At 45.9% G+C, this 60,948-nt stretch overlaps 2 protein-coding genes across 8 annotated transcripts in view; both read right to left on the reverse strand.

Moving 5' to 3' along the window:
• NFRKB (nuclear factor related to kappaB binding protein) overlaps positions 1–17,451 on the reverse strand; it is a 54,625-nt gene extending 37,174 nt beyond the window's left edge. The window contains exons 1-2 of one of the 3 annotated variants that reach the window (XM_072156712.1): positions 17,222–17,451; positions 15,417–15,561 (exon numbers count right to left, since the gene is read on the reverse strand). In XM_072156712.1, the coding sequence (XP_072012813.1) occupies positions 15,417–15,551 (135 nt within the window). In that variant the 5' untranslated portion in view covers positions 15,552–15,561; positions 17,222–17,451. Of the gene's footprint in view, positions 1–15,259; positions 15,316–15,416; positions 15,562–17,180 lie in introns of those variants that run through there. The other 2 variants (XM_072156713.1, XM_072156714.1) reach the window with 2 other exon arrangements.
• Positions 17,452–27,512: 10,061 nt separating this feature from the next.
• PRDM10 (PR/SET domain 10) lies at positions 27,513–59,458 on the reverse strand. Of its 5 annotated transcripts, none has more exons than XM_072156715.1 (23): positions 59,237–59,458; positions 46,155–46,340; positions 45,717–45,881; positions 44,803–44,862; positions 44,595–44,702; positions 43,575–43,830; positions 39,783–40,024; positions 38,526–38,729; positions 35,952–36,024; positions 35,573–35,690; positions 34,828–34,954; positions 33,905–34,132; positions 32,563–32,910; positions 32,009–32,164; positions 31,446–31,625; positions 31,245–31,355; positions 30,951–31,151; positions 30,615–30,746; positions 30,365–30,535; positions 29,509–29,649; positions 29,243–29,393; positions 28,932–29,032; positions 27,513–28,856 (listed from the first exon to the last, which is right to left on the reverse strand). In XM_072156715.1, exons 2-23 carry the CDS (start codon positions 46,221–46,223, stop codon positions 28,668–28,670), a joined length of 3,531 nt encoding a protein of 1,176 aa, XP_072012816.1. In that variant the 5' UTR covers positions 46,224–46,340; positions 59,237–59,458; the 3' UTR covers positions 27,513–28,667. The 5 variants fall into 5 exon arrangements, with proteins under 5 accessions (XP_072012816.1, XP_072012818.1, XP_072012819.1 ...); XM_072156717.1 differs by lacking the exon at positions 59,237–59,458 and adding an exon at positions 59,145–59,188; XM_072156718.1 differs by lacking the exon at positions 59,237–59,458 and adding an exon at positions 58,961–59,026.
• Positions 59,459–60,948: the final 1,490 nt, after the last annotated feature.

The following is a 60,948-nucleotide window of genomic DNA, read 5'->3' on the forward strand; positions in this document are numbered from 1 at the left end:
GCACTTCTCCTGCAGAAGTCCCAGGCACTTCTCCTGCAGAAGTCCCAGCACTTCTCCTGCAGAAGTCCCAGGCACTTCTCCTGCAGAAGTCCCAGGCACTTCTCCTGCAGAAGTCCCAGGCACTTCTCCTGCAGAAGTCCCAGGCACTTCTCCTGCAGAAGTCCCAGGCACTTCTCCTGCAGAAGTCCCAGGCACTTCTCCTGCAGAAGTCCCAGGCACTTCTCCTGCAGAAGTCCCAGGCACTTCTCCTGCAGAAGTCCCAGGCACTTCTCCTGCAGAAGTCCCAGGCACTTCTCTGCAGAAGTCCCAGGCACTTCCTCCTGCAGAAGTCCCAGGCACTTCTCCTGCAGAAGTCCCAGGCACTTCTCCTGCAGAAGTCCCAGGCACTTCTCCTGCAGAAGTCCCAGGCACTTCTCCTGCAGAAGTCCCAGGCACTTCTCCTGCAGAAGTCCCAGGCACTTCTCCTGCAGAAGTCCCAGGCACTTCTCCTGCAGAAGTCCCAGGCACTTCTCCTGCAGAAGTCCCAGGCACTTCTCCTGCAGAAGTCCCAGGCACTTCTCCTGCAGAAGTCCCAGGCACTTCTCCTGCAGAAGTCCAGGCACTGCAGAAGTCCCAGGCACTTCTCCTGCAGAAGTCCCAGGCACTTCTCCTGCAGAAGTCCCAGGCACTTCTCCTGCAGAAGTCCCAGGCACTTCTCCTGCAGAAGTCCCAGGCACTTCTCCTGCAGAAGTCCCAGGCACTTCTCCTGCAGAAGTCCCAGGCACTTCTCCTGCAGAAGTCCCAGGCACTTCTCCTGCAGAGTCCCAGGCACTTCTCCTGCAGAAGTCCCAGGCACTTCTCCTGCAGAAGTCCCAGGCACTTCTCCTGCAGAAGTCCCAGGCACTTCTCCTGCAGAAGTCCCAGGCACTTCTCCTGCAGAAGTCCCAGGCACTTCTCCTGCAGAAGTCCCAGCACTTCTCCGCAGAAGTCCCAGGCACTTCTCCTGCAGAAGTCCCAGGCACTTCTCCTGCAGAAGTCCCAGGCACTTCTCCTGCAGAAGTCCCAGGCACTTCTCCTGCAGAAGTCCCAGGCACTTCTCCTGCAGAAGTCCCAGGCACTTCTCCTGCAGAAGTCCCAGGCACTTCTCCTGCAGAAGTCCCAGGCACTTCTCCTGCAGAAGTCCCAGGCACTTCTCCTGCAGAAGTCCCAGGCACTTCTCCTGCAGAAGTCCCAGGCACTTCTCCTGCAGAAGTCCCAGGCACTTCTCCTGCAGAAGTCCCAGGCACTTCTCCTGCAGAAGTCCCAGGCACTTCTCCTGCAGAAGTCCCAGGCACTTCTCCTGCAGAAGTCCCAGGCACTTCTCCTGCAGAAGTCCAGGCACTTCTCCTGCAGAAGTCCCAGGCACTTCTCCTGCAGAAGTCCCAGGCACTTCTCCTGCAGAAGTCCCAGGCACTTCTCCTGCAGAAGTCCCAGGCACTTCTCCTGCAGAAGTCCCAGGCACTTCTCCTGCAGAAGTCCCAGGCACTTCTCCTGCAGAAGTCCCAGGCACATTCTCCTGCAGAAGTCCCAGGCACTTCTCCTGCAGAAGTCCAGGCACTTCTCCTGCAGAAGTCCCAGGCACTTCTCCTGCAGAAGTCCCAGGCACTTCTCCTGCAGAAGTCCCAGGCACTTCTCCTGCAGAAGTCCCAGGCACTTCTCCTGCAGAAGTCCCAGGCACTTCTCTGCAGAAGTCCCAGGCACTTCTCCTGCAGAAGTCCCAGGCACTTCTCCTGCAGAAGTCCCAGGCACTTCTCCTGCAGAAGTCCCAGGCACTTCTCCTGCAGAAGTCCCAGGCACTTCTCCTGCAGAAGTCCCAGCACTTCTCATGCAGAAGTCCCAGGACTTCTCCTGCAGAAGTCCCAGGCACTTCTCCTGCAGAAGTCCCAGGCACTTCTCCTGCAGAAGTCCCAGGCACTTCTCCTGCAGAAGTCCAGGCACTTCTCCTGCAGAAGTCCCAGGCACTTCTCCTGCAGAAGTCCCAGGCACTTCTCCTGCAGAAGTCCCAGGCACTTCTCCTGCAGAAGTCCCAGGCACTTCTCCTGCAGAAGTCCCAGGCACTTCTCCTGCAGAAGTCCCAGGCACTTCTCCTGCAGAAGTCCCAGGCACTTCTCCTGCAGAAGTCCCAGGCACTTCTCCTGCAGAAGTCCCAGGCACTTCTCCTGCAGAAGTCCAGGCACTTCTCCTGCAGAAGTCCAGGCACTTCTCCTGCAGAAGTCCCAGGCACTTCTCCTGCAGAGTCCAGGCCTTCTCCTGCAGAAGTCCCAGGCACTTCTCCTGCAGAAGTCCCAGGCACTTCTCCTGCAGAAGTCCCAGGCACTTCTCCTGCAGAAGTCCCAGGCACTTCTCCTGCAGAAGTCCCAGGCACTTCTCCTGCAGAAGTCCCAGGCACTTCTCCTGCAGAAGTCCCAGGCACTTCTCCTGCAGAAGTCCCAGGCACTTTCCTGCAGAAGTCCCAGGCACTTCTCCTGCAGAAGTCCCAGGCACTTCTCCTGCAGAAGTCCCAGGCACTTCTCCTGCAGAAGTCCCAGGCACTTCTCCTGCAGAAGTCCCAGGCACTTCTCCTGCAGAAGTCCCAGGCACTTCTCCTGCAGAAGTCCCAGGCACTTCTCCTGCAGAAGTCCCAGGCACTTCTCCTGCAGAAGTCCCAGGCACTTCTCCTGCAGAAGTCCCAGGCACTTCTCCTGCAGAAGTCCCAGGCACTTCTCCTGCAGAAGTCCCAGGCACTTTCTCTGCAGAAGTCCCAGGCACTTCTCCTGCAGAAGTCCCAGGCACTTCTCCTGCAGAAGTCCCAGGCACTTCTCCTGCAGAAGTCCCAGGCACTTCTCCTGCAGAAGTCCCAGGCACTTCTCCTGCAGAAGTCCCAGGCACTTCTCCTGCAGAAGTCCCAGGCACTTCTCCTGCAGAAGTCCCAGGCACTTCTCCTGCAGAAGTCCCAGGCACTTCTCCTGCAGAAGTCCCAGCACTTCTCCTGCAGAAGTCCCAGGCACTTCTCCTGCAGAAGTCCCAGGCACTTCTCCTGCAGAAGTCCCAGGCACTTCTCCTGCAGAAGTCCCAGGCACTTCTCCTGCAGAAGTCCCAGGCACTTCTCCTGCAGAAGTCCCAGGCACTTCTCCTGCAGAAGTCCCAGGCACTTCTCCTGCAGAAGTCCCAGGCACTTCTCCTGCAGAAGTCCCAGGCACTTCTCCTGCAGAAGTCCCAGGCACTTCTCCTGCAGAAGTCCCAGGCACTTCTCCTGCAGAAGTCCCAGGCACTTCTCCTGCAGAAGTCCCAGGCACTTCTCCTGCAGAAGTCCCAGGCACTTCTCCTGCAGAAGTCCCAGGCACTTCTCCTGCAGAAGTCCCAGGCACTTCTCCTGCAGAAGTCCCAGGCACTTCTCCTGCAGAAGTCCCAGGCACTTCTCCTGCAGAAGTCCCCAGGCACTTCTCCTGCAGAAGTCCCAGGCACTTCTCCTGCAGAAGTCCCAGGCACTTCTCCTGCAGAAGTCCAGCACTTCTCCTGCAGAAGTCCCAGGCACTTCTCCTGCAGAAGTCCCAGCACTTCTCCTGCAGAAGTCCAGGCACTTCTCCTGCAGAAGTCCCAGGCACTTCTCCTGCAGAAGTCCCAGGCACTTCTCCTGCAGAAGTCCCAGGCACTTCTCCTGCAGAAGTCCCAGGCACTTCTCCTGCAGAAGTCCCAGGCACTTCTCCTGCAGAAGTCCCCAGGCACTTCTCTGCAGAAGTCCCAGCACTTCTCCTGCAGAAGTCCCAGGCACTTCTCCTGCAGAAGTCCCAGGCACTTCTCCTGCAGAAGTCCCAGGCACTTCTCCTGCAGAAGTCCCAGGCACTTCTCCTGCAGAAGTCCCAGGCACTTCTCCTGCAGAAGTCCCAGGCACTTCTCCTGCAGAAGTCCCAGGCACTTCTCCTGCAGAAGTCCCAGGCACTTCTCCTGCAGAAGTCCCAGGCACTTCTCCTGCAGAAGTCCCAGGCACTTCTCCTGCAGAAGTCCCAGGCACTTCTCCTGCAGAAGTCCCAGGCACTTCTCCTGCAGAAGTCCCAGGCACTTCTCCTGCAGAAGTCCCAGGCACTTCTCCTGCAGAAGTCCCAGGCACTTCTCCTGCAGAAGTCCCAGGCACTTCTCCTGCAGAAGTCCCAGGCACTTCTCCTGCAGAAGTCCCAGGCACTTCTCCTGCAGAAGTCCCAGGCACTTCTCCTGCAGAAGTCCCAGGCACTTCTCCTGCAGAAGTCCCAGGCACTTCTCCTGCAGAAGTCCCAGGCACTTCTCCTGCAGAAGTCCCAGGCACTTCTCCTGCAGAAGTCCCAGGCACTTCTCCTGCAGAAGTCCCAGGCACTTCTCCTTGCAGAAGTCCCAGGCACTTCTCCTGCAGAAGTCCCAGGCACTTCTCCTGCAGAAGTCCCAGGCACTTCTCCTGCAGAAGTCCCAGGCACTTCTCCTGCAGAAGTCCCAGGCACTTCTCCTGCAGAAGTCCCAGGCACTTCTCCTGCAGAAGTCCCAGGCACTTCTCCTGCAGAAGTCCCAGGCACTTCTCCTGCAGAAGTCCCAGGCACTTCTCCTGCAGAAGTCCCAGGCACTTCTCCTGCAGAAGTCCCAGGCACTTCTCCTGCAGAAGTCCCAGGCAGAAGTCCCAGGCACTTTCCTGCAGAAGTCCCAGGCACTTCTCCTGCAGAAGTCCCAGCACTTCTCCTGCAGAAGTCCCAGGCACTTCTCCTGCAGAAGTCCCAGGCACTTCTCCTGCAGAAGTCCCAGGCACTTCTCCTGCAGAAGTCCCAGGCACTTCTCCTGCAGAAGTCCCAGGCACTTCTCCTGCAGAAGTCCCAGGCACTTCTCCTGCAGAAGTCCCAGGCACTTCTCCTGCAGAAGTCCCAGGCACTTCTCCTGCAGAAGTCCCAGGCACTTCTCCTGCAGAAGTCCCAGGCACTTCTCCTGCAGAAGTCCCAGGCACTTCTCCTGCAGAAGTCCAGGCACTTCTCCTGCAGAAGTCCCAGGCACTTCTCCTGCAGAAGTCCCAGGCACTTCTCCTGCAGGAAGTCCCAGGCACTTCTCCTGCAGAAGTCCCAGGCACTTCTCCTGCAGAAGTCCCAGGCACTTCTCCTGCAGAAGTCCCAGGCACTTCTCCTGCAGAAGTCCAGGCACTTCTCCTGCAGAAGTCCCAGGCACTTCTCCTGCAGAAGTCCCAGGCACTTCTCCTGCAGAAGTCCCAGGCACTTCTCCTGCAGAAGTCCCAGGCACTTCTCCTGCAGAAGTCCCAGGCACTTCTCCTGCAGAAGTCCCAGGCACTTCTCCTGCAGAAGTCCCAGGCACTTCTCCTGCAGAAGTCCCAGGCACTTCTCCTGCAGAAGTCCCAGGCACTTCTCCTGCAGAAGTCCCAGGCACTTCTCCTGCAGAAGTCCCAGGCACTTCTCCTGCAGAAGTCCCAGGCACTTCTCCTGCAGAAGTCCCACTCTCCTGCAGAAGTCCCAGGCACTTCTCCTGCCAGAAGTCCCAGGCACTTCTCCTGCAGAAGTCCCAGCACTTCTCCTGCAGAAGTCCCAGGCACTTCTCCTGCAGAAGTCCAGGCACTTCTCCTGCAGAAGTCCCAGGCACTTCTCCTGCAGAAGTCCCAAGGAACTTCTCCTGCAGAAGTCCCAGGCACTTCTCCTGCAGAAGTCCCAGGCACTTCTCCTGCAGAAGTCCCAGGCACTTCCTCCTGCAGAAGTCCCAGCACTTCTCCTGCAGAAGTCCCAGGCACTTCTCCTGCAGAAGTCCCAGGCACTTCTCCTGCAGAAGTCCCAGGCACTTCTCCTGCAGAAGTCCCAGGCACTTCTCCTGCAGAAGTCCCAGGCACTTCTCCTGCAGAAGTCCCAGGCACTTCTCCTGCAGAAGTCCCAGGCACTTCTCCTGCAGAAGTCCCAGGCACTTCTCTGCAGAAGTCCCAGGCACTCTCCTGCAGAAGTCCCAGGCACTTCTCCTGCAGAAGTCCCAGGCACTTCTCCTGCAGAAGTCCAGGCACTTCTCCTGCAGAAGTCCCAGGCACTTCTCCTGCAGAAGTCCCAGGCACTTCTCCTGCAGAAGTCCCAGGCACTTCTCCTGCAGAGTCCAGGCACTTCTCCTGCAGAAGTCCCAGGCACTTCTCCTGCAGAAGTCCCAGGCACTTCTCCTGCAGAAGTCCCAGGCACTTCTCCTGCAGAAGTCCAGGCACTTCTCCTGCAGAAGTCCAGGCACTTCTCCTGCAGAAGTCCCAGGCACTTCTCCTGCAGAAGTCCCAGGCACTTCTCCTGCAGAAGTCCCAAGGCACTTCTCCTGCAGAAGTCCCAGGCACTTCTCCCTGCAGAAGTCCCAGGCACTTCTCCTGCAGAAGTCCCAGGCACTTCTCCTGCAGAAGTCCCAGGCACTTCTCCTGCAGAAGTCCCAGGCACTTCTCCTGCAGAAGTCCCAGGCACTTCTCCTGCAGAAGTCCCAGGCACTTCTCCTGCAGAAGTCCCAGGCACTTCTCCTGCAGAAGTCCCAGGCACTTCTCCTGCAGAAGTCCCAGGCACTTCTCCTGCAGAAGTCCCAGGCACTTCTCCTGCAGAAGTCCCAGGCACACTCTCCTGCAGAAGTCCCAGGCACTTCTCCTGCAGAAGTCCCAGGCACTTCTCCTGCAGAAGTCCAGGCACTTCTCCTGCAGAAGTCCCAGGCACTTCTCCTGCAGAAGTCCCAGGCACTTCTCCTGCAGAAGTCCCAGGCACTTCTCCTGCAGAAGTCCCAGGCACTTCTCCTGCAGAAGTCCCAGGCACTTCTCCTGCAGAAGTCCCAGGCACTTCTCCTGCAGAAGTCCCAGGCACTTCTCCTGCAGAAGTCCCAGGCACTTCTCCTGCAGAAGTCCCAGGCACTTCTCCTGCAGAAGTCCCAGGCACTTCTCCTGCAGAAGTCCCAGGCACTTCTCCTGCAGAAGTCCCAGGCACTTCTCCTGCAGAAGTCCCAGGCACTTCTCCTGCAGAAGTCCCAGGCACTTCTCCTGCAGAAGTCCCAGGCACTTCTCCTGCAGAAGTCCCAGGCACTTCTCCTGCAGAAGTCCCAGGCACTTCTCCTGCAGAAGTCCCAGGCACTTCTCCTGCAGAAGTCCCAGGCACTTCTCCTGCAGAAGTCCCAGGCACTTCTCCTGCAGAAGTCCCAGGCACTTCTCCTGCAGAAGTCCCAGGCACTTCTCCTGCAGAAGTCCCAGGCACTTCTCCTGCAGAAGTCCCAGGCACTTCTCCTGCAGAAGTCCCAGGCACTTCTCCTGCAGAAGTCCCAGGCACTTCTCCTGCAGAAGTCCCAGGCACTTCTCCTGCAGAAGTCCCAGGCACTTCTCCTGCAGAAGTCCCAGGCACTTCTCCTGCAGAAGTCCCAGGCACTTCTCCTGCAGAAGTCCCAGGCACTTCTCCTGCAGAAGTCCCAGGCACTTCTCCTGCAGAAGTCCCAGGCACTTCTCCTGCAGAAGTCCCAGGCACTTCTCCTGCAGAAGTCCCAGGCACTTCTCCTGCAGAAGTCCCAGGCACTTCTCCTGCAGAAGTCCCAGGCACTTCTCCTGCAGAAGTCCCAGGCACTTCTCCTGCAGAAGTCCCAGGCACTTCTCCTGCAGAAGTCCCAGGCACTTCTCCTGCAGAAGTCCCAGGCACTTCTCCTGCAGAAGTCCCAGGCACTTCTCCTGCAGAAGTCCCAGGCACTTCTCCTGCAGAAGTCCCAGGCACTTCTCCTGCAGAAGTCCCAGGCACTTCTCCTGCAGAAGTCCCAGGCACTTCTCCTGCAGAAGTCCCAGGCACTTCTCCTGCAGAAGTCCCAGGCACTTCTCCTGCAGAAGTCCCAGGCACTTCTCCTGCAGAAGTCCCAGGCACTTCTCCTGCAGAAGTCCCAGGCACTTCTCCTGCAGAAGTCCCAGGCACTTCTCCTGCAGAAGTCCCAGGCACTTCTCCTGCAGAAGTCCCAGGCACTTCTCCTGCAGAAGTCCCAGGCACTTCTCCTGCAGAAGTCCCAGGCACTTCTCCTGCAGAAGTCCCAGGCACTTCTCCTGCAGAAGTCCCAGGCACTTCTCCTGCAGAAGTCCCAGGCACTTCTCCTGCAGAAGTCCCAGGCACTTCTCCTGCAGAAGTCCCAGGCACTTCTCCTGCAGAAGTCCCAGGCACTTCTCCTGCAGAAGTCCCAGGCACTTCTCCTGCAGAAGTCCCAGGCACTTCTCCTGCAGAAGTCCCAGGCACTTCTCCTGCAGAAGTCCCAGGCACTTCTCCTGCAGAAGTCCCAGGCACTTCTCCTGCAGAAGTCCCAGGCACTTCTCCTGCAGAAGTCCCAGGCACTTCTCCTGCAGAAGTCCCAGGCACTTCTCCTGCAGAAGTCCCAGGCACTTCTCCTGCAGAAGTCCCAGGCACTTCTCCTGCAGAAGTCCCAGGCACTTCTCCTGCAGAAGTCCCAGGCACTTCTCCTGCAGAAGTCCCAGGCACTTCTCCTGCAGAAGTCCCAGGCACTTCTCCTGCAGAAGTCCCAGGCACTTCTCCTGCAGAAGTCCCAGGCACTTCTCCTGCAGAAGTCCCAGGCACTTCTCCTGCAGAAGTCCCAGGCACTTCTCCTGCAGAAGTCCCAGGCACTTCTCCTGCAGAAGTCCCAGGCACTTCTCCTGCAGAAGTCCCAGGCACTTCTCCTGCAGAAGTCCCAGGCACTTCTCCTGCAGAAGTCCCAGGCACTTCTCCTGCAGAAGTCCCAGGCACTTCTCCTGCAGAAGTCCCAGGCACTTCTCCTGCAGAAGTCCCAGGCACTTCTCCTGCAGAAGTCCCAGGCACTTCTCCTGCAGAAGTCCCAGGCACTTCTCCTGCAGAAGTCCCAGGCACTTCTCCTGCAGAAGTCCCAGGCACTTCTCCTGCAGAAGTCCCAGGCACTTCTCCTGCAGAAGTCCCAGGCACTTCTCCTGCAGAAGTCCCAGGCACTTCTCCTGCAGAAGTCCCAGGCACTTCTCCTGCAGAAGTCCCAGGCACTTCTCCTGCAGAAGTCCCAGGCACTTCTCCTGCAGAAGTCCCAGGCACTTCTCCTGCAGAAGTCCCAGGCACTTCTCCTGCAGAAGTCCCAGGCACTTCTCCTGCAGAAGTCCCAGGCACTTCTCCTGCAGAAGTCCCAGGCACTTCTCCTGCAGAAGTCCCAGGCACTTCTCCTGCAGAAGTCCCAGGCACTTCTCCTGCAGAAGTCCCAGGCACTTCTCCTGCAGAAGTCCCAGGCACTTCTCCTGCAGAAGTCCCAGGCACTTCTCCTGCAGAAGTCCCAGGCACTTCTCCTGCAGAAGTCCCAGGCACTTCTCCTGCAGAAGTCCCAGGCACTTCTCCTGCAGAAGTCCCAGGCACTTCTCCTGCAGAAGTCCCAGGCACTTCTCCTGCAGAAGTCCCAGGCACTTCTCCTGCAGAAGTCCCAGGCACTTCTCCTGCAGAAGTCCCAGGCACTTCTCCTGCAGAAGTCCCAGGCACTTCTCCTGCAGAAGTCCCAGGCACTTCTCCTGCAGAAGTCCCAGGCACTTCTCCTGCAGAAGTCCCAGGCACTTCTCCTGCAGAAGTCCCAGGCACTTCTCCTGCAGAAGTCCCAGGCACTTCTCCTGCAGAAGTCCCAGGCACTTCTCCTGCAGAAGTCCCAGGCACTTCTCCTGCAGAAGTCCCAGGCACTTCTCCTGCAGAAGTCCCAGGCACTTCTCCTGCAGAAGTCCCAGGCACTTCTCCTGCAGAAGTCCCAGGCACTTCTCCTGCAGAAGTCCCAGGCACTTCTCCTGCAGAAGTCCCAGGCACTTCTCCTGCAGAAGTCCCAGGCACTTCTCCTGCAGAAGTCCCAGGCACTTCTCCTGCAGAAGTCCCAGGCACTTCTCCTGCAGAAGTCCCAGGCACTTCTCCTGCAGAAGTCCCAGGCACTTCTCCTGCAGAAGTCCCAGGCACTTCTCCTGCAGAAGTCCCAGGCACTTCTCCTGCAGAAGTCCCAGGCACTTCTCCTGCAGAAGTCCCAGGCACTTCTCCTGCAGAAGTCCCAGGCACTTCTCCTGCAGAAGTCCCAGGCACTTCTCCTGCAGAAGTCCCAGGCACTTCTCCTGCAGAAGTCCCAGGCACTTCTCCTGCAGAAGTCCCAGGCACTTCTCCTGCAGAAGTCCCAGGCACTTCTCCTGCAGAAGTCCCAGGCACTTCTCCTGCAGAAGTCCCAGGCACTTCTCCTGCAGAAGTCCCAGGCACTTCTCCTGCAGAAGTCCCAGGCACTTCTCCTGCAGAAGTCCCAGGCACTTCTCCTGCAGAAGTCCCAGGCACTTCTCCTGCAGAAGTCCCAGGCACTTCTCCTGCAGAAGTCCCAGGCACTTCTCCTGCAGAAGTCCCAGGCACTTCTCCTGCAGAAGTCCCAGGCACTTCTCCTGCAGAAGTCCCAGGCACTTCTCCTGCAGAAGTCCCAGGCACTTCTCCTGCAGAAGTCCCAGGCACTTCTCCTGCAGAAGTCCCAGGCACTTCTCCTGCAGAAGTCCCAGGCACTTCTCCTGCAGAAGTCCCAGGCACTTCTCCTGCAGAAGTCCCAGGCACTTCTCCTGCAGAAGTCCCAGGCACTTCTCCTGCAGAAGTCCCAGGCACTTCTCCTGCAGAAGTCCCAGGCACTTCTCCTGCAGAAGTCCCAGGCACTTCTCCTGCAGAAGTCCCAGGCACTTCTCCTGCAGAAGTCCCAGGCACTTCTCCTGCAGAAGTCCCAGGCACTTCTCCTGCAGAAGTCCCAGGCACTTCTCCTGCAGAAGTCCCAGGCACTTCTCCTGCAGAAGTCCCAGGCACTTCTCCTGCAGAAGTCCCAGGCACTTCTCCTGCAGAAGTCCCAGGCACTTCTCCTGCAGAAGTCCCAGGCACTTCTCCTGCAGAAGTCCCAGGCACTTCTCCTGCAGAAGTCCCAGGCACTTCTCCTGCAGAAGTCCCAGGCACTTCTCCTGCAGAAGTCCCAGGCACTTCTCCTGCAGAAGTCCCAGGCACTTCTCCTGCAGAAGTCCCAGGCACTTCTCCTGCAGAAGTCCCAGGCACTTCTCCTGCAGAAGTCCCAGGCACTTCTCCTGCAGAAGTCCCAGGCACTTCTCCTGCAGAAGTCCCAGGCACTTCTCCTGCAGAAGTCCCAGGCACTTCTCCTGCAGAAGTCCCAGGCACTTCTCCTGCAGAAGTCCCAGGCACTTCTCCTGCAGAAGTCCCAGGCACTTCTCCTGCAGAAGTCCCAGGCACTTCTCCTGCAGAAGTCCCAGGCACTTCTCCTGCAGAAGTCCCAGGCACTTCTCCTGCAGAAGTCCCAGGCACTTCTCCTGCAGAAGTCCCAGGCACTTCTCCTGCAGAAGTCCCAGGCACTTCTCCTGCAGAAGTCCCAGGCACTTCTCCTGCAGAAGTCCCAGGCACTTCTCCTGCAGAAGTCCCAGGCACTTCTCCTGCAGAAGTCCCAGGCACTTCTCCTGCAGAAGTCCCAGGCACTTCTCCTGCAGAAGTCCCAGGCACTTCTCCTGCAGAAGTCCCAGGCACTTCTCCTGCAGAAGTCCCAGGCACTTCTCCTGCAGAAGTCCCAGGCACTTCTCCTGCAGAAGTCCCAGGCACTTCTCCTGCAGAAGTCCCAGGCACTTCTCCTGCAGAAGTCCCAGGCACTTCTCCTGCAGAAGTCCCAGGCACTTCTCCTGCAGAAGTCCCAGGCACTTCTCCTGCAGAAGTCCCAGGCACTTCTCCTGCAGAAGTCCCAGGCACTTCTCCTGCAGAAGTCCCAGGCACTTCTCCTGCAGAAGTCCCAGGCACTTCTCCTGCAGAAGTCCCAGGCACTTCTCCTGCAGAAGTCCCAGGCACTTCTCCTGCAGAAGTCCCAGGCACTTCTCCTGCAGAAGTCCCAGGCACTTCTCCTGCAGAAGTCCCAGGCACTTCTCCTGCAGAAGTCCCAGGCACTTCTCCTGCAGAAGTCCCAGGCACTTCTCCTGCAGAAGTCCCAGGCACTTCTCCTGCAGAAGTCCCAGGCACTTCTCCTGCAGAAGTCCCAGGCACTTCTCCTGCAGAAGTCCCAGGCACTTCTCCTGCAGAAGTCCCAGGCACTTCTCCTGCAGAAGTCCCAGGCACTTCTCCTGCAGAAGTCCCAGGCACTTCTCCTGCAGAAGTCCCAGGCACTTCTCCTGCAGAAGTCCCAGGCACTTCTCCTGCAGAAGTCCCTGGAACCCTACGGCGCCTTCTTGGGGGTCCTTCCAGGTCACTGGAAGATGAGCAGGAGGATGATGATAGGTAAAAGGGACCATCATCCCCACTAGCTGACTCGGTGTCAGAGGCAAGCATGTTATATGCCTCCAACACGGTGTACGTCTTCTGAGACATTGCACACAAAAAAAAATAGAGAACAAGAAAAATTAGATAAATGTGCACCAAACTACACGGATAAACCGTCTAGCAGGCACACAAAAAAAAAATATAATGCACACCAAACTACACGGACAAGCCGCACAGATGGCACACACAAAAAATAATGTGCACTAAACTACACGGACAAGCCGCACAGATAGCACACAAAAAAAAAAAGATAATGCGCACCAAACTACACGGACAAGCCGCACAGATGGCACACACAAAAAATAATGTGCACTAAACTACACGGACAAGCCGCACAGATAGCACACAAAAAAAAAGATAATGCACACCAAGCCACACGGACCAGCCGCACAGATGGCACACAAAAAATAATGCGCACTAAACTACACGGACAAGCCGCACAGATAGCACACAAAAAAAATAATGCGCACTAAACTACACGGACAAGCCGCACAGATAGCACACAAAAAAAATAATGCGCACTAAACTACACGGACAAGCCGCACAGATAGCACACAAAAAAAAAAGATAATGCACACCAAGCCACACGGACCAGCCGCACAGATGGCACACACAAAAAATAGCTAAGTACGGGTACACCTACGGCGTTCTGGAAAAAAATATTACCAGGCACCGAAAAAAAACCTATGTGCACCGCGCAAAAAGGCGCTACAAATGCACCTAGCTTGCCCTAAGACAAACTAACTACCGCTAAGATTGCTAAAGATTCTGTGCAGCGCTATTCACACGGCGCACTGAAAAGTGCGTCCAGTGCAGAACAACGCTAACACAGCGCACTGAAAAGTGCGTTTGGGTTCAGAAGGGACAGACAGGGAAAAACGGAAGACACGTGGGATCACACAAGGCGATCACACAGGGAACACACAGGAAAAAACAGATAGGGATGGGAATTTGTAGGGAACAATAGGGATCAGATAAGGATCAGAACACTATTTATAGTGTAAAAGTGTATTTTGGTGCACACAGTAACGCTCTTTCCTCTCTCCAGCGATACCAAACCAAAATGGTGCTGCTGGAGGAAGAGGAAAGTGCTAAAACCACGTTTTTTAGCCTAAAATCGCTGTAATTGGCCAGTCAGGTTTGACTGGCCAATCACGGCGATCGGCGGGCGGGACCGATTTGATTGGTCGGGTGACGGAGACAGGAACTCCTCCTGCCTCTGTCACCCAAATCTCAGCCCGATGTCACCACGTCTCGCGACGTGGTGACAATTCTAAAATAGTATGCGCTCGCGCAGTAGCTGTACTGCGCTGAGCGCCAATAGTGGGAAGCTGCGCAGTACAGCTACGGCGCGGAGCGCTAAGGGGTTAATAGACGTCTTATAACACTATATATACGCGAGGAGTTATACATTTATTAGTGGAAATTTCGTACTCCTCCTGGGTTAAAAATACTCCTCAAAAATTGTGAGAGGAGTATTATTACCCTTCTGGAAAAATGTTAGTGCGACCTCTGCCTCAGATGTTATATTGCATTTCAAAACGCAGATTAAAGGAAACCTACCATTTGAAGTGGCAGGTTTCAGATGGAAATACCGAGCACCAGCTCAGGGTGAGCTGGTGCCGGAGCTTATTTTTGTTAGTGTTTTAAACCGCTGTATTGCGGTTTAAAACACTTTTTAAACTTTATAGCGGGCGCAGGGAGGTACGCGCTCGGCGCTTACCATGCACGCGGCTCTCCTTCACTTCCTATGTAGTCGCGCACATGGCAAGCGCGCGGTTTAAAACACTAACAAAAATAAGCTCCGGCACCAGCTCACCCTGAGCTGGTGCTTGGTATTTCCATCTGAAACCTGCCACTTCAAGTGGTAGGTTTCCTTTAAATATCTTGTGTAAGCGCAACCTAAGCGAGTCAATGCAGAGAGCCTAGATTGGGTCAAACAAGCGCCTACATATTATTTCAGAGACCCAAGGCTAGTGAGAAGTGAGTGAGGGGGTAACTCGCAGCCCAGTCTGACTGTGCATGGAAACACATGGGTAAAGGTAACGTCTGGTTGTGTATTTTCCACACTCAACTCCTGAACCTGACCGCTATACCAGTGATGGCGAACCTTTTAGAGCCTCAGTGCCCAAACTTCAACCAAAAGCCACATATTTATTGCAAAGTGCCAGCACAGCAATTTAAGCAGTAATGTATTTCTCCTTGTTCATTGACAACTTTCAATCCTTCAGCCTCCCAATGACACCAACCCAGTTGAAAGGAGGAGGACAAATTCACCCATCATTGTAGGAAGATTCTGTAGGAAGATTCTTTGAGTTCTGTCTGGTGAACTTCATTCTGGGGTGATGGCCTGGGTGCCCACAGAAAGGGCTCAGAGTGCCGCCTCTGGCACCAGTGCCATAGGTTCGCCACCACTGGCCTATGCAAAGATCCCCTTCTTTACATTATTAATCATGTCAAACACAGCCAGTTGTCAACTTGAAAGATTCAGGTGTCATTACTGATGTCACAGGTTCAGCTGTCAATGTGACATCCTGATCTTGCAGGAGCACACACTGCCATCAAACACCTCAAGAAATTAACTATTTGCACACATATATATACAAGGTGCTATCTGGAAGCGGTTAACATAGGGGCTTATTCCATTTTCACAGGATTTATCACACTTTTTTTATTTCCCATGAAATCACTGTTATATAACTCTCTAGTTATTATAAGAATACATGTAATTAGTACTTAGTATCTTTACAAAACAGATGTTACAAATAGCATTGTCGAGGTAGTTTCCTTGCATAGCAAGATTGGACATGAAAAGAAAAGTGTGTGTCGAGTGAACTCAGCCAACTAGCAATATGAAGGTATTTATTCATTAATTATTCATACATTTTTAGATGGAATTACAGGGTAATGGCAGAACTCACATGAGAGCTAGATCATCAGTCACATCAGGGAACCTGCATGTGTGATAAAATACAACCACCTACCTCAGCAGATCAGGCAAGTATTTTTGGACCCATCACCAGCAGAATTTTCCACAACCCTGCAGAGTAAATACCATTCCACAAATGCTGTAGCATTGAGAGCACAGAACGATGATATATAAAGAAGAGTGTGGGAATTATATACAGATATTGTGCTTACATCCTCCAGCAAATCTTCAGGAAGACTGACTCTTGTTCCTCCCAATAAACATGGTTCCATGATCCTGGCCCCATTGCTGTCCAAGCATGGCCCCAGGTCAAGGGGATCAGTCAACATAGTCTCAAGGGAATCCATTTCTTCTTAGCTGAGGAGAACACAATAGGGTATTTGTAAAATGCTGACAGTGCTACCTCCCTGACCTTTCATGCCTAAATGACACACAAACCTGACCCTATATGCTTCCCATTTCTCAGACAATGGGAATGCTTCATATCAACATGACCCACGCAACCTACACCTGTAACTAATATTTATACCTGACAGAAAAACTGCCCACAACCTTCCACATACATATTAAACACAACCTGCCCCTTACTCAACATATCAACAGGACCCACGCAACCTGCACCTGTAACTAATATTTATACCTCAGTAAAACCTTACAAAAACGCATGAGTGAGATCCAGTTCATAAATATTTCATTACACAATTTTGTTAAAACTTAAATCTTCTTTTATTAATTATTACCATCTAAAAACAACAGAATAACTTTGAAGTACAATAAAAGGTAAGTTGTCCTCGGGAGTTCCACTAGTGCATCCCCACATCACAAATCAGCAGGTAAATATTGTATATCAGGATATATTGCCATGCATGAGAAAGTGAAAACAGAATTTTAGACACTTGAAATCTATCTCTAATTTTTGCTTTATTCTACTTCCCGTATCTACAGGACACCTAAGCTTCTCCTATACCTCACATATCTACAGGACACCTAAGCTTCTTCTATACCTCCCATATCTACAGGACACCCAAGCTTCTCCTATACCTCCCATATCTACAGGACACCCAAGCTTCTGCTATACCTCCCATATCTACAGGACACCTAAGCTTCTCCTATTCCTCACATATCTACAGGACACCTAAGCTTCTGCTATACCTCCCATATCTACAGGACACCTAAGCTTCTCCTATTCCTCACATATCTACAGGACACCTAAGCTTCTCCTATACCTCACATATCTACAGGACACCTAAGCTTCTCCTATTCCTCACATATCTACAGGACACCTAAGCTTCTCCTATACCTCACATATCTACAGGACACCTAAGCTTCTCCTATACCTCACATATCTACAGGACACCTAAGCTTCTCCTATACCTCACATATCTACAGGACACCTAAGCTTCTCCTATACCTCACATATCTACAGGACACCTAAGCTTCTCCTATACCTCACATATCTACAGGACACCTAAGCTTCTCCTATACCTCACATATCTACAGGACACCTAAGCTTCTCCTATACCTCACATATCTACAGGACACCTAAGCTTCTCCTATACCTCACATATCTACAGGACAGATAAGCTTCTCCTATACCTCACATATCTACAGGACAGATAAGCTTCTCCTATACCTCACATATCTACAGGACAGATAAGCTTCTCCTATACCTCACATATCTACAGGACAGATAAGCTTCTCCTATACCTCACATATCTACAGGACAGATAAGCTTCTCCTATACCTCACATATCTACAGGACAGATAAGCTTCTCCTATACCTCACATATCTACAGGACAGATAAGCTTCTCCTATACCTCACATATCTACAGGACAGATAAGCTTCTCCTATACCTCACATATCTACAGGACAGATAAGCTTCTCCTATACCTCACATATCTACAGGGCACCTAAGCTTCTCCTATAGCGAATACACCCTCTCCCCTACATATACATATACACAGAACACAGCACCTGACGCTCCTCCTGTAGTAACATCAGACCGGAATTCTCACCTCCGTGGTCTCTTCACCATCTCCCTTCATAGACATTGACATTCCTAATCCGTCCTACCCGACTCCTCAATCTTGGGAACATCCTGCCCGGTACCGGCTTCCGCTTTCTATGCCGGAAGTGACCCCCCGGAAGCAAACAACCGCACGTGGGGAATCACTTCCTCTAACCGTCATGCCGTGCGCAGCACGGAATCGGAAGCGAGATCTGTGACTGACTGCTGTACCCACGGGATCCCGAGAGCTAGCGCATCACCCTATGACCCTTAGATGATGATTTAGGGATTTATGTAGGACGTATTAGAACACGGTATAACAGCACAAGCTTAGAAGACAGTATCTCATGTCGTCACTGAACTGCAGTATAAACTTATTACACGATCATACCAGGTCACTAAAAAGGTTAAACACTAAGCGCAGCAAACAATGCTTAATCCCTTCATGACCGAGGGGCATTGGTGACTGCATGTTCAGGTCTGTTATAAAACCTAATGGGGGAGATTTATCATCAAGTTTCTGAGGTAAAACTGTTCTAGTTGCCCATGGAAAATCATGCTTTAAGTTAAAGCTTTAATTTTATAAACAGCTGTGGGAAAATGAAACCTGAGCTCTGAATGGTTGGCATAGGCAACTAGAACAGTTCTGCTCTAAGAAACTTAGGATCAATCTCTCCCTTTTAAAGGAAATCTACCATTTGAAAATGGTCATTCTGACCTTAACATACCATTACACAGCGCTAGGGAAGGCGATGCTGGAGGTGGTCGTGATATGGCATGGAAATTCACAGTTTCAATGAAAAATCGATCAATAGGCATATGACCCCATTCGGCGCCTTCTGACACAGGGCACTTGGCGCTCGGGCACATTTGAAACTCGGGAGCATTGGCACATGCGCACTGTATTTTCATTATGTGCAGCCATGCGAAATGAAGATACAGTGCTCATGCGCCGGTGCTTCTGAGAGCTCGGTGATGTCAACGGCTCTCGGGATCGGGGGGTCATTTCAAGCATGCAAGGCTCGTGCATTGTTATGATCAGAACCAAGCACCCTGTGTCAAAAGTCCAGGAGCGGTGCATGGGGTCAAATCGATTTTTCATTGAAACTGCGGATTACCATGCCATATCACGACCACCTCCAGCATCGGCTAATTTTCAATAAAGAGTGGATATAACCAGATTTAAAAATCATCTGTGAGGAACCCACCTCGAGGATTGGCAGCGCGGCTATCATACATCCTTTGTACGGCGAAATACCAATATCTTTGGAACAGTTTAATATATCATAACACTTTTTACTTTGTTTTAGCATACGTCATGGAAAAAAAAAACTATGATAAACCATGGACACTTGCTCATAGACCTGTAAACGCCAAGCTAACACACTTTAACCTAAAACCCATTGAAAAAGACAATATGCGAATACGATGCGTTTTTCATGTGTGTCGCCGGCTTTAGGCCATGTTCATATGTTGCGTTTTCATTCCATTTTGTAACATATGAGGTCAGTGACATACGTGGCATTTTTTCCATTGCGTTTTTGCACCCTTGAAAAAAAGCATAATATTTGCATATTGGCTTTTTCAATGGGTTTTAGGTTAAAGTGTCTTAACTTGGTGTTTTCTCCCCTGCAATTTTTTTGTCTGCGTTTTTTAAGTTGTGTTTCCATTGCGTTTTTCAAATCGGTTGTGTCTTTGGTCTGCATTTTGAAACGCATGTGATTACATGCACAAACAGAAGGGAGAATAAGATCCCTGCGTTTTTAAAAGTTCCAAGAGACATAGCTGTATGCAATTAACACACATCAAAAATTGTATTTTTAAAAACACTAGCAATCATTTGAAATGTGTTCGAAAACGCAGCAGAAACATGTTTTTTCTTCATTGTGTTTTTGCATACATGAAAAATGCATCATATTTGCATATTGGCTTTTTGAATGGGTTTTAGGTTGACAAAACCACGCCCACCGTTTCTATGGAAACGTCTGCGATCGGAATGAGCCGCCAGTGTTTTGCGTTAATTTCATGCAAAACACCGGCGGCACGTTCCTGATCGCAGGCGTTTCCATAGAAACGCCAATGCGATCGGCCCGCGGGCCGCCCCAGTGGGCGTGGTTTTGTCTCCGTTTGCAAACGCAACGCGGGACAGCGCCATAAAGGTGGTGACACACATGCCGTTTTTAGGCCGTTTTTAGTTAGTGCGTATTCAGATTGTAAAAAATGCATGCATTTTTGACCAGTTTGAATTAACACCTTGCCGACCGAGGACAAACTATATCGTCCTCGTGCGGCAAGGGGTGTATGGAGAGAGCTCACGAGCTGAGCTCTCTCCATACACAGCGGGTAACGGCTGTATAATACAGCCAACACCCATCCTGTCACTGCCGCGGTCGGTACTTACAGTTAAATGCCGGCCGCCATCTTGGATGACCGATCGTCGCCCCCTGGAACGTCATCGGAGGGTGGCGATCAGTTGCTATGGCAGCCTAGAGTCTCATTGAGACTCGTAGGCTTGCCAGGTACAATGATTTCTAATAGCCACCAGAGGGCAGGCTATTAAAAATCATTGTAAAATTTCCAGGCAGTCCCCGGGTTATATACAAGATAGGGTCTGTAGGTTTGTTCTTAAGTTGAGTTTGTATGTAAGTCGGAACTGTATATTTTATCATTGTAATCCCAGCCAGAACTTTTTTGGTCTCTGCGACAATTGGATTTTAAAAAAGTTGGGTTGTCATAAGAATCAATATTAACACTAAATCTTCATTACAGACACCTGTGATAACTGTTACAGCTGTTTATTGTAGCCTAGGACTAAAGTACAATAAATTACCAATATCCAGAGGTCCGTTTGTAGCTAGGGGTCGTATGTAAGTATAGTGTTCTTAAGTAGGGGACCGCCTGTATATAGTATTAGCAATCGGACCCTGCAGGGTTAAATTACCCTGGAGGATCTAAAATAATGGTATACAAATTTTTTTTTAAAAATATGAAAAAATTGTAAAAAAAATATGATATAAATAAACAGTAAAAAATCATAAACACATTAGGTATCATCGCGTCCCAAAATGTCAGAGCTATCAAAATATATTAGCAATTTTTCCCAGAGTTTAACCCCGTAACGGAAATTGTTTCCTTTTCTATGATCAAAAGCCCATACAGTCCTAAAAATGAAAGCATTAAAAACGTCATCAAAAGTCGCAAAAAATGACACCACCCATAGCTCCATACACTGAAGTATGAAAAAGTTGTTAGCGCCAGAACATGGCAAAATGAAGAATTTTTTTTTGTACAGAAGGTTTTAATTTTTTTAAATGTATGAAAACATTATAAAACCTGTACAAATTTGTTATCCTCGTGATCGTACCGAACCAAAGAATAAAATAGACATGTGATTTGGGGCGCTCAGTGAAAGCTGTAAAATCCAAGCCCACAAGAAAACGGCGCAAATACTTTTTTTCATCAGTTTCACTGCATTCTGAATTTTTTTCCCGCTTCCCAGTATACTGCATGGAATAATAAATACCATCACTATGAAGTTCAATTTGTTACGCAGAAAACAAGCCCAAACAGAGCTCTTTACATGGAAAAATGAAAATGCAAAAACGAAAAAGGGCCACGTCCCTTAGGGTGAAGACACACATGGCGTTTTTGGGCCGTTTTTACTAAGTGCGTTTTCAGATCGTTAAAAGCGCATGCGTTAAAAAACGCAGCCGGTTTTTAAAAATGCATGCGTTTTGTCAGTTTTCCCGAAATTGCGCAATGAAAAACGGTCAAAAACGGATGCGTTTTCAAAAACGCATGTGTTTTTAAAAAACAGATGCTTTTTTTAACGCATGCGTTTTTAACGATCTGAAAACGCACTTAGTAAAAACGGCCCAAAACGCCATGTGTGTCTTCACCCTAAGGCTGGCGCCACACGTAGCGCTCTGTCTGCGCTTGCAAAAGCAGACAAAGTCGCGCCCACCGGGGCGGGCCTCGGCCCGATCGCGTTGGCGTTTCTATGGTGTTTTGCGTTAAATTAACGCAAAACACCGGCGGCTCGTTCCCGATCACAGGCGTTTCCATAGAAACGCCGACGCGATCGGCCGAGGCCCGCCCCGGTGGGTGCAACTTTGTCTGCGTTTGCAAGCGCAGACAAAGCGCCACGTGTGGCGCTGGCCTTTCAGTCCGTTTTTGGCTGTTTACCATGCATTTGGTTGCTTACAAACTGTTTATCTATTAAGATAATTGGGAAAAACAGACTAAAAATGGACCAAAAACACCATGTGTGGCATCACCCTTAGCAGTTGTAATAAGTTTCAAAACGCAACGTGTGACTGAGGGTGGTGTCACACGTAGCGTTTTGAACCCGTTTTTTGTCCTTTTTTAAGCAGTCCGTAAAAAAAAAAAAAAATGCATGCGTTTTCAAAAACGAATAGGTTTTTTAACGGACTGCTTAAAAATAGACTAAAAACGGGTTCAATACGTCACGTGTCACACCACCCTCATTCACACATTGTATGCTCTCCTGGACAGGATCCCGGGCATGGCAGACAGCTGGGTGGAGGCTGTAATCTTAATCTGACCAAAACTCTTGCAGCCAGATCACGACCCTCATACAGTTGTGCGAATGGGGCCTTAGGGCGTGTTCACACGTTGCCCTTTGGTTGCGTTTTCATTGCGTTTCAAACCGCATTAAAACAGCTGAGAGGTGATTTGCCTAATTACATTACTGTTAACGTTTCCATTTACAAAACGCATTGTAAACGCGATGTTAATGCATGCGTTAACAATGAGTTAATGTATACGTTTTGTTAATGCATGTGTTAACATTGCGTTAACAAATATAAACAGTAATGTAATTAGGCAAATCACCTCTCCTCAGCTGTTGTAATGCGTTTCAAATGCAATGAAAATGCAGGACAAAACGCAACGTGTGAACGTGCCCTTAGGGTGATGGCAGACCAAGCCGCACCCACCGGGGCGTGCTGCAGCCCAAACGCATCAGCGTTTATACGGGAACGCCTGCGATCGGGAACGAGTCGCCAGTGTTTTGCGTTAAATTAATGCAAAACACCGGCGGATCGTTCCCAATCCCGAGCGTTTCCATAGAAACGCCAATGCAATCGGGCCGCAGTCCGCCCTGGTGGGTGCGGCTTGGTTTGCGTTTACAAACGCAGCCAAGATGGCAAGTCTGCCATCACCCTAAGGGCGCGTTCACACGTTGCGTTTTGGTCGCGTTTTCATTGCGTTTGAAACGCATATACAACAGCTGATGAGAGGTAATTTGCCTAATTCAGGGGTCCCCAAACTTTTTACATAGAGGGCCGTTCACGGTCCCTCTCAGACCGTTGAAGGGCCGGACTAAAGTTAAAAAATAAAAAAAAAATAAGAAATTCCTCTGTACACTGCACATATCCTATACTGCTCCTCCATCATTAATTATTTCCTATGCTTCCCCCCACCACTTATTATTTCCTATGCTTCCCCCCACCACTTATTATTTCCTATGCTGCCCCTCCATCATTAATTATTTTCTGTACTGCACCTCCATCATTATTTCCTATATTGCTTCTCCATCATTAATTGTTTCCCATACTGCCCCTCCATCATTAATTATTTCCCATACTGCTCCTCCATCATTAATTATTTCCCATACTGCTCCTCCATCATTAATTATTTCCCATACTGCTCCTCCATCATTAATTATTTCCCATACTGCTCCTCCATGAATTATTCCCTATACTGCACCTCCATCATTAATTATTTCCCATACTGCTCCTCCATCATTAATTATTTCCCATACTGCTCCTCCATGAATTATTCCCTATACTGCACCTCCACCATTAATTATTCCCTATACTGACCCTCCATCATTAATTATTCCCTATACTGCCCTATACTATATTTAAGGCCCCCATAATTAATTTTTTTTTTTTTATATCCGGGCCCCCCGGCCGCCAAAATATATTTGCTGCTGGTTAAAAAAAAAAAAATCCTATACTCACCTCTGGCAGCGGCTCCCGAGTCTTCTATCTTCGGGCTGCTGTCGGCCGGGAAGGGGTGCGCGGCCGCGTGATGACGTCATCACGCGGCCGCACACTCAGGTTCACGGAGCGATGTGCGCCGGGGTCATCTTCCGGCCACATCGATCCACCTGTAATAATAGTGCTCGAGCGGCCGTATCAGTGGCGGGCAGGAGCTTCCTGTCCGGACGGACGGAGGCTCCTGCCTGACTGCCGCGACTTGCCGGGGGCCTCAGCAGGAGCCGCTGGCGCTCCAAGGGGCCGGATAAAAACGGTCCGCGGGCCGTAGTTTGGGGACCACTGGCCTAATTACATTACCGTTTACGTTTGTTAACGCAATGTTAACGCATGCGTTAACAAAACGCATGAGTTAACGTGTTGTTAACGTGTGCATTAACATCGCGTTTACTATGCGTTTTGTAAACGGAAATGTTAAGAGTGATATAATTAGGCAAATCACCTCTCCTCAGCTGTTGTATATGCGTTCTACAACTCTTTAACTCGTTCCTGACAAAACACATCAGTGGGCACAGTCTGCAGCGACTTCTACTGACATTACTGCAATTTTCTTCTGCTCCCGCGCTAATTGTGGGAGCAGGACTGGGCACCGATGCTCAAAGGCAGTGGAGACCCGAGGAAAAAGGGAGAAGTGGTTTATTACCGTTTCTTCCTTCTCCAATCCTCTCAGCATTGCGCAATAGTAGCACGATGCAGAGAGGAGGAGAGCTGGCACTTCCGCCGGCTGTCACGTGACTGCCGGGTCAGTAGGGGTTAACTAGAGCTGCTGGGTCTGACCAGCTCTGGCCAAACATCTGCCCCCACAAGGGATAGTTTCCCCCTGTAACTGGGGCTTTTACAGATGCCCCAATTACAGGTGAAAAGTGAAAAAAAAAAAATGAATAGAAGAAAACATGAGGAAAGGTCCCCCAGGAAGTCTTTTATGACCTCATAGGGGACACAAAAGTTAAAACACAAATGCATGTCATATTAATAAGTATAAAACACCGCCATAGTTGCCCAGACCACACATATATATTAAAACAACTGTCATACACTAAGGAATAAATTAACTATGGTCATTTTCAGTTCATTTGAAAACTGAAATATATATATACGTATTATACACTACAAAAACATATTTTTCTAAAGTTTTTGTAACTTACACCCCTCCAAAAAACAAAAAAAAGTCACTCAACTTTTTTATTTTTAACTATCCCTATAGCATGTCAAGTACTTGAGAGCAATAAGTATGAAAATTTGTAAATAATACTCTGCTCAGTAAAGGCTTTTGAGGCCTGATCAGAAAGGAGTTGCTATTGCGCAAGATGTGCGACTTTGTAAACGTTTACATTGATATTCCGAAGTATTTCAGCCACAATGCTAAAAAATACTGGGCAAACTTAGCTGGACAAGTAGAAAAGTTGCAAATTTTTGCACAAATCTGCAACTGCGCTTAAAAAGTTGCAAGTATGAAAGAAAAAGATGGAAAACTAAGATTAACCCCTTAAGGAAGCAGGGTATTTTCGCTCATTTCTCGCTCTCCATCTTCAAAAATCCATACCTTTTTCATTATTTCGTGTACAGAGCTGTGTGAGGGCTTATTTTGTGCGTAACAAATTTTACTTTCTCGTGATGCTATTTATTATTCCATGCCATGTAGTGGGAAGCCGGAAAAAAATTGCAGATGTGGAAAAATTGAAAATAAAAAACGGATGTGCGTCACGTCTTGTGGGCTCAGTTTTTACGGCTTTCACTCTTCGCTCCAAATAACACCTCACAGTGTTACAATCGTGGCGATACCAATTTTATACAGGTTTTATTGAGCTTTAATACGTTTTAAAAAATTAAACGAATGTGTACAAAAAAGAAAAAAAAAATGTTGCCATCTTCTGATGCTAATAACTTTTTCATACTTTGGTGCACGGAGCTGGGGGAGGTGTCATTTTTTGCAAAATGAGCCGACGTTTCCATTGCTACCACTTTGAGGACTGTGCAACATTTTTATCATTTTTATTACATTTCTGTCATGTAAAAAGGTGTAAAAGTCGGACATTTGGGCGCCATTTGACCATTCCGAAGGTCACCGCCGGCCGTAACCGTTTTCATATTTTTATAGATAGGCATTTTGGGACGCGGCGATACCCAATGTGTCTGTGATTTTTAGTATTTATTCATACAGCAAAGACCCATCGCCAACACCCGCGGGCGGTGCTTGCACCGATCGCGAGTGTTATCCTTTTCTTTGCCGTCGGCAAAGTTGGCACCGGCATTTTAAACGTGGCAGCACATTGGCGCCGCCATGTTTCCTCCGATCGACGCTCCCCCGAACGTCATCGGGGGCGGCCTTCGTTCGGCCCGAGGCTGAATGGTTTCTGCAGATTTGTTACAATGAGCCAGTGGCTCATTGTAATGAATGATATGCAAAAACTCCATATACTGCGATACAGTTGTAAAAATGCAGTTGTGAAAGAGAAAAAAAAAAAAGTTTAAAAATGTAAAAATTAATAAAATATTAAAAATTCAAATCACCCCCTTTCCCTAGAACTGATATAAAATATAATAAAACAATAAAAATCACAAACACGTTAGGTATCGCCGCGTCCAAAAATGCCCGATCTATCAAAATATAAAAACAGTTATAAGCGTGGTAACCTACAAGACGGGAAATGGCGCCCAAATGTCCGAAATGCGACTTTTATACCTTTTTACATGACATAAAAAATGTAATGAAAATTTATCAAAATGTCGCACAGTCCTCAAAATGGTAGCAATGAAAACGTCGGCTCATTTCACAAAAAATGACACCTCACACAGCTCCGAAAAATGGAAATGAAAAAACAAAAAAGGCCCAGGTCATTAAGGGATTAAAGTACCCTAGGTGGTCTGAAAAATAGGAAAAAAAAGCATGTAAATAAAAAATCCACTTAACTGGGGATGAGCGTTCCCGAACCGCAATATTGGAGTCTGTGCCAAATATTGCAGGTGCGGGTCCCCAAACCACCACATAAAGACTGTGGGTGTTTGATGCAGATTTCCATGCATATTTTCGGCTCCACAATTTGTGCAGATACCCTAGAGATTTTACAAATTTTTTAATGATAGTTTATGAAAATATATTTAGTTGTGGGGGTTAATTTGCCTGATGGCTTCTCTTTAAATGTTTAGTTAGGTTGAAATGAACCAAAATGTAAAAAACTGCATTCATGTTTAAGAACAATTACAATAATTTTATTCAGAGGCGATGGGTATACTCCAGATTTGTTACTGCCAAAATTAGCAGCAATCTCTAGCAACAAAAACACCACCAAATGTAATTTTACAGCTGCAGCTTCGCTAGTTTGTATCCAAACAGGAGTAAATCTTGCTACAAAGGAGCACCTAAGGAAAGGCAAGAAAATCTTTTCGATCTCCTTTGTACCATGATCTGCTCTTATTTTTAACATGAAGGATACCAGATCTCCACGTTGCAGAGTAAAGATGGCTCTACTGGGTCTCATCTTGGGCTGTGGAGTTATTGAGCCAACTAAAACTTTAACTCCCCCAAAATGGTCTCCGGCTTCACAGCACCATTTCATTGGTACATACAACCAGAGCCGGACAGAGAAATGCACAGAACATGGAGGAGAGAAGATGCTGCAGTGTGGTGCAGGGAGCAAAAGAGGAGCCAGAAAAGGAGAGGAATTATTTTTTTGTCTGCAGTATTAGGACTTTTATGCAGTTGGAGTCTCCAATATTATTATTGTCTACTTTTGGGTCTCTTCAATATTATCGCCTATTATAGTGTCTCCAGTATTATTTGTCTTCTCTGGGGAGTCTTTCCATTATTATCATTGACTGCTCTGGGTTCTCCAGTACTATTATTATCTGCTCTGAGGTCTCCACTATTATGGCAGGCTGTGAATGCAGTATTTAGTTTATGGGGTGGTATTTATAATTTGTCGGGTGGCATTTTGAGCTGTACGGTGGTTGTTGGTGCATCTAAGTTTACTGGCGGTGCTCCTTAAAGTTGAGCAGTATGACTATATGATCCTTGGACTAATAAATGTTGACCACCCCTGGCCTAAATCCTTCAGGTCAGAGATAGAAGTCATTTAAAGGTAATTTCATAATTCTTTAATTTATAAGAATTGGTCCACAATTCCACAGCCCTTCATAGACAATAAAGTGTAGGTAGTCACTGTGTAATAATTCATGTGTATCTGTCACAACTGTGAGCTAAGAACCTCATATTTTGGTTTTTTTCCTTGAAGAAACTGCACACGACAATACATTGACTTTCAGTAAACTAAACCATGATGGAAAAACAAACTGGTTTAATGCAGCAGGAAGGGGCCCAGGTAAAAATAAATAGTTATAAATATACTTGAAAAAGCATGAAATAGAGGAATATGTTTTCTTACATTTCAAGTTACAACTGTTAAAATACATTCCTGTTTTGGTACTAGAGAACAAAACGTTCCAATATTGTTTATCCTCGCTTGTCTTTTTTTTAATTAGGACAGACGTTTGGTGAGGTCAGATTCTTCACAGTATCTTGCACTTAAGGGACAGAGGACACAATCATTTTGGGACTATAAAATATTTTTACAGAAATAACATTACATGTTTGGACGATTTCAGGAATGAGGCAAAATGCCCACAGTGACTTTCTCCGATTAGGAAGCGTAGATGGGGTTGTAGTATCTGCCCACGTCAGTTGTGTACTGAGGTTTTAAGAATTCTGTGTTTTCTTCATAACATGCACAGTCAATGCTGTTCCCCCAGAAGACTTGGTCAACCTACCTTTGTAAAATACACACAAAAGGGAACGTGGCACTTTACAAATACCTTATGTAGATGAGGCAAGAGACACATTCATCTGAATAGGACTTAATGCCAGACAATAAAACTTCACTCTCAGCATCCTGCCGATTTCTAAATAAAAAAATAAAGAGCTGCAGAAAAAAAACTTTCTTCAAATACTATACATGTGATTCCAGTATGTCCCAAGGAACAGTCAAAGGATGACAACGTGTTAGATGAAATGACTGAAGAGTCTTTAAAAAAAAAAAAAAAAAAATTGTACAGAGTTTCCATTTAATACATGCCTGTACATCCACAGATTGATGTGGACTCTTACATCAGGAGCACAGGGCTGTAGCCGATTTAGTTCTTTCTTATATACAGCTATAACTGAGTACATGGAATGAGGGGAGGCAAAATGATGCCATGGACACCCATTTAACAAGCTAGTAACTTGCAGGAAATCCTTGATGTTTTAAGAAGTGACAGCTTCAAGTGTGCCAAATAATGCTGCAAATTGTCTGTGTTAAGCAGCAAGAGATGGCACAATATATTGCCATAGGTCATATGACTGAAATGTTGTACTGGGGGTCTCTTAGCACACGCTCTAAACTGTCTAAATATGTCATGGAAACATCCCCATAGAGGTCCATACATTGCCTCATGTCAGGGCTTGCCGATATGCATCTCGCTGCTCCCATTCATTTTGGTGGTGGTAGTGATTATGTATTGTGTTGTCTGAGAATTGGCAGATGTTTGCTCCATGTGGTCCTGGTTGGTGGTCACTTCTTCTGTTAGAGCAGTAGCTTTCTTCATCTCCAAATCAGTCTGTGCATCAGAGATCACATAGTGGGTCTACAAGAGGCAAACAGTGCATCATGAAGTATTAGACATCCATCAAGAGGATCAAAGAGTTCAGAATACACATACCTTAACTTGGCCACTGTTCACCGGGGTAACAGGTGTGCCCACAGCTGCCTCTGTGATGACATACTGACCCTGAGGTAATGTCATCATCTGGATCTCAGAAGCTAAGATAGAACATAACAACAAGAAGGTAAATGATAGAAGAACCCCATTCACCAGGACCTCAGCTGGACAGGTGAATCTACACCATTAAAATTAGGAGCCATCATGTATCATTTACTTTAATATTTTAGACGGATCAAAATTCTCAACCATTATCAGTGACCTGTCAGCCAAATGCAGAATAGAAACCGGCTCATCTGTAAACAACTTACGATAACCACGGAAAGAGTTCCATCCGCTTGACAGGTAGGCATGTTGTACTGTGGAGTTAGTCTGACTCTGGGAGGCTGGGGTCTGCATTTGTGAAGGACTGACATCTTGCTCTGCTTCCTGGGATGAAGGACTGAGAGTCTGTGCCACTACCTGAGTACACATGACCAAAAACACAGGCATTTAGCAGATAAGGCTTTATAAATCTTATAGAGACAGAAAAGGCTCAGATCTACAGAAATAAAAAAGAGAAATAATAAAAAGTCACCTGAGATGTAGTTTGGGCTCCTGGGGGAGGCTCAGTCACCTGGATTTGCTGAACTTGGATGGCATGTTGACTATATCCTTGGGATTCATGCAGCTGCCCCATGTCTACAGTGGAATGCTGGGTCTGGTGGGGTGATGTAGCCTGAGCAAAAAGAAATGAAAAATTATATATATTTAAGTAAATGTATTCACACCTTCTGGATGCAGACAGATTTTTTTTATTATTGCATTTTTTCAAATTTTCACACATGGCTGTTTGAGGACCTTTACAACAGTAGTTGTATTTGATTCTATTGTTTTGGGTTGCACAATAATACGACAATTTATTGACTAAATTTTTCTTGGGGAGATGAGGAAAACAGCTCAAAATTTTATTATTTTTAATCCACTTTAAACCACTTAAATGCTGTGGTCAGTATGACCATGCCATGTAAGGGGTTAAAGTGGCTGTGATCACAATAATAATAATAATGTAATTGTTCACCACAGCACATTAATGGTGTTCTCCAAAGAAAGAATCTAAATTGGGGTGTGTGCATTATATAGAAGACACTTAATCTAAGAAATTGGGGGGCCAGATTAGGCTTGCATTCTACAGTAAAATGGCCTGTCGGTTCTGCCCGGTGTCAGCTCAAATGATCAATTACAGAAGAGGGGCAGGGAAAAAGGAGATGACATGACCGCTGGCTATAGCTGTAGCAGTCTGCGTCCTTGATCTTAACTATGAATACCAGAAACATACAGATAGGAAGGCTGAGATGTGAACTCCTTGTCTAATCATTACAAGTAACTGTGATTCTGTCCCACAAAGTATATTAAAACATACAGAGCATATAGCACAAGGACACTGACTTTACCTGGGCAACCTGCACCACTTGTAGTTGTATGTGCTGTGATTGTGGCATGCCAGCAGTTGTTTGCGATACCGGGATGTACTGTATGCGCTGATAGTCACCCTGCGCTGTGCGGTATTCAGTAGTCAGAGTCTGTGATAGTTCAGTCATCGCCTGTGTCAGAAGATCTGTGGTCTGAAGGAGAATACAAGAATTTCAGGTTCATAACTTGTAGAAAAATAAAATGGACATTGCTGTAGTACCAACTACTTACCACCACAGTCTCGCCACTTGTGCCATCCGCTGTCAGTACTGTAGGGGCTGAAGTAATCATGGTGGACTGTGTGCTAATAGGCAGCAGTGCATACTCTGGATGTTTCTTACGTATATGTTGAACCATCTTGGTCTAAAATAGACACAAAGAAATGTATTTGTGCACAGATCACAGAGCAAGTGCTTGTACTGCTCATCAGAGGGAATTTTGTATGCAACCAAAGAGTAGTGCATGAGCTAGAGGAAGCATAGCGATAAGAAAAAAAAATCAAGATATCACAGTAAATAATTAATTTCCAGCTCATAATTTATGTTGCTACAGCTACATCTCACCCACCTTACTACTATATTGCTTTGCACAGTGTGGACAGCAAACTGGGGGTGTTGCAATTGTCCCAGTTAGTTGGGTATGAGTACTCAGCATGGGGTCAGGCTCTCCAGGTCCTGCAGGACGAAGCTTTCTGATACTAGGAGGCAGCTCTGCTCCAGGGTGATTCTTCAGGATGTGTGCTTTCCTTTTGCTGGCACTTTTGTAAACCTGTTTAGTAAGAAATTAGCCCAATCAGCAATAGCCCAAAAGATGCTAAAGTATACACTTTTCCAGCAGGCAAGTAAAAACAATAAGACTCACCTTTTCACAGTACTGACAATAATAGTCACGGTTTGGTTTGATGATGGGCAATGTTAACTCAGGAACTTCTTCAATCTTCATTTCTGGATGCCTCTTTGATAAATGATTGACCTAAAGTGAAAAAAGAACATGTATGAGTTAATAATGTGATAGCATGGAATACACAATGCCACCGAGTGTATTATAGCTCATCATTCTTACCAACATGCCCCTTCTCCTGAAGCCCATCATACACACACGACACTTGAACATGAAGCTTTCGTAGTCTGTGGAGGCGATACGAGGTTTAAATGCCTTGGTGCGCCCAGTGCGATCTGCCTTCTTGGCCTCTCTCTCCGGATTGTGCATTCGCTGCATGTGTTCCCTCAGCTTGTCCTTTCTCTGAAATAATAAGGAAACTTGTATGAATTGTGTAACAAATATCCTCCACTGGTATGCAGCTCTGAGCATCATCATTGTAGTTTAATTTAGTAGTGAAAGATTAGCGATTACATGTTAGTGTTTCAGTTACTTTGTTTTATCTGAAATAATCCTCAAATGGTTATTGCCTTTCAATTCTACCAATTCCCCTTAAGCCCCATAAAGGTAGGTTATAGTTGCAATACATTCCTTCCATTAATGGGGGAAAAAAACATTGCAAGTACTCATAGTCTTCACCTTGTTTATATGCTGTTTCAGTCATTATCCCAATATTTATTAATATGAAACTAAAATTAAATGTAGGTGGTAGATATCATTCCCTTTATCTATAGACCAGCACTCACCTTAAACTGCTTGCCACATGTAGAACAGAGGAAATCTTTGCGATCAGAGTGCCTGAGCATGTGAAGACGTAGCTTGTCTGGTCTGCAGAAGGCCTTATCACATTCTGTGCACTGGTAGATTTTTTCAGAGTGGAAGCTCCGGACATGTTTCTTCACCTGGTTGTGCATGTAGTAGCAATCATCAATACCAGATATATACTACATTATGGTTAGCAGTGTTGGTATGATCTGAATCCTCTAATTAAGGCCCCATGCACACAACCATATGGGGCCCCTTGAGCCTACAGCTGCACAATTTGTCGTATCACGGCCCTCATTGAGGTCCATGGCACCGGGTGTTGGTCCGGTGAGACAGTGTGAGCTCGGCTTTCTATCAGTGGGGAGGGGTGAAGGGCACTCACCCCTCCATGACCCGACCCTATGCTATGCCCGGGTAACGGTCCAGACTAGAATGCGGTAGTGTGCATGAAGCCTTACTATGATATTTTATAAACACTAAAGAACAAACAAACAGTAATTAAGAATACTGCAAATGAAAGAATTGTGCCTCTGACCTGAATAAAATCAGAGAAGCGTTTTTTGCAGGTTGGGCAGCTGAAGCAGCCATCCACTACGTGCACAGCAACATGGTCTTTCAATAGATCCAAGCGGTCAAAAGAATCTGTGCAAAAGATGCAAGAGTAGGTCTTCTGATCCTCGTGGAACTTCATGTGGTTCTCCAGGGAACTGGTGCTGATAAAGCCCTTGTTACAGATGTCACAGGTTAAAGGGCAATTTCCGTCTCGGCCATGGAATCGCAAGTGTTGATCAAGTTTCTCTTTTTCCCTGAAGGCCTTCCCACACTGCAGACATTTGAATGGCCGGTATGTCTTTCGTATAAAAAGATGTTGCAAAGCAGCATTCTACAAACAGCAAAAGCAGAAACCGTTACTAAAGAACTGATCAGGAAGTTTTGATCAATGGAAGAGTGATGACACAAGTAAGTAACAGGGAACCCTTCTATAACTAAATAAATTGAAGAAATGTGTTCATGGTTTACCTCACCACTGCACACAGCAGGTTCAGAAATACCAACCTACCTGCAACTCCAGCTGACAGGTCAGCATGTGGAGAGAGAAAGACAGGTTACAACTGTACTGTAACTGTACTGAGAGCTTTCAGTGCAAAATGCTACTGGGGGATCTTCATAGGATTCAAGGACTGATGAATAGAATTTTCTTTTATACAGCAAACAAACAAATCCAAATAACAGTTTTAATTTTGGTCCTTTTTCCACTACAAAATGGAGTATAGAATAGTAAATAAAAATAGACACTTAAAGGGGTTGTCCGGGATAATTTTTTTTTAAATTTATGATCCCAGTGGGTATAAAAATAACAAATGCACTATACTTGCCTATCTTATGTGATCCGGTCCAGCGTGGCGCCTTCAATCACCGTTGGCCTCTATTTTTATATAGAGGGTCACTGGTGATGTCACATCTACAAGCACGCACCTGCTATTGCCTTTGTATACTAACAGGGACTTGCAGTGATGAGAGTGTGTGATAATTTACATAAACCCCTAATCCCGGACAACCCCTTTAAGGTTTCTTTCAAAATTATAGTTAGGGCAACATTGCAACAGTGGATGCGAAGGATTGAGAGCACATCTTAGCTTCTGCCTTTGTTACAGCTGATAAAGTGAATGCAGTAACTCACAGGTTTCAAATAGACTTTTGGCGACTATTATGATTCAGCAACTTATGAGCCACAACACATCCACAATTTTTTTAGCTGCAGTAAAAGTGTTATGCTAGAATTGTTTGTGGTAAAATGTGTGTCATGGCCAAAGTCCCCATGTAGCCCTAACCTAATCCATAAGTATATAGCAGGTAATGGTGACAGTGGCTCATACCCGGATCCGCTTGGCTCTTCGCATGTCATCAGCTGTTAAGGTCATTTGAGAAGAGGCCGCTACTGGCTGCACACTTGGCTCAGTCTGTAAGAGTTGGTTTTCTGTCTGCGGATCCGCAGTACTTTGTGTTGTTGGGCCTAATGAGAGTCCTGACTGGTCCAGGCCATTGATCATAGATGTACTGCTGTCTTCAAACTGTGGGCGTTTATTCTGAAAGTGCAAAAGGTCCTAAAAGAAGAAGAAATTTTGTCAGCCAATTTGCTATAACCCATACAGCAACAAAGTATTTAGTGTTTTTAGATCCAAACAATTTACATGCCGTCCCTGGGTTATGTACAAGATACGTTCTTCAGGTTTGCTTTTACGTTGGATTTGTATGCAAGTCGAAATAGGTATATTTTATAATTGTAAAAGTTTTGCACGGTCATGGGAACAAGGATTATCAATAAAACTTTATTGCCTACTTAAAATGACAAAATGTATTATTAATTAATCAGTAAAAAAATTTTTATAAATACAATCCAGATTCAGATTATATGAATATATGTTAGTAGTTGACCCATTTCTCTATTTCTGTATTCATTGTTATACCGATCTGTTGAGCTATGTTACTGTTGTACATTGTCATCTTACCCAGCACAGGTAAATAAACTGTATCATATGGGTAAGATTTGAAACTAACAAAAAAATAAATAAAAAACTCACTAATGCAAAGAGAATAAAGGGGCTTATTTCACAAAAAGCATGAGAGGTTGAAACTATCGTTGAGGCCTTGGGGTTTCATCCTATTGATTTTATATACATTGCCCTTAGAACGAATAGAGCAGACCTCCTACAGGTTAAGGTAAAGAAACAACATGACCACTTTGGTCTTGGTAGGACAACTTAATAAAATGATTTGGATGAGCCTTGTACACAAGTACCTGACTTCCAAGACCGCATTTTTCTCGGTTTCCTGTAATATCCAAACGCATAAATTTTGGAGGTCTCCCTGGTCTTCTTCCGGGTCCAAATTTCCTCCGTGTCCTGCCTCGGCCACGTCCTTTTGCCCTTTGATGTACAGAAAGGAACATTACTTTTGTCTTTTGTTCAGATCTGGCCTCAGTGTAAAAAATATGGAAGGCCTAAAAACAAGAAGCTACAACATAAACCTTAAAAGGACATCGACCATCAGCTTAGCTGATGGTAGATAATTATTACTCACCCCACAGTGTTTCCATTTCCCATAACTTTGTATTCTCGCATTTTGGCAAAAAATTATTTTATACCATGTGCAAACTAGCCTGTGGTGCTCTGCAAAGCACCAGCAGGCTCCGGCGAGATTTACAGAGCACCAAAGGGTAATTTGCATAATTTGGTATAAAATATTTTTTCTCCAAAATGCGGGCATACAAAGTTATAGGAAATGGAGCATGAAGAACGGGGGAACGGGACGAAGAGGTGAGTAATAATTATCTACCATCAGCTGATGGTAGATTTCCTTTATCCCCTGATACACTACACAGTAGTGAACCTACAGTGCATAATGTACCAGGTTTTATGATTCTGTGAAAAAGTAACAAAAGCAAACTAAAGGCGATCTGGTACCCTGCAGTGAAAAAGCAGCCAAAGTCAACTGCCCAGTTGTCTACAACCTACTAAATATACAGAAATAAAGTTCCAAATTACCTGCTGAAGAAATCCAGTTTTTCATCATGGGAATTTAAATGCTGCTGTAATTGTTCTGAGCTCATGAAGCGTCGATTGCACTCATAACATGGCCAATTCTTCTCCTGCTCCCTCAGAACTAAAGCACGTACAGAAAAGGCATATTACAGAGACATCACTACAGTTACGTACACACAATCCTGACCATAGACATTTCAATTAAGATGAATCTGTCACTGTCAGATAAATCAGATACTACTTATCTTTAGAACAGGATAAAAACCAAGTGTCAACGATGAAGCCACAAAGAAGACAAATACATAATCCATATGGACAAGCTCTACATTGTTATTGGTGTAGTTGGGGAAAAAATCATCAGAGATAATATATTTAGACTTACCCTTTCTTTCTTCCTGTGAAATGTCATGAATCTTTTGGTTTACAAACTCTGCATATGAAGCAGCATACCAAACCTATTAAATAGAGTAAATGGATTAATACTGTAAGGCAGGGGTCAGGAACCTTTTTGGCTGAGAGAGCCATAAGCGCCACATATTTTAAAATATAATTCTGCGAGAGCCGTACAATGGGGCTTATTTACTGAGGGTCCCGCGGCCGCATTTTTGTCGGGGATCCCGCCACCCCCCGCAGAACATTATAATACACCCGCCACCCCCCGCAGAACATTATAATACACCCGCCACCCCCCGCAGAACATTATAATACACCCGCCGCAGAACATTATAATACACCCGCCGCAGAACATTATAATACACCCCCAGCAGAACATTATAACACACACGCCACCCCCCGCAGAACATTATAATACACACGCCACCCCCCGCAGAACATTATAATACACACGCCGCAGAACATTATTATACACCCCCAGCAGAACATTATAACACACACGCCACCCCCCGCAGAACATTATAATACACACGCCACCCCCCGCAGAACATTATAATACACACGCCGCAGAACATTATTATACACCCGCCGCAGAACATTATAATACACCCCCCGCAGAACATTATAATACACACGCCACCCCCCGCAGAACATTATAATACACACGCCACCCCCCGCAGAACATTATTATACACACGCCACCCCCCGCAGAACATTATAATACACACGCCACCCCCCGCAGAACATTATAATACATCCCCCGCAGAACATTATAATACACCCGCCACCCCCGCAGAACATTATAATACACCCGCCACCCCCCGCAGAACATTATAATACACCCGCCACCCCCCGCAGAACATTATAATACACCCGCCACCCCCCGTAGAACATTATTATACACCCGCCACCCCCCGCAGAACATTATTATACACCCGCCACCCCCCGCAGAACATTATTATACACCCGCCACCCCCCGCAGAACATTATTATACACCCGCCACCCCCCGCAGAACATTATAATACACACGCCACCCCCCGCAGAACATTATTATACACACGCCACCCCCCGCAGAACATTATAATACACCCGCCACCCCCCGTAGAACATTATAATACACCCGCCACCCCCCGCAGAACATTATAATACACCCGCCACCCCCCGCAGAACATTATAATACACCCGCCACCCCCCGTAGAACATTATAATACACCCGCCACCCCCCGCAGAACATTATAATACACCCGCCACCCCCCGTAGAACATTATTATACACCCGCCACCCCCCGCAGAACATTATTATACACCCGCCACCCCCCGCAGAACATTATTATACACCCGCCACCCCCCGCAGAACATTATTATACACCCGCCACCCCCCGCAGAACATTATTATACACCCGCCACCCCCCGCAGAACATTATTATACACCCGCCACCCCCCGCAGAACATTATAATACACACGCCACCCCCCGCAGAACATTATTATACACACGCCACCCCCCGCAGAACATTATTATACACACGCCACCCCCCGCAGAACATTATTATACACACGCCACCCCCCGCAGAACATTATTATACACACGCCACCCCCCGCAGAACATTATTATATACATGCCGCAGAACATTATAATACACACGCCACCCCCCGCAGAACATCCCAATACACACAAGACTGCTAGACTGTTGTTACTGCTAAGCCGGACCATGCGCCACATTTATTACTGACGTGCACCACAATTTTGTCTTAGGTCCTAGCTATTTTGTATCTCAGCTGCTGCAGAACCTCACATTAAAGTAGAAATGCAGTGGTGGCGGAAGATATCAGGGGATGATGCAGAGGGGTCTGTAAGGGACACTTAGGAGCTTCATAGCTGCTCCTGCACACAGGACACTAAGGGGTTAGTGCAGAGTGTGACAGGACACTAAGGGGTTAGTGCAGAGTGTGACAGGACACTGGGGGGAGGGAGCACTTATCTGTGGCTGATCCCAGGCTGCTAACTCCTTCTCCTCAGGTGCTGCATGTCTCCTCAGTATGCAGCTCTCTGGTCTCCTCTGTATGAATCTCCCGCGCTGCTACATCCAGCGCTGGGATTGGCTGCAGGCAGACAGTCTCCTCCCCTCCCTCTCTCACACACGGAGGAGACTGCTGCAGGGAGGGAGAGGGAGGCGCCGCCCCAGAATTAACCCTGCGGACCCTGCGCTGCTCTGCTGAATACATCCAGGGGCATTACTACAGCCAGAGGCACAACAGGAGCCAGATAAGGGCCCCTGGTCTTGACAGGCAGCGTAGCAGATGCCACGGCTGTAGTAATGCCCCTGGATAGGAGCCCTGGCTGCGAGCCAGATGCGGCCATCAAAAGAGCCATATCTGGCTCGCGAGCCATAGGTTCCCAACCCCTGCTGTAAGGGCATAAAACATGCTTCTAGCTTATACACCTTTAATATTTTATTATATTTTGTGCAAAATAAGTTATTAGCAAATTAAAATGCATGGCAAATACCTCCCTTCTCATGCTACCTCCACTGCCCACACCACCTTAGGTGCAAAATTTCTTACCCTAAGCTCCTGTTTGGGTTCAATATTTTTAATGGTGGTGTAATATATGTGCTGTCCATACTGATAGGCCACCAGGTTCTGTTCCAAGTGATTCCGAGCTGGACGGACAAACATCATCCAATTACAAAGACTCTCATCAGACAAATCAAACCAAAGATCTTCCTGATAGGTCTCCTGAGACTCCAGTGAATTATTCAATAAAACCTAAAAAGAAAGAAAATTTGTAAAAATGTAATATGTGACATATTGACATCTCAAGTCCTCTACATTACCACAACACACTGATCAATGACCAGAGACAGAATATTTACAATTTATCCCATAAACACAGTAAACGAAATGAAATCACAACTGTAGATCTTATTAATTTTATCTAAATATTAAAAAAAAAGTTAATATTTTGCTATAACATTTGGTTAAAGGACACCTGTCATCAGGTCTCTGCCACTAGTCCTGTCACCTCTACCTGTTGGAGCAGCTCACAAGGATCCCATCCCAGCCTTTATCTAGTTATTTCATACATTAATCATTGTAAAATCATCTATTTTTATCATGTAAATGAGGCTGGTCACATGGTCAGAGGCAGTGAGGTCACCCCTGTTACCCCTCCCCTCTCCTCCCCCTGCTCATGTCTGTGTGTAATGTATAGTAAAGCATGGCTAGTGTGTGTATGTGATCTGCTGACATGCTGCATCCTCCTAATATACAGGTGAGAGACACAGACATCAGCTACACATGAATCTGACATGTTCTGCTGTAACATGGCTGCATGGAGCTGCTGTATCTCTCCTATACACACACACACACACACACACACACACACACACACACACACACACACAGGCTGCAGGGGGCGTGGCCACCAGCACCAGGAAGCACATCATTATACAGCCTCACATCATTATACAGGCTGTCAGTCAAGCACTGGGGGCGTGGCTGTGCCTCCCACTCATGAATAGAGTGGACAGCTTGAATATGCTAATGCTTCATTGGACATTTCACAGGTCATTTGCATACAGCTTTAGGACCTCATTGCTTAGGTTTACAGGCATGTAGAGGGACAATGAAGGGATAGAGGCAATGCTCTCTAATGGCAGTTTATGAAAATATATTTAGTTTAGGGGGGTTATTTTGCATGACGGGTTCTCTTTAAACCAAAAGACAAGTCATATAACCCACACTTACACAAATCTTACAATCTCTTTTCTCAGTTGCTGCTGTGCCCTTGTCCCAACAATACCCTATACAACCACTAACCTTTAGATGGATATAGTTGTCCTTCAGCTCTGACTTTTTAACCAGAGGTCCTTCCAAAGGCCCAAACTGTGTTCGCTTGGGAATTCGGCGTTTGGAGTAAACCCCACCAAGAAAGCGTTCAATGTAAAGAACTAGAGGCAGACTAGCTCGTGCTCGGGTTAAAACAGGGCGGTTAGGTATAGGATGAAGGGCTCCATGTTTTGGACACACAGACGGATGGGCATTATTGCATTCTTCACACCCTGTAGAACAGAAAAAAAAAAAAAAAGAGGATGGCCACTTTATGTTAATTTTTTTTTATTTATATTGGGGAAATTATATTAAACAAATTGTTATTCAGCTAAATTTCTGCACCCCCTTCATTAAGGCTACATTCACACGATGTGTGCCTGCCGTAGGCACACGGGGAGAGGAGGAGGGGGTGAGCGCTGTTCACCCCTGCCCCTCTTCATAGCGATATATATGGCGCAGGGTGCCGTATTCCGAGGAAAGATGGGACAAGTCCTATCTTTCTCCCGGCTGCACCGTACCGCTCCCATACTGTGCCCTATACGGTCGTGTGAATATAGCCTAAATCAGAAGCCAGGGCCCTCCTTCAGAATTGCCTTCCTGCTCAAATAACATAACATAAGTAGGTAATAAAATATCCCCCCATCTTAAATCCGTCCATTTACTGACACAAAACTTAGCTTCAAAGTCATCTGCAAATGAGTTGAAAAGAGTAACATTTTTCAGAAGATGAGTCACTTTTAGGGTAAGCGTCACTTCAGGTGCAGCTACCTTGGGCCCTTATAAAACGAACATCAGAATATCAGTGTCTTAGAGCGTCACTTGTGAATCTTTCCAGCTCATTTGCATAAGACTCGGGAGAGGATCTTTGTAGGTAAGTGGGCAGTTTTGTAACATTAAAGAGGACATGCTAAAAACTACATTTCATACCCTGAAGGGGCTGGCAGTTTACTAGAAAAAAAGCTAGTTGCAGACTCTCTTTAAAGGGAGCCTGTCAGACACATTTAGCCCCCTAAACCAAAAGTCCTACCTCATTTACTGTAGTGAGTTGCTCTACCTTATGATATTGAAATGAGTCAGAGACTCCTGTGAATTATAAAATTACCCCCCCCCCCACTCTGCATTGTAAGCGAGTCAGCCATGTGTTCCTGAACTGACATGAGGCAGACTGTGACACCCCCTTTCTCCGCTGTCCTCTAGTAAACATTCGCCTGCACATATTATTACCCCTTTCTGTGCTGCAGCATAGCAGGAGGTGCGTGCAGGAAGGACAGATGAGGAAGATGGCATAGTATACAGACTCAGCACAGGAACACCCAGCTGACTCCATTTACAACACAGGGTGTAAGAGTGTGTGTGCGTGTAGGACTGTAGGGGGTCATTTTATAATTCACAGGAGCCACTGACTCATTTCAATATCATGAACTAAAAAAGTGTGTGGGCACTTCCAAGAAATGGCCTCGGCTTTGTTTGCAGTTGAACCAAAGTTATTTTTATTATTTGCATATAGTTTAAAAAGGTAAAAATAGTAAAATTCTAGCGCATGAAAACCATCAAGGATACCGATGGTAGGTTTAGACCCAGGATTGACCTGGAGATAATCCCAGATTACAGTTAAATGATACTTTTACATTAAGATTACATGCATTTATAAACATCGGTATATACAAAGTTTAAAATATGAACAAATTAAGGTTAAAGATGAATAAAAATAATATAGAATTAAATTAAAATATAAAAATAAATGTTTGTGTGAACAATATCCATATGAAAAGTGTCCAGGAGGTTTTTCTTGCTGACAGAAAATAGGGCCCTATATCTGCAGCATAGGATTATATCACAGTTGGTTGCATGCTGATTGCGATAAATTGAACCCTCTATAGTTTTTTATATCAAGGTTTTGTAAAGATGGGCACTCACGGTTTGATGGGATAAGATTGTAGTCACAGCGCAGTTTGGTTGCAGATTATTTCTTGTGTATAGATATCGCTGTGTTAACACTTTCATCCGGTATCAAGCCATGTGGTCGGCTTCACTAGTGCCGACGTTTAGTGAGTTTTGAACAACGGCGTTCGTTTCAGTGGTGTTAGCGTTCACGGGCTCTGGAGAAACTGTGTCCGGAAACGCCGCCGGACAGCCTAAAGTCTCGTTGCAGGGTTTCTCTTCCGTACGGCCTGGATTGGACAATCTCGCTCCACAACGGATGTACCACACAGGTGGTGTTTTCCTTTTGTTTGTCCCTAATTTACCACACAGAAAGTTGGTGAGTGCGTTTCTTTTGTGAATAGGGTTCAATGGTTCAAATGTTGCAACTCTTTTCCAAACGCGTTTCGAAGCTAGAAGCTTCTTCCGCAGTGGCTTATGTATAACCTCCTTCTTTTTGTCCATTGTTTTATACCTATTTTAGGTATTTAGAAAACCTGTCCTGGACTCAGTCCAATGGTGACCTAAAAACTCTGGAAATATCTATACACAAGAAATAATCTGCAACCAGACTGCGCTGTGACTACAATCTTGTCCCATCAAACCGTGAGTGCCCATCTTTACAAAACCTTGATATAAAAAACTATAGAGGGTTCCATTTATCGCAATCAGCATGCAACCAACTGTGATATAATCCTATGCTGCAGATATAGGGCCCTATTTTCTGTCAGCAAGAAAAACCTCCTGGACACTTCATATGGATATTGTTCACACAAACATTTATTTTTAATTTTTTTTTTATATTTTATTCTATATTATTTTTATTCATCTTTAACCTTAATTTGTTCATATTTTAAACTTTGTATATACCGATGTTTATAAATGCATGTAATCTTAATGTAAAAGTATCATTTAACTGTAATCTGGGATTATCTCCAGGTCAATCCTAGCTCTAAACCTACCATCGGTATCCTTGATGGTTTTCATGCACTAGAATTTTACTATTTTTACCTTTTTAAACTATATGCAAATAATAAAAATAACGTTGGTTCAACTGCAAACAAAGCCGAGGCCATTTCTTGGAAGTGCCCACACACTTTTTTAGTTCATACTCATCCTCTACTTTTCCTTTTTGGTGTAAAAGGATCTCAGTGAGAGCACACAAGAAATGGTTAGACAAAACAGTTAAGTGCCACTGTAGAAAGTTTTTGTTCTCATTTCAATATCATCATGCAGAGCAACTCACTATAGTAAATTAAATCGGACCTTTGGTTTGGGGGGCTAGATGTGCCGGATCGTTTCCCTTTAAATTAAAAAATTATTTGTCCCAGAAAATTCAAACACACAAACTGGACAATTTACAGTCACATTGTTAGAATCAAACTGTTATGTGCCACGGCTGTAGATGAAATGCATTGATATCTAATTCTTGCCATCTCACGATTTGCCACCGTTGATGTTCCAGGTATCTTCCGAGTGTCACCTATAGCGTACGCTCAGTGGAGGTCGGGGACTGAGGTCATACAGTTGTATATGTCCTCCATAGCCTCTAATGACCTCTACTAAGTGTATACTACTACCTTCATCAGGAAGCAGAAATGTTATAGTGCTGACTGCTGCACTATTTTATCCAGCGTTTCCTACTAATTTCGAAATATACATAGCAAACCCGGAAGTGGACTGCGCATGCGCGGGGTGCCCAGTGCCCCGTTCGTATCTACGGGTTGTCCGTAACTCGAAACGCCGTAAGTCGGGGACTACCTGTATAGCCTTACAGATATCATGCAATGGAATAATCCTGCAGGATAATGATTCTAGTCGAAAAAAACCATGAACATGAAAATAAAATAAATAACTTACACAGATCATTGGGATCAAAGGGTCGTGGAGGGTCTGGTTCCCACTCCTCTGGATCTGACTCATCTCCTTCATCTTCATCTTCCTCGTCATCATCATCATCATCTTCGTCATCGTCATCATCATCATCATCCTCTTCATCCTCATCGTCATCCTTTGCTTGTGAATCTGCACTTGAGCTCTGCAGTGTGGTCATATCTGCTGTACTTTCCACACCATCAACAGGAGGTAAGCTGCCCTCATGTACCGATAGGGATGGCTGTACATAAGGAATGAGAAGTACAATCAGTACCATTTTATACTATTTAATGCATTAAAGGGAATCTGTCATCAGGATTTCACATTTTCACTTCATGACAGCTTCCCATAGGGAGGGAGGAAGATAGAAGAGCAGATCAGAAATAATGATGATGAAACAGGTACTCAAACGACTCAATGACCACTTTGCTGACAGGGAGCCACGTAAACCTTTTAAACTTTTAAAAGTGAGTGCAAAAAGTAATGTTGATTATAACAGCAGATTGGGAATTAGTATTAAGTGAGCATTAGTCATTAGCTGAAAACCTCTACATTAGTCACAAGTATATATAATTATAGGGGCGTTCTAGGAATTATGATAAAACCATGCGGGTCAGTGCATTGATGTCTTTTCTCAGACACTTCGAGGTGGTTGTAATGGTAGGCCCATGATAGACCTGTTCTATGTTACCAGGGCCTGACAAGGGTACCAAATAGTTGCAGTGCGCCCGGTGACCACAACACTTCTGGCTCAGAATGCTGGAAACAGGAGCCAGATCAGAGTACGTTCAGTTTTTTTTTCCTTATGTCTGTCTCAGCCCTTTTAACCAAGCTGATACTAAAGAGTTCCCAAAAACAAAATTGGTGAGGATTGCAACAAAACACTGTGCTTATTTTGCCTAGCTAAGCGGATTTAAGGTGCAGTCAGGCCATTTGCTGCCCGTGAGACTATACCCATTGATATCATCTTGTATGATGCATATTGTCCTACAACGCAAACCTTACCTGTGGAACGGGTTCTAACGCCATGGTATGAGCAGATTCCGGAACACTACTAAGCACAGCTAAATTAGCAGCATTCATGCTCTGTGATGCTGGCAATAATACTGTAACCTGCAATATGAAACTGGAATTAATACAGGCCTGTATTACAAAATGCATGAATCAGCATAGAAATGAGTAACTATAGTGAGAAAAATAAAAGTCTCACTACCTGTTGGGTGGTGGCATCTTGCTGGACGTAGGCAACCTGTGGCTGGTCACTAAAAAGTGCCTAGAAGAAGATAAAGTTCCAATTTTGTTAAGGTTTCTCACACTGCTTCAACAGAACACAGGATGTTTCTCAATAATATATAATAAAATTATAATAATCTTTATATAGTGCTATCAAATTCTGTAGCGCTTTACAGATTCTGGGGACATAAACAAATAAAATAAGGCATTGCAGAGTAATATAAGACATTTCTCAATCAGAATATACAGGAATGTGGGACACCCTAAAAATGAAATACAATACCACCACTGCTACCTGCAGAAGACAAAAATGAGATGAGCAATTGCTTGTAGAAAAGACTACCCATTCAGTAGGCCACTTGAGTGTGGGCCAGGGATGAAGTAAATACATGGTCCAAAGTAGTGTGTCCTGGCTGATTAATGGCATTTATAACATTTCTTGGCTACAGAGGCCCACTCCTTGGGGGATTAAGGAGGACCGCACACTGGTAAAGTCAGAAAAGTCCTGCAATGCAGGATTGTAGGTGTTGGCCTCTGGACATGACTTATATTACAAAATGGGATGACCCAATTCATTATTTTTGGGAACACCCCCACCCCCCCACCCCCCAAAAAAAAAAAAGAGGGGAAAAAAAGAAGCAGATTCATCAACTTGCAGACAAAAATTCATACTCTGCAGATCTATGCAGTTGTGACAGTATAGTGACCTGTAGACAACTGTTAAGAATACAGGGTATCCATGGTTGAATTCTGAATCTTGAATCAATAAATATCAAGCTGCAGATTCTACACCCAGAGAGGGTATCAGTTTATGCTGCAGGGTAATTAGCTTGATGAAAGGGAAAAAGAAAATATGGAAAGTGGTTTCTTGGATAATTGTTACATTTTCCCTACCTGTGACCCGTCCACTGGGTGAATGTACACCAGAGTGTGTTCTGAGGCATCCACTGAAGTGAATGAAGAGCCATCTGCAGTGTAGACCACTTGCTGTGGCGGTCGGTCCTGGTCATCACTGTAGACAATCTGAGCCACAGCTCCCCCATCTGGAACAAAGTGCACCTGCGGAAAATATAGATGCGTACATATGTGTGTTTGTTTCTAGGCGTTAATTAGCATTTATGAAACTATGAAGCAACACGGCTGCATCTCTGTAACTGTACATAATACTCATGGTTATGGAAGTTATCTTCTTCTAGTTCTCTCATGTGTTATTGTTAGGTATGCAAGGTATTAGGAATTATCTTCAATCAATCCTTTCCTTCAATGCCATTATGGCCCTAAAATATTTATGGGAATAAATGAGGTAATGTGGTTTATTAAAGGGTGTGTTACCTGGGCAGTATTGGCCGTCTGATCTTCTGCTGGAGGCCAGACATGAGGACTTTCCTGCTTGGAATCCATTATGTATGAGAAGCCCCACGTTAGTAACTATGCTCCAGCACAGGATCTGAATATAAAGATCTCATCTGTCCACACTGCCTCCATTCATACACAGTGTAGTCAGTCTGGGCAACATGGCTGCAAGAAAATGAAAGAAAATAAGAACCTAAACATCTAACAATGAAGATGTGTACAAAAATAATGTATAAAACACATGCCATAAATCATAGCTGTTACAGGGTCTTTCACTCAGCTTTCTTAAGTTGAAATGGTGGCCATCCAGCTTTTCCAGGCACCAAACTAATCTCATTTATTACAAGTTTTTTTTAGAAACCAGAATATAATATTCTTACATTTACAGCTGATTAAAAAAAAAAGTTTATTTTAGAGGTGAGCAATATGTATTTGTCATAAGCTTGTGACACTAAAGACTACTGTCAGTCATTTTTCTTCAGAGATGTTGCATTTTAGTTCTCCCAGAAGACTCCTCCACCTTCTACCTATGTCTTAGATCTAATGACTGAGACACACCGGCCCAGCGGTCCCCTACCTTCATTTCCCTAATCTCACAAAACAACCACAACTTTCTGACTGTTCCCCATTTTAATGAGCAGCCTGGGAGCTTCCATCTGACAAGGGCTTTTGATTATACTGAGTGAAGACTTGTTATTTTTAGACCTCATGCGTATAACACAATTCAGGATGAAAAGCCAGATATTTGATGAAATATTTGCAATCTCATTCCACGAGCAAGTCCCCCGTACAGAGCAGCACTGCTCCATCTGCTGTGTTTAATCACTCCTTTGATGTGGATTGGTTCAGGAGAGAAGTGGCTGCGCTCAAACCATTTCACACAGAACTTAGAACTGAAAGACGAGACAGCAGACGAGCTGGGATGTAGCAAATGTACAGCCCAGTACGATAAGCTAGTGGGGTCTTCACGCTGAAAATATTTCTTATTTTAGTGGCTTAGTAAAGTATTATAGCACAGGACTTTTTGGATCAATTTTGTGTCAGGTTTTCTTTTGACTCCTAGGCCAGCGGCACACATGGCGTTTTGAACCTGTTTTTGGGCTGTTTTTAAGCAGTCCATTAAAACTGCATGCTTTTTTGAAAACGCATCTGTTTATTGACCGTTGCATGCGTTTTAAAAACATGCATTTTTTAACGGACCGCTTAAAAACGGCCCAAAAACGTGTTCAAAACGCGACATGTGCCGCCAGCCTCAGCAGACAGCCAGATGTTCTGCATAGGAATAACTGGCAGAGAAGGCCTCTTATTTTGAGGTAGAATCTTTAGGCTTGCTGCACCCTCAGCACAATGACTGCGGTATTTGTGCGGTACTGTGGTACAGTGTGTGGGGGCAGGATATCAGGTAATTTACCAATAATAATAATTCCTTTATATAGTGCACACAGCCTCTTGCACTTGTCTGCCCTGGGGGGAGGGAGCCTCTTGCACTTGTCTGCCCTGGGGGGAGGGAGCCTCTTGCACTTGTCTGCCCTGGGGGGAGGGAGCCTCTTGCACTTGTCTGCCCTGGGGGGAGGGAGCCTCTTGCACTTGTCTGCCCTGGGGGGAGGGAGCCTCTTGCACTTGTCTGCCCTGGGGGGAGGGAGCCTCTTGCACTTGTCTGCCCTGGGGGGAGGGAGCCTCTTGCACTTGTCTGCCCTGGGGGGAGGGAGCCTCTTGCACTTGTCTGCCCTGGGGGGAGGGAGCCTCTTGCACTTGTCTGCCCTGGGGGGAGGGAGCCTCTTGCACTTGTCTGCCCTGGGGGGAGGGAGCCTCTTGCACTTGTCTGCCCTGGGGGGAGGGAGCCTCTTGCACTTGTCTGCCCTGGGGGGAGGGAGCCTCTTGCACTTGTCTGCCCTGGGGGGGAGCCCCAATTTTCCAGTTTTCAATTTTCCCAAATACCCATAAAAAAAATAATCCATACTGCATTGATCAAACTATACAAATTTGATCACAGCTCAACTCTACAATACTGTCTCATCTACAGACAGCATGGTATAATGCAGGAGGAGCTAAAAGGTCAATATTAATTTGGTGAGTAAAAATTCGGTATCATTTATCCATTTGTAGTTTTGATTTTACTATGTTGAGAAATCAAGGGGAGGATGGCAGTCTGTGATTGCCTTGACACTTTAACATAGAAAAAGCAGAGCTATAAAAGGATAAATGACAACTTATATATAATCTTTACCCAGTTCTATAGAATGCTGTCTGCAATTGCTATGCAATTTTATCATGTAATGCTTTTATGAGTATTGTGCCCATTACTGTGAAAAAGAATAATTCATTGTGAATCCATCAGAAGAATACAGGCCACCAGAGAGGTTCTGCTGTTGTGTTCAACTCAGACACAGTGTAACAAGCAGGCAATTCCAGCAATAGGATTTTCATTAGCAATATCAACAAACAGCAAGTCTTTCACTGGGAACCCATAGTATTTGGGGCTTTTATACATAGCAGGATTTCGCTGCAGTCCTGGTGGTTTTAGTTGTGAATAGTTAAGGTGCCTCTGCAGCCCGGTATGTGGCTCCCAGGGCGATAGACATCACCACCATAGCAGAGCAGGCATAGAAGCAATAATCAGACAAGTGGAGAAAAGCCAAATCCTACAGGAGCCTCCCACGCAGATACTGCCGCCTGCACCTGCCTGACTGGTTCATTATCGGAGGAGAAGGGAGTAAAACCACTCAGCCGTCCCTGCATGATGAATGAGGCCGCAAGCAATGATCCTGCAGCTTCTAATATTCTTCTACAGGACTTGTCTGGCACAGAGACAAAGCCAGGACCACAGAGAGCCTGAGTATTGATTAGTATTTACAGGCAGAGGATATGTTCATAAAAAACAATGACAAGGAAAACTAAACCAAAAGAAAATGAATGAAGACTGGAAACTGCACAGAAAATGCACAAGATCCAAGGGATGAGTCCACAGCACTGACCCTATATTTGGTGGCCAGAAGAAGAATACAACTGACACATTTTAGGCCTTATCATTGCATGGGCTTGGCTAGTCTAATGTATTCAGGCCTGTCCACAGATATATTATTAATAAAAAAAAATCCATGAAATGCCACAAAGATGTGAAAATGCAGAACATGTATTGACAAGTGGCAGCCGCCTGAGCGCCTCTGCAGCACCATGAACCCTTGTATCTTTTTCTATTTCTGAGGCAGGTCCAGGAATAAATCATCACCAGGCCAAGTCAATGGCCCGTATTTATTTTAGGGCAGGGTGCGCCAGATTCATGAATCTGCTGCACCCTGCACTGCTCCAACAGAATGCCACAACATTATTTTGGTGCACCGTTAAGAGTGTGTTCACATGTGGTGTTAGTGCATGCATTTTCAAGCCCAATACAACAGAGATTCGCCTAATTACATTGCTGTCAACAGTGTGTTTATAAAATGCACGTGTTAAAGCAGTGTTGATATTGTCTTAATGTATGTATTTGTTAACATGTTAACATTGTGTTAACTTATACATTTTGTAAATGTATTGTTGATAATAATGTAATTTGAAAATGCATGTGCTAAGGCCATGTGTGAGCACGCCCTAACTGCAACACAATTCTGTCATGATAAATGGAACGGCCCTTTCAGTGCAGAATTTTGTGTCAATCAGGTATAATGCAACCATGACACAGACACACTTTATAAATACATGTTCAAGCAGACAAAAAAAACTGGTTTAAGGTCTTCAACCCATTAAGGTCACAGCCCTTTTTTGTTTGTGGTTCCATTTTTTACTCCCTAGTTTCAAAATTCCATAACTTTTTTATTTTTCCGAATTGAGAGCTGTATTACGGGTGCTACCGGTGGATGAAGGCAAGAAAGGTCCCGCTTTGCTCTGGGTCCTGCCGCGGGGCATTCAACCAACAACTGTAGTTGGGACGTAGAGCGCAGCGGCAGGAGAGGACCTGGGAGCATTGAGGACTTAGGCCGGCGGCACACGTGGCGTTTTGAAACCGTTTTTAACCAGTCCTTTAGAAAGCGCATCTGTTTCTGACCAGTTTTACCTATTATCTTAATTAAAACGCATGTGTTTTTAACGGACGTGTGCCACCAGCCTTAACAGTGCAGTCATAGGACTGTGACTGTCAGGCAGGCCTGACATGTGGTTGGCAGGGTGAACTGGTGCCGGTGCTTACTTTCGTTAGTGTTATTAACCGCTGTATCGCGGTTTTAACACTTTTTAAAGTTTATAGCAGAAGCTGCTTCAGCGCTGCGCATGACCGTGCGCGCGCAGCGTCTCCGGCACTTCCGAAGCAGTGCGCCAAAGCAGCTACAGCTATAAACTTTAAAAAGTGTTAAAACCGCGATACAGCGAAATAACGAAAGTAAGCACCGTGAGCTGGTGCTCGGTATTTACAGCTTACACCTACCATTTGAAATGGTAGGTTTCCTTTAACGTTTGAGATAAAAATTATCCACTTGATGACCCCTTTTCAATACCAGTTAAAACCAGGGACAACTTAATATATTAAAAGTTATGTTTTAATTTTCATTAGTTGATCATTTAAGCTCCTCCTACAGATCAGAGTAATAAGCTACTGAAGGGGGGCCTTTATCTCAGCACTGCTAGAGTGACCAGGAAAGGACTGGAGCCACTCTACAGCTCTGCTTGCAACCACAAGCAATGCAAATTTGGCCCCCACCCCCTTTACCGCATTCCCAGCAACTCATTTAAATTAAAAAATGTTCCCTGGCTACAGACTGGATTCATATATCTTCTTCAGACTGAGGCCGCGGTCACACGTACCGCTAGGCGTCCGTCATAACGCGACGCTAGCGCACAGGGGGAGGTCCTTGGCCTGAACGCACATGCGTTTCTCTGGAAACACGTATGCGTTCGGGCCGAGGACCTCCCCCTGTGCGCTAGCATCGCATTAGGAACGGACGTCTAGCGGTACGTGTGACCGGAGCCTCAGGCAGTTGATTTCCATGCGGTGATGGGCTGATACAGTTGGCGATTGCACTGCCATGCTCACATCTTCAATGCTGCACATTTAATTTGTTTACTGCAGACTCGTGGCCGGTGGCACACGTGGCGTTTTGAACCAGATTTTGGCCCGTTTTTAAGCAGTCTGCGTTATTTAACGGACTGCTTAAAAATGGCCCAAAAACAGGTCCAAAACGCCACGTGTGCCGCCGGCCTTAGTAGAGAAGCAATCAAGTCTTCTCCTCAACCAATCAAACCAAGGTAACAGCCTACGCATCATCCCCTGTTTGAAGATTTAGAAGGGTTATTCTGTGTCTCCCTAAAAAGATCAACTGTGTATGCAGACTTATTGGCAATGCTACATAGAGAAAAAGCATACAAACTCTTCAGTGCCACCAATTAAAGGAAGCCACCTTCTAGGTCAAACATTAACCCTTAATGGGGTTTTCCCACAAACTAAAGTTAGGCCCTATCCACGGATAGTGGAGGTCTCCTTGCTGAGACCCCCACAGACCCTGCGAACAAGAGGTCCGACCGATCCCATGCCACTCCTCAGACTAATGGAGCAGGCGGCCGCGCATGACCATTCTGCTCCATTAATCTCTATGGGGCTGTAGGAGGTCTTGGAGCGCAGCGCTCAGCAATTTCCGTCAGCTCCATAGAGATTAATGGAGCAGAACGGCCATGCGCGGCTGTCTGATCCATTCGTTTGAGGAGCTGTGAGGGGTCACAACTGAGGCCCCCACTGATCAGCAATTTAGGCCCTATCCTATGGATAGAGTCTAAATTTGCTTTGTGGGAAAACCCCTTTAAAAAAATCCTTATTCCCCTACTAGAATCTTCTGTATGGACCCCTAGTATCCTTTTGTATGGACTTTAGCAGTGTTCTAGACTAGTCCTGAAGCCAGACTAGTATCTTTCATTTAGGCGGGTGGTATGTGGCGTTGTAAACCCGTTTTTTGGGCAGTCCATTAAAAAAACAAAACGCATGCGTTTTTGACCCGTTTTAATTAAGATAATTGGTAAAACTGGTCAAAAACTGATGCGTTTTCAAAAAACGCATGAATTTTTCAAAAACGCATGCTTTTTTTTAATCAAACTGCTTAAAACGGCCCAAAACGGGTTCAAAACACCACGTGTGCTGCCGGCCATAGACACAGGTTTAGTTTGGTCTTCTGCTCCTCCTGCAGCCATGGGCAATGTATAAAAAGCTGTGATCTGAAATCAATCTTTTTAGCTCAATGAGGATATGAAACAATTTGCCACAAGAAGCTACTATTAGAACAGGCTCCTGTGGTTTGGAAAACTCTACTTTATTTTTTCACAGTTTCTTTCATCCTCCTACAGCACATTAAGCTGAAACCCACTTAAACAAGTGGAGTAATGACCAGGCTGATGTATTAAACTGCATCTAAGAACTTGTGAAGTCAGTATAATTTATAATGAGGCTAGGAAAGACTTCCTGTACACCGTCAGCAGTATCTTGGTCAATATGTCAGTACAATGTACATATTTTAAGGCAATGTTATACAGCACCCTGAAACCAGATAATGGATTGTGCTGGAATAAAGAGACATTCCCATATGGCTTTATGTATCTATACATGGGGATGGAGTGTGGCTTCCATACATAAGAAGTAACTTGTCGGTTTGTTATTTTCATTTTATAGCAGCACTCAATACTGCAGTCTATGGGGCAGATTTATTCATCTGTTTATGTAATTTGCACTAAAAACCTGCCTGTGCCACATTTATAAAGGGCTTTAGACAGTTTTCAGGCACTGCCACGACTAATGTGATAAAGGGGCTGTGGCTTCACTGCAAAAAGTCCATTCACCAAAAATTATGATATCCCTACATTATTTTGTCCAAGTTTTCTGATGTAAAATAAGACAACTAATAGGAGGTGCAAATTACGACTATATAGACTTTACCTACGACAGATATTATCATCCAGAATCAAACAGTTAGGCTACATTCACAGTGCTGCAAGGGGGGCGTATATATACGTCCACCATAGACGGCAATGGGCGCACGTGCGACACCGTACCCGGGAAAGAGATAGGACATGTCCTATCTTTTCCCGTATCACAGCGCAGTGCGCCATACATCCCTATGGAGAGGGGCGGGGGTCGCTGTGTGCCCGCCGTGCTACGGTACGGCAGGCAACGACAGTGTGAATATAGTCTTATATCAATCTGGTGCCGCATAAGACTGTCTAGTTAAGTATTCAATATTTCATGAAGAAAATATCTGTGTGCTTAACCTTCTTACGAGTGGCCGCTTATGCCACAGCCCTTTTCCATCTCTGCATTTTTGTTTTCACTCCTCATCTTCCAAAGGCCATAACTTTATTTTTCATTTACATCTATGAGGGCTTGTTTTCTGCTAGACACATTAGTTCTTCCCAGTGGCAACGCGTGATTCTGTACAATGTACTAAGAATCTAGGAGAAAACTTCCAAGTGCAGTGGAACTAGAGAAGAAAATCGCACCATTTAATCACCTGCAGGAAAAAGATTTCTTACCATCACCATATTGTGACACTTTTATATACAGGTATCATTTAGAGCAGTTGCATGTGTACCATATTGGGGACTGAACAAAATCAAATATATTTTCTATTTCTACAGGAGAACAAAAGTGGGGGCCGAGAGCTGAGCAGCACAGCCAAGAAACATGTTGTTTTTTTAAATGCATCCGATCCAAAGCCCAACCCCTGGGACTACACAGAGGATTCTGTCAGGGTGCAAGGCAAGTCATAATACAAAATTATATTGCAATGTAAATGCTTAGAAAAAGGCATATTTGCAATGCAGGTGTGATGGGCTTTTGCAACCTGTCTTTAGTGAAAAAGAGGTCCCTAGTGACAGGTTCCCTTTAACCTAACTCACTCTCTTTTGCCTCCAGCATAAATTAGCTTAAAGAGGATATGTCACCAGATTTTGCAACGCTTTCCCTTTATATCTGGATATATTACCCACCCGTAGCACTTTGGAATCGGGATGCCCACTGGCTGCTCTGAGGCCAGATTTATATATGAAAAAGCGATCATACAGATATTGAGTTTTCACGACCTGAGGAGGTGATATCTTCATCATATATACTACACTAGATCTCCCTCAATTCCTATTTATGCACTTCCTTTGTAAGTCTGTTGCTTGACAAAGGCTTCGGTTAGAAACTGAAAGGTAGTGACATGGGAGTAAAAGCCATTTCATCTTTTTCACTATTTTGGTGTACCGCTGATTTCTTTTTTTTAATCTCTATAATGATTTGCCTAACCTCGTTAGCTGACACCCTGTGACTAATTTTTTTTCTTTTTGGCATTGCCACAGTGGATTTTTTCATTAGTATTAAATGTATATATACATATATTTTTTATTGTTTTACTTTCTGTCCCTTAAACATAAAAGACCCTAAAAAAGTACATTTTCTTACACTGCAACACTGTCATTTAGGGTGCTGTTACACGGTGCATTGTTGGACCATTCTAGGTGCGTTTTTGCATGTTTACCATGCATTATGTCACCGGCTCTCGGGAGAGAGGTGGGCGAACTCTCAAGCACGCGAGGCGCGGTAACAGTTACGCTAGCGACCAAGCGCTGAGCGCCTTTTTTTTATTTTTTCTATTTTTCAGACTCCCTAGGGTACTTTCACCTTTGGTTATTTGATTGATCCTATACAGCCATACTACAGTAAGGCAGTATATGGGGATTTTCATCCTCATACATTACAATGTTCACTTAGCACATAGTAATGAATGGGTTAAATCCAGACAGCCTCGGGTGTTCGGAAGACCCGAGGCTGTCATGGCAACTGATCGGCGCTCCCCGATGACGTCACAGAGAGCGACGATCTCCAACAAGATGGCAGCGCCAGCTTTGCTGGCGGTGATGTGCGGGTGTTGCCGGTAAGTCTTTGCTGCGATATGCAGATGTTACCGGCTATGGAGAGGGATCAGCACCCGCTCTCCATGCACCCACAGCCGACCGGGGACGTGCTATTACGTCATGGGTAGTGAAAGGGTTAAGGACACAGCCTAAAATGGCCTTCAGGACACAGACCTTTTTACGTTTTTTTTCCTGCTCAAATTCCAAAGATATAACTTTTTTATTTTTATCTGACATGGGCATATAAGGGCTTGTTTATTTGCAGGAAGATTTGTATTTTCCAATGGGTTTATCTTTATGGTAAAAATAGCATGAGGATTCAAATTTATTGACCCTTTCATGCCACTGTACAGAATAAAACAGCTGTTTTGCAGTTTGTTTTTTAAATACTCAGTTCACCCCACAGTATAAATATAATATAATTATTCTTTACATAGTGCGGTTAAGAAAATATCAAAAATGTACAGATTCTCTTATAAACTCCTTTTTATGGAAATAGCATTTGCCCAAGTGTCGCCATATTCTGAGAGCTATAACTTTTTTATTGCAGAAAAAGGTAACGGTTAGATTGGTGCTATTATAGGGTACATCTGACTTTTTCCATCGCTTTCCATTACGTCTTTAGAAAGTAGGAAGCCAGCTAGCCCCCTGTAGTATACAGCCAGCCAGCGGGCCCAGCACTTCAAAAAAATACTTATGTACTCACCCTCCGGCGACCCACAATGCTCAGCTTGGCTCCTCTTCTGTCTACCCCGCGGCTCCTCTTCTTTCTTCGGTTATTCTGTAACAGCCAGCAGATACACAGCCGAGCGCTCTGCCGGCAGGCGCATACTATGACACGGCTGTTGCTGATGTGATAGTATTCGCCGGTCAACAGATAACATGGCCGCGTCTATGCTGACTGTTACGGAAGACTGAAGAAAGAAGAGGAGCCAAGGGGAAGAAAGAAGAGGAGCTGCACTGAGCATCAGGGCCGCTGGAGGATGAGTAAGTTTGGGGTTTTTTTTACTCATGTATAAGCAGAGGTTAGGTTTTACAGCAAATTTTTTGTGCTGAAAAACTCGGCTAATACACAAGTATATACGGTAGTTTTTTAATTTTTTATTCCCTTGACAATACGGGTATAGTAATGTCATAGATGCTTCGCCAAGGTTGCTACGGACTCGACCAGTGGTCGCACTAACATTTTTTTAGAAGTGTATTAATACTCTTCTTACAATTTTTGAGGAGTATTTTTAGCCAAGGAGGAGTATGAATACATATAGGAGTAATACAAATATATAACTCATAGCTGTATATAATGTTAACAGATGCTATTTATACATGAGCACACGCACACCATGTACATGTGTATATATACATATACAGTGCAGTGAGCACAGTGTTTGTGGTGTAAATTTTGGCTTACACTCACCCGACACTGCTCTCAGGTCCCGCCGGGATCACAAACACTGGCGGCTGCCTCACAGGCCGAGCAGGGAGAGCTGAAGCATGATGAGAAGCAGCAGCCCCGCAGCCCGCATGTCTCGTCCGGGGCCGGCACTCTCGCTCCGGGTATCTATAGCGCTGACACGGATCACGTGTCCAGGTGAGCGGTCCAGCATGAACTGCGATCCCACTACTGATATTTCCCGCCTTTGCAGCGCACGCCGGACCGCTCGGGCTGCGCGCTACAGACGTTAATGGAACCTCTGGACGCGACGATACTTATTTTGTGTTTAGTGGGTTATTTTAATTATTTTATATTGAAGTATATATAGGGAAATGGAAGGTGTTTTTTTTATTTTTACTGCACCACTTTTTACACTGGGGATCCCTTATACATTGCAGTACTTCTGTACTGAAATGTATTGCATCTGTCAGTGATTTACTGAGTTTGCCTATTAGATCCAGTCTTGAAATGGATCTCATAGGCCACTGTACATGGTAGACACAGAGGTCTTTGTCAGAACCCTGTACTCGATCTCCATGTCGGGCAGAGGCAGCAGGGACCAGGCTGTATATAACAATGGCAGCGCCAGCGCGATCCCAAAGGCAATATAAATCGTCCTCATGCAGCAACAGCTCACTGATAAGGATGATTTATATTTTGTCGTTCGTCCTTAAGGGGTTAAAGAGGACCTGTCAGGTAGGTTTGGGACACTAAACAACTATAGGTCCTTAGTGTTTAGTGTCCCAAATTGCCCCGTATGACAACTATCCATGGCCATGTATATACTTCCCTTGGCCTGGTGATCTTGTCGCTGTGCAATGCCGTCAGTGAAACGCTGGTGCACTATACTGCCCTCACTGATAGCATAGCACAGGCGCTGAGAGCTCCAGACGAAAGGATGAACAATGTATATGTGTGTGGCCAAAGACGGCTGTCACATGTGATGATTTGATCCAAAATTCACCTGCCTGGATCCTTGTTCCTTTGCTGTTCAATGCCCACACCGTCCAAACCACGATAGCCAATTTGCCCTATACAACCCCTGCCAAATTGGATTCCCCATTCCTTCATATAGCCCCTGCCACTAGCAATATTTGATCCATGAGCAGCTAAAGCATCACAGACCGCATCCCCCCCACTCAGGACTATTGACACTGTATTGGTGTAAGATTAATCACGCTGAGGTAATAATTACTATATTGCAATGTTATATTACTCACTGTATTTGCTCCTGTGATAGTATTGGTGACGTTGGTCTTTCAGTGGTGATCTGTTTATTATCAGTATGGTATTTATCTTGTTGTACTGGTAATGGTCATCGTGCAGCAGTGTTATATGTCCCTTATAGAGTGGCATTGTCTGTAATTTTAGGCTAAATAGTCGTGTTGGCACTTTGTGATAATTACATTGTTTGGTTTGCAGCTTGGGCACTTGCTCTCTAAAAGGTTTGCCATCACTGCTGTAAGGTACATTAACCCTGGAACATCTAATCGTTCCTATCATATGCTGCAATACTATACTGTTTTTACAAAGGATTCATTACAATGTGTCACTGGCATATTGTAACGAATCTGCAGATGCCATATAGCCTCTGGTCCTATGAACCAAGACATTTTTTAAATGCCGGCGGATGTTAGCGATGGGCGTTATCTTCAATATGCAGCCCGTGAGCCCTCTTCATGGACCCTCGGATAGATCAATCAGTGAGCGTAAAGATGTTAAAAAACAGTCCAAGAACACAACATGTGACAGCGTCCTTAGTCTACCTGCAAATGACTGAGCGTCTTAATGTCCTATAATGGAACTCAACAGCGAACAAAGGGTGAAAGTAACAGAAACCCCCAATGCAGATGTGAACAGAGGCTTTACAGATAACAGGGCGACACTCTACTTCTTATAAACCATAGTGACCAGTGTGATTTATGAGGAGCACACAGGGTGACACATAAGGCCTGACCCATTCTATGGGCCACAGTGTGACATGGACCTGCTATGACCTAGGTAACCTGGCGTTATAGTCCTAGTGGACGCATAACGGCCCTAATTTCATTTCACAGTCACATTGCATGGAGGTCTGACAGGATGAAATCGGCGGGAAGGCTCTTAAAGCGGTGGGAAATCGGTCAACCCCATCCTATGGTGGGTGGGGGGGACACGGAGGGTTAGGGGTGCCCACTGCCCCCAATTGCAGTTCCAGTAGGCTTGTGGCCGCCGTATGAATCCCTCGACCTACACGTCAGGCAACCCCGCTGCTCCCCCGTTTCCTCGCTTCCGCCGAGCCCTCCAAATCCCGGGAATCTCCGCAGTTCCCCCCGGTCGGCGCGGGTAAGATGCGGCGTCCCATAAGCTCTGAGGGGGCGGGGGATGGACTATACCACAACGCGCTGCTCGGCGGGGCGACCTCGGACGAGAGGCCCAAATGACATCGATCCGACGGGCTCTCTGCCCGGACCAGTAACACCCGTCATTGCTACAAGCTATTTCACACCTGCGACCGAGGCGCAAACAGCCTTAGGATAGAGGGGAAGCAAGCTGTGTCGCCATTTTGGGTGGGACTAAAACGACAACAACCCCGGCTCCAACCTACAGCAGAGCGGGACGAGGAGGAAACCAATATGACCTGAAACGTGCCAGACACGGTGTCCGCCAGTTCTATCTGCTCCCCGACCTACCTCGGGGTATCTGAGAGCCCCTGGCTCCCGGGCCGCCCCGCTATAGCTTTCACATTTCTTAATTTAAATGAAAATTCCCAACCCGTTCTTACCTCAGAATGGTAGCTGCAGAGATGGTGGCTTTCCCCGCATTAACATAATCTGCCTAGCAACCGCTGCATAGAGAAAACTCATTGGTGCCCTTCCACCGTAGGAAGTAACACGGTTTTGTATAACTACGTAGGTATATAAAGACCGTGAATATAAAGTGTGAATGCTGCTGAACCGTGACGGGATGGATATGAACCGAGGGGACCGGGAATTTTACACTCCTTATCATTAAATTGTTAAGTTCACTTGTAAGGAGTATAGAGACGGGCGAGCAACCAATCGGGAAGACCGAAAGCTTATATTGTTCTGGTGGTGTGCCCCAGAGGACATTAGGGGAACTGCAGAATGAGAAGAGATGGGGTCAGGTGCTCAGATCCTGACCCCAGGGGTGTAGATACCAGGGTCGCAGACATAGAAAAATCAGTGCCCGCCACCTAGTCACAAAACAAACTATTCTCCCCTGTTGCCATAATAAAACGTTCATAAGGAGCTATGCTCAAAAATTTGGAACCTGCGCGCAACTTTAAAAAAAAAAAAAGTTGCAAAAACCTAACATACCAGATTACCCCTTCAGGACGCAGCCTGTTTGTACGTTAAAGTCCTTTTTAAAAATTTTGACCAGTGTCTCTTCCTGTGGTAATAACTTTTTAACGCTTTAAGATATCTCTGTGATTTTGAGATTGTTTTCTCGTGAGACATTGTAGTGTATGTTTGTAGTGTCATTTCGGTCATCAGTTTCGTTTTTGGTTGGTAAAAATTCAATAGTTGAGGAAAAATGTTTTAAAAATGACAATTTTCAAAGTTTCAAATGTTCTACTTTTTAAACAAAAAGTCAAACCACAATTTTTTTGTAGAAACCTTTTGCCATTGGTCTTCTTTTTATTTCCATTTTCCAATTTGTTTTACGTTTCCATTTTTTTTTACGGATGTGAGAAGGTTTCAAGTTCTAGTAACAACTTTTGTACCCTGATTAGGGCAATACCTCATAGGTGGTAATAATCTGCAGGATGGAGACACGATAGGGCTCAGGGGGGGGGGGGAGTTGCAAAATTTAGGTTTTGGAGCTCCGTTTTCACTAGATTGGTGTTGGGGGAGCCCCAGAGGTACCAGTACAATAGAAACCCCCAAGTAGTGACCCCCATTTTGGAAAGGGCACCCCTCAAAGAATGTATGTAGGGTTGTATGAGTATTTTAACCCCTAAGATACTGGCTCAAATGTAATACAAAATGAGTAGTGCAGACTAAAAATTGTATTGCAATTTATCAAATATGCCATTGAAGTGACAAAATCATTTTGCCCAACTCATGCCACTGGGGAAAAACACATCAAAAATCATTCGGCGGGTTACCCTGGTTAGGGCAATACCCCATAGGTGGCAATAATCTGCAGGATGGAGCAAAGACATTGTACAATTTTTTTTTCTTTTTGGCATCATGAAGCACTTGTAGATGCCAATAGGGACCTGTACAGTAGTGGCCCCTAAGAACTGACCCTATTTTGGAAACTACCCTCCTCCATGAATTAATTTAGGGGTATAGTTAGCATTTTAACTCCACAGACTTAGGAAGACCTCTCTGATTTCTCTGTACAGTGCCGCAGGCCACAGTATTTCTGGAAGCGAGGGACTTAAACAGGGTAGTGCTGGTGTAGAAATTGTCCAGGTAGAGGTGGTAGCCCTGGTCCAGCGATGGGTGCACCAATTCCCCCACACTA

Source organism: Engystomops pustulosus, chromosome 6 (assembly GCF_040894005.1).
Source record: "Engystomops pustulosus chromosome 6, aEngPut4.maternal, whole genome shotgun sequence".
Taxonomy (NCBI): Eukaryota; Metazoa; Chordata; class Amphibia; order Anura; family Leptodactylidae; genus Engystomops; species Engystomops pustulosus.

What these genes read in the sequence shown, in the direction of transcription:
- PRDM10 (XM_072156715.1), bottom strand. Translation starts at nt 46,223, where the DNA reads ATGGATTCCAAGCAGGAAAGTCCTCATGTCTGGCCTCCAGCAGAAGAT. An exon ending in CATGTGGCAAGCAGTTTAAG is followed by an intron (nt 31,626 to 32,008) that starts GTGAGTGCTGGT and finishes TTATTATTTCAG; the next exon opens with AGAAAGGACAAGCTGAGGGA. An exon ending in ATTGTCAGTACTGTGAAAAG is followed by an intron (nt 31,152 to 31,244) that starts GTGAGTCTTATT and finishes CTTACTAAACAG; the next exon opens with GTTTACAAAAGTGCCAGCAA.